Below are 72,089 nucleotides of genomic sequence, written 5' to 3'. Positions count from 1 at the left end.
GTTCTCCGCCCCCAACCCGGCCCATAAGAACAGCACGTGTTGTTTGTTTACATTTCAGTTCCACGTTTAACCATGGATGCTACAGCTTTTGCGAAAGCTCTGAACAAAGATCTGCTCAACGCCGCTCGACGATTCGACAATGGAGAACTTATGGATTCGTACCTAAAGGACTACATGGATGTTGACGATGGTACAAACTCGGAATGTGGTAGTGAAGAAGAGGACAATGCTTCTGATCTCGAGCTGGAAGTCGACGAAGATGGAGAAGAGGGGGATGGCATCCAGGACATGGAAAGAGTTTTACGAGCAATCGATATTGTTACCGTGAACATCGACTGTGAAACAGAAGAAATGGACAGGATCAAAAACTTTGATTGCAAGTGCCAAGTGAGACGAAAGGAGAATTCTGCTGTGGCTCCTACCTCTTGCCTTCGCAAAGTGAACCCTGAAGTGGTTTACCGGTCGAGACTGAACATGGCAGCTAGAACTCCAGGAGAGCAGGACTCGTTCGTACACGCAGTTTTGTACGTGTTGAACTGTGATACAGAGATGACTGTTTCAACAAAGCAGGTGGCTGCCAAACGAAAGTTGCGGCGAACGACGTACCAGATTCACACGACGGTTGTCTGCCGCCAAGCTTTCTGCTTTTCTATAGGGTAAGCTATCTTTATACTATCTGTGCAGTTTACATTACATTAACGTTAGTCGTTTAGCAGTAGCTCATTTCTAAACAAGTGACTGAGTCTAGCTAGCATAACAAAGGCTAGCTAGCTAACGTTAGCTAACACGCTAGTTAGCTGAGCTAGCCCTGTGTTCCTAAACTACCCAGCGAGGCAGCTAATATCTAGCTAGCTAACGTTAGCTAACATGCTAGTTAGCTGAGCTAGCCCTGTGTTCCTAAACTACCCAGCGAGGCAGCTAATATCTAGCTAGCTAACGTTAGCTAACACGCTAGTTAGCTGAGCTAGCCCTGTGTTCCTAAACTACCCAGCGAGGCAGCTAATATCTAGCTAGCTAACGTTAGCTAACACGCTAGTTAGCTGAGCTAGCCCTGTGTTCCTAAACTACCCAGCGAGGCAGCTAATATCTAGCTAGCTAACGTTAGCTAACATGCTAGTTAGCTGAGCTAGCCCTGTGTTCCTAAACTACCCAGCGAGGCAGCTAATATCTAGCTAGCTAACGTTAGCTAACATGCTAGTTAGCTGAGCTAGCCCTGTGTTCCTAAACTACCCAGCGAGGCAGCTAATATCTAGCTAGCTAACGTTAGCTAACATGCTAGTTAGCTGAGCTAGCCCTGTGTTCCTAAACTACCCAGCGAGGCAGCTAATATCTAGCTAGCTAACGTTAGCTAACATGCTAGTTAGCTGAGCTAGCCCTTTGTTCCTAAACTACCCAGCGAGGCAGCTAATATCTAGCTAGCTAGCTAGGTAGCTATTACAGAGAGAAACAGAATGAGAGAGCATGAGAGGTATGTTAGTCTGACACCTTGTTTTTTGTTTTGGTTACAGCATGAGCAAGAACAAGCTCCAGGCCATAGCCCAAGACTACCAGGAGAATGGTGGACAAGTGCGAGAAAGGAAGAAGGGTCCACGTACAAACCGCTACTTCCTTAAGAAAGAGGACATCGAACGAGTTGTGACGTTCATCGGCAACTACGCTGAAGACCATGCCATTGTCTTGCCTGGCAGACACCCTGGTCACAGGGATTTAACTGCAAAGTTGCTGCCATCCAATGTCTCCAAAGCTACAGTGTGGCGGCTCTACAAAGATGCTGTGGAAAAGCTTGGTATGTAAAAGTTGGATACATACATACTTTGACATCCTATGGTTAAAAACATACATATTTAATTCAATAATATCATACTAATAAAATATTATTTATTTTCAGAACACCGTGTTGTGGCTCTGGACACCTTCAGACGGCTGTGGAAGTCATTGCTCCCTCACATAGCAAGCACCAAACCCCGGACAGATCTCTGCTGGCAGTGTCAGAGCAACAACTATCAAGTTTACCGAAGTGCCAACCTGCCTGACAACGTGAAATCAGCCAAGCTGAAGAAGCAGGAGCAGCATCTCAACCTTGTTCTACAGGAGCGGTCACTCTACAATGACATGAAAGCTGCATGTGCCAAGACCTGTGAGGATTTGCAGCTCTCCCTTGGTGCCTCCACACCAGCCAGCAAGAAGATCACTATGCACTACAGCTTTGATTTTGCACAACAGGTGAGAATACGTTCATCCTATGATGAGTGTGTTGTGATGTGATGTGGTATGGTTAGGGTTACATGTGTGTTTTTGATTTTCAATGCATCTCATCTTTTCCTTTTCCTTTTCTTCCTATTTTTTCCTTTGTCTCTTAGGTTCACTTCCCTTCTGACCCTTTTCAGCCAGGACCCATGTACTTCTTGACTCCTCGTAAGTGTGGCATTTTTGGTGTCTGCTGTGAGGGAATACCGAAGCAAGTGAACTACCTGATCGACGAAGGGATGGCCTCAAGCAAGGGCAGCAATGCAGTCATCAACTACGTGCATCATTTCTTCAACAACTATGGAGTTGGAGAAACACACGTGGACCTTCATTGCGACAACTGCCGTGGACAAAACAAGAACAATTTTGTGCTGTGGTACTGTGCTTGGCGGACCATGCACAAGCTTCACCTGCAGCTGGACGTCCACTTCCTGATTGCAGGCCACACCAAGTTTGGCCCTGACTGGTGCTTCGGCCTGGTCAAGCAGAGCTTCAGGAAGACCAGAGTGGACACTGTCTGCCATTGCTGGAGTCGTCAGGGACAGCTCTCCTGTGAAGCACGTCAACATCCCCCAGCTTGTTGGACTGGAAGACGGCACCGTGCTTGTTGAATGCTACAACTGGCAAGAGCATCTGAAACCCTACTTCCGGGCACTCCCACAGATTTCGAGTTACCAGCACTTCAGGTAATTATCATGCATTAGCTAGTCTATTTAATCAACACTTTCTGGTACTATTTTATGTATATGGAGTGCCAGTACTGTGGGCAATAGTTTAATGTACTTTCTTCCTTCTATTCTATTGCAGTTTTGATGCAGAGAGACCTGGCATGGTTGTGGCCAGAGAACACCGTGATGCACCAGCAGTTGAGTTTCAGCTGCTGCGCAAGCCTGATGTCCTGCCCCCCAGAGAAGGTCTTCCTGTGCAAGCCCCACCCGGACTGGACATGGCCAGACAGACATATCTATTTAACAAGATCAGAGAGTTCTGTTCTGATGAGGGACGAGACATCACATGTCCCCCGCCAAACTCCACAGCAGCTCAGAACAAGACTGTCCGCTTGTAGATTCACTGCAGATCATCAGGATGGACAGCACTGCAGGAGAAAGGCCACAGCCTTTTCCTGTTTGTATACTGAAGCATTGCTTGTTCTCTTGCACAGACTTGCGCACACTTGCACAGACTGCATTGTTCGAATATTGAATACTGAGCCGAGTACTGTTATTACCTTGAGTATTGAGCTGGGGACTGTTATTACTTTGTTGTACACTTGATCACAATGAACACTATGCACCTTGTTATTACTTTGCTGTGCACTTGATCACAATGAACACTATGCACCTTGTTATTACTTTGTTGTGCACTTGATCACATTGAACACTATGCACCTTATTACTTTGTTGTGCACTTGATCACAATGAACACTATGCACCTTGTCTATACAACTGACTGTACACTTTAACACTTAGACTGTTGCCTTTTTTTGTACACTTTACTACTTATGCTTGTAATGTATATCATGTATTTGACAATAAAGAACGTTAAATTTGAACTTCATCTTATATTGTTCTTAACTGCATTCACAACACAAGATTAATACTGACTCAAAGAGTGTGGGATCATCAGTGAGAGAGCACCTCACTTGGCAGCCACTCTCAGGTAATACCCCAAGTTGACAGCCACTCTGACAGATAATGACAGATCGTCCAGTGGGGGAGTGGCTGGGGGTGCGGTTACCAGGCCATTGTTCACGCCCATTACCTGGCAGTCAGAGGTGTGAAAATGTTGGAGATCTTTGGAGGGCGATTTCTCAGCTAAGTTGATTTGGCAGTACTAGCATTCAAATAAGCATATCTTCTTCAAATATGTTCAGATTTCAATGTATGAGACCTCATTTGAAAGCTTACAATCTGCACTTTCATAATCTGTAAAAAACTGAAAAATGAAAATGCCTAGTTGAGGACCAAATCACCAGCGGCGGTCACGTATACATGACTCAATATTCGGTTTGGAAAAGGAATAAACCAGGGGATTAATTCTTTTTTTTAATATTCGGAATATGCCCATATTCCGTTTATTCAAACGGTTTATTGATGTTTACATGGCCATTGTCAATATTCAAGTTTTCAAATATTCCGTTTAAGCAAGGTTTATTGAGTGCATGTAAACGCACTCAGTGGTTCACCCGAATAAACCAATTGCTTGTAGAATGATTACAGATCTGACTTCAGAATACTATTCCAGATTAAACTGTACAACATATTTGAGGGGTTCTTTTGCAAAAGCAAACATCTGCTTTTACTGGCCTAATAGGTACCCTAAATCATGTTTGCTCATATCTGTGGTGCGGATTAAAATAGTAGGCTTATTCATCTCTTGATGGTGATGTTTTAGAACGACACCATGCGGGACAGATAGTTGGCATATTCGTAAAAACATATTACGTCATAATATGGGAGCTATATGGTGAGGGAATAGATGAAGGGCTTAAAACAAACTGATTGTACACAATGATTGTGAACAATACATTGGAACATTTGGACTGAATTTGAGTATTGAATAGAGATATTATTGAAATAGAAAAGGGCAGAAGTGCTGGGAAGTTCAGACAGGTGTGATCAAGTTGCTGTTTGTCGGGAACACAAAAGACTGAGCTAGGGATCCTAACCACACGTGTAGCGGCATATCTCAATATATATCTTATATAGCGATAGCTCAATAAAAAGGTTTAACAAGAAAAACTTTTTGCTAGTTACTTTTCTTTTAACAAGATAATTGAGGTGTCTACTCTTGAGTAGGTTAAGATTTGTAATGTCTTCTTTTTGGGTGGAACCTGCAAACATGGAATACAGTTAAATTCCTCCTACGATATTATCTGCTTGTCTGATTAACTATAGTATACAGTAAGATACTATGTAGCTCAAACTCGTAAATCATCTGTTTGATTGTTATAAGGTGAAGTGAACACAGAGTTACTGTGTAGCTCTATTCCTATAGTTTTTTTCCAAAGGCCTCCAGATCTGCCTATTACACTAGAACGCATCGCCGGATTTCAAGCACCAAAACGTAGTATCGATCTGCCTCCGGGTTCGAGCCTCATTTTGGCCTCAGTAGTGTAACTGCTAGGCGCAGAGGTAGGTAAAAAAGCAGTAGTGTAATCCAGGCCTAAGGCTAGGGCTATGGGTTCTCTCCTGTATGAACACACTGGTGTTTCCTGAGATGGTCCGTTTTAATAAAGTTCTTTCCACACTATTCACAGTGGTATGGCTTCTCTCCTGTATGAACACGCTGATGTGTCTTGAACTCTCTTGACGTAGTGAAGTTCTTTCCACACTGGTCACAGTGGTATGGCTTCCCTCCTGTATGAACACGCTGGTGTGTCTTTAACTCTTCCGACGTAGTGAAGTTCTTTCCAGACTGGTCACAGTGGTATGGCTTCTCTCCTGTATGAAAACGCTGGTGTCTCTTTAAATTTTCAGACTTATTGAAGTTCTTTCCACACTGCTCACAGTGGTATGGTTTCTCTCCCGTATGAACACGCTGGTGTTTCTTTAAATCTCCTGACGTAGTGAAGTTCTTCCCACACTGGTCACAGTGGTATGGTTTCTCTCCTGTATGAACACGCTGGTGTTTCTTTAAATCTCCTGACGTAGTGAAATTATTTCCACACTGGTCACAGTGGTATGGCTTCTCTCCTGTATGAACACGCTGGTGTGTCTTCAAGTGTGTTGACGTAGTAAAGTTCTTTCCACACTGGTCACAGTGGTATGGCTTCTCTCCTGTATGAACACGCTGGTGTGTCTTTAACTCTCCTGACGTAGAAAAGTTCTTTCCACACTGGTCACAGTGGTATGGTTTCTCTCCTGTATGAACACGCTGGTGTTTCTTTAAATCTCCTGACGTAGTGAAATTATTTCCACACTGCTCACAGTGGTATGGTTTCTCTCCTGTATGAACACGCTGGTGTTCCTTTAAATTTCCTGACGTAGTGAAATTATTTCCACACTGGTCACAGTGGTATGGCTTCTCTCCTGTATGAACACGCTGGTGTGTCTTTAAGTGTGTTGACGTAGTGAAGTTCTTTCCACACTGGTCACAGTGGTATGGCTTCTCTCCTGTATGAACACGCTGGTGTTTCTTTAACTCTCCTGACGTAGTGAAGTTCTTTCCACACAGGTGACAGTGGTATGACTTCTCTCCCGTATGAACACGCTGGTGTGTCTTTAAGTGTCCTGACTCAGTGAAGTTCTTTCCACACTGCTCACAGTGGTATGGTTTCTCTCCGGTATGAACACGCTGGTGTTTCTTTAAATCTCCTGACGTAGTGAAATTATTTCCACACTGCTCACAGTGGTATGGTTTCTCTCCTGTATGAACACGCTGGTGTTTCTTTAAATCTCCTGACATAGTGAAATTATTTCCACACTGGTCACAGTGGTATGGCTTCTCTCCCGTATGAACACGCTGGTGTGTCTTTAAGCTTGTTGACTGAGTGAAGTTCTTCCCACACTGGTCACAGTGGTATGGCTTCTCTCCGGTGTGAACACGCTGGTGTGTCTTTAAATTTTCAGACTTATTGAAGTTCTTTCCACACTGCTCACAGTGGTATGGTTTCTCTCCTGTATGAACACGCTGGTGTCTCTTTAAACCTCCTGATGTAGTGAAGTTCTTTCCACACTGGTTACAGTGGTATGGCATCTCTCCTGTATGAACACGCTGTTGTGTCTTTAAATCTCCTGATGTACTGAAATTATTTCCACATGGGTCACAGTGGTATGGCTTCTCTCCTGTATGAACATGCTGGTGTTGCTTTAAGTGTGCTGACAATTAAGTTCTTCCCACAGTGGTCACAGTCTTGGCTTGTCTGCGTCTGTCTCTGGGCAGTAGCTGGGGTGAGGGGGGTGTTGGAGGTGATGATAGGGAGTGATTGAGAGGAGGAGGAGGAGAGAGTTTCTGGTCTGATCTGTCTGTTCGTCAGCAGAGAGACGTAGAGGTTGTCATGGCTCCTCTTGAGGTGCTTGTTGAGGTAGATCTGGGAGGTGTAGGTGAATGGGCACTCGGATCAGGAGAACAGCTGAGTCTGGGACAAGTCTGACATCACTCCTGGGAGAGTGATAGAGAGAGAGAAAAATTTAAAAGGATTCTTACACCTGTAGTACAAGTTCAAATACTGTATAGAGTGATTATATGTAGTAGGGATGGGACTTTCTGGCAAATCTGCTATTCTAAAATCGCTGGGCAAAAATAGATTTTTCTTCGAAAATCGCATCTCATCATTGCTCGTCTGAGCGACTTTTCCGGCCAATAGGGCCTATCCTATTTCTTCATATTTTTATTTAGAAATATGAGCATATCGACATGGTCGGGATGGAGACAGGTGCGCAGTCTATTGACGATAAGTCCTGCCACGGAAAAGACCCTCTCCGAGGGTATGACGTTGGTCGTTGGCTGCGTTAGCTGCTGCGTCTTGTCCAGTCGAGTCTCACTTGACCTCACACGCTGCTTAAATGACGCCTACTACGTATCCTAGGTTACAGTACTCAAACTGTCTTCCGCGAGTGCCTTTCTCTCTCGTCTCACGGAGTCTCGCACCGCGAAAAACAAGGCAACTCGTTTTTTTATAAGACAAGACGAACAAACGATTATCAAATTATGAAATCGATTTTTTATATTTTAATGACTATAAAATTTTTGGAAGATCATATCCCATCCCTAATATGTAGCTAGTGAGTGGGGGGGGGGGGGAACAACGACACCACAACAGGAGAGAGAAAGATATGCAAGAGGTTCCTCTGGCTGAGCTCGAGTGCGGTTGAGCGAGAGGAGAGAGAGAGGAGTGAAAAAGAAGAGGAGAGAGAGGAGAAAACAAGCATGAATATGTTGAAGCCCATGGCATTAGCTAATTTAGCTAGAATAAGCTAGCCAGCACTCATTAACGTTAGTCAAGCTACCATGGCAACTAACAGCATTCCATTCTGTACATGTACATACAAGTGTGCCTGCCTAACATCGGCAATTTGTGTGCAATTTGTGCACATTTGCTCAGGCGCCGTTGCAGTTTGTGATGTAGTGTCCCCTGTTTCGTTGCATCCATGAAGGTCCTGAATTTCACATTGCATGCACACATCTTGGCTGCTGGCTGGCACCATGGGAAAAAGACGGGAGAGAAGGAAGGATGGTAGAGGAGAGCTACTTGGACAGCTGTTACTAATATGACTAGCAGACCTCTGGTTCTTTCAGCTTTAAGGAAAGAGGTGGATGAGAGAGATGGAGAAGAAAGAGGGAAGAGTTGAGGACAGATACCTCTAGCGGTGCTCTTTTCTTCCCAGACGTAGTTGAAGGAGATGCTCTTGTATCTGTACTCCTGTCCGTACCAGACCAGCAGCTCCTCCCCGACAGCCAGCAGCCCACAGCAGCGAAACAGGATCCCTCCACGGTACTGAAACGCTACCAGGTTCTGCTCTTCCTCAGTACGGGCACAGTTCACATACCTGGGGGAGAGAGGGGGTGGTTTCATAAGAACAAACAGGTGAGGGAGGGAGAGACGGGAGGAAGGAAGGATGAAGGAAGAGAGGGAGGGAGAAAAAGTGGGTGAGATGTAGGGACTGACTGTATGGAGGGAGGAAGTGAGGGAGGGAAACTTTCAAGACTGGAGTGATGGTTTATTTTGAGTGAGAGCAGCAGAATAGATTCTGGAAATCTGAGAAATGAGCATGTGTTCATATTTCTTAACCTGATTGTAATGCCTAATTATTCTACAGTTTACACATGCAAAGATGGGTCCATCCCTGACACGATCTCTGAAAAGCCTGCCTATTGTTGTCCTGTTTAATTGTTCATGAAGTCTTTCCCTTAACATAGCCTTTTTATTTGCATCTCATTGTTTATAGGCCTCTGGATTCATTTCTAGTTGCTTCTCTGTGAACTTCCATCTGTTAGTTCTATCACAGTCCCTTACCATCTCTGGATCCTGCTGTTTCTGTCTCTCTAGTGACATGATGTTCATATGCGCAGTTTGACTTTTTGATCAGGGGGGCAGTCAGTCCCAGCCTACTTCTATCAATATAGCCTAGGCCTACTTCTAACAATATAGCCTAGGCCTACTTCTAACAATATAGCCTAGGCCTACTTCTAACAATATAGCCTAGGCCTACTTCTAACAATATAGCGTGAGCGCAGCCAAATGGATTCTGGAAATATGAGAAATGAGCATGTGTTCATATTTCTTCACCTGATTGTAATGCCTAATTATTCTACAGTTTACACGTGCAAAGTGGAGTCCATCTATTTGTAGGCATCTGGCATGACTTGCACATAGTCCTCCGTAGGAGCAGTGAAAACAAGTGCCAGGGGAATGCTCAAGTCCAAGCCATGCCAAACATGTACAAATATTGGGATTGCGATACATTTCACAGGAGAGCATAGTGAGACTGGTAAGATTACACCCTGTGCTTCCCGTCTCAGTAAAGCACATTTTCACTAACACAAATCCCTATCCATCTATCCATCCAAGTATGAATGGATAACTATCTGTATGTCTTCTATATTTTACTTCAATTCAAAGGGCTTTAATGGCATGGGAAACATACATTTACAATGCCAAAGCAAACATCCCAATTGTCACAGAAATGTTATGGTTGAATTGAATGAATAAGTAAGTGTAATATTTACAAATGTATTTAAATGGTAACTATTAAGTTTGTATGTACAGTGTGTATATGTATAGTGATCAGTGCGCTGTGCAGGGATACTGATTGAAGATTTTCAATCGTGGAACCAAGCCAATCAGCCATCTGATCAATCGTGACCACAAGTCTGTATGGTAGAAGCCATAGCGCGCCACAGACTGGAAGAAGAGGAAGAGGAGTATGCCCACATGATGTACAATATCGATGATGAAAAAAGAGTAGAGCCATACAGAGAGCAGATGGCAGTGAATGGATGCAACATTGAGTTTGAAGTAGACACTGGGGCAAGCCTGACTATAGTGAATGAGAAACATACAGGAAGATGGGAGGGGGGAAACTCCACCATAAAGAACAAAGCTGTATATGTACACCAGAGATAGTGTAGGGGTGCTAGGCAAGATGTACACACAAGTCAGTTACAAGGGGCAGACCAGACAGTTGCCATTGATAGTAGTAAGAGGGGAGGGGCCAAATCTCTTGGGGATAAATTGGCTAGAGGCCATTAGGCTAGACTGGGGGGCCATTTTCAGACTACATACAGGTCAGCAGCAGGAGTTGAGTGAGCTACTCTCACAACACGGAGAGGTGTTTAAGGTGAGCTGGGCAGTTTAGTGGGAGCTACAGCAAAGATCTCTGTTGACCCCGAGGCCAAGCCAAGGTATTTCAAAGCCAGGCCTCTGCCATATGCCCTCAAGGAGAAAGTTGAGACAGAGTTGGTTAGATTAGAGAAGGAAGGCATCATAGAGCCTGTGAGTTTCCGAGTGGGCCGCTCCCATAGTTCCTATACTTAAACCAGACAAAACAGTTCCTATACTTAAACCAGACAAAACAACTAGAATATGTGGGGACTATAAAGTTACCGTGAATCCAGTGTCTAAGATAGATAACTACCCAATTCCAAAAACTGAGGACTTGTTGGCAGTACTGGGGGGGACAGAAATTCACCAAACTAGACATGTCTCAGGCATACCAGCAACTCCCACGGGATGAAGAATCTAAGAAGTTAACAACAATTAACACCCACCGCGGTTTATACCAGTACACCAGGCTACCCTATGGGGTGTCATCAGCCCCAGGCATAGGAGAGAGAAATGTGTCTTCATGGCACCAGAGGTGGTGTACCTGGGATACAGGATCAACGAAAAAGGAATTCATTCCGTAGCAGATAAGTGTTGAATCTGGCTGATTTTCAAAGACATATTGATTTAATCTGATCCTGTTAGCTATTTCTAAATTATTATGATCAACCTCCGAGTATGGCTGTAGCTGGTGTGTTCTGTAAGAAAACGGTGTCCCTCTTCCATAGACTTATGAGATAAAGATGACATTCTTAGGGCTGGTACATTCTGTGCTAAACAGCAATTGTTGTGGTTAGCGCCGAGGCGGCGTAGCTTATCTTGACCAAACAAGGCCACAGAAGAGACGAGAAAGACAGTCTTATCGGAGAAGAGACGAGGGGGGGGGGACACCCGAACCATAAGAACGTTGCAACGAGACCAATGCTTTAATTTGAGTTCAGACAGCATACAGAGAGGTCAAGTGTACATTAGACTTTATGCCATCGTCTTTTGTATGTTAACCCTTCTGAAATAAACAGCTTTTGATGTCGCTCAAATCCTGTGTTGGAGAGATTAATTTGGAATACATCAGAACAAGGAGACACTGGACTGTGTGGTATTGTGTGAGATTGGGGGCCGTCTTTTATTGTAATCAAAACATATTAGGCTCTGCGTTAAGGACAATGATAAAAGACAACGAAAGTCAACACAAGGTACAGGCCATTGGCAAGCGCTCCACAGCCAACTGACCAGACACAGTTGAAGTACTTCTTGGGCTTCATGCTTAACTACAGTAGGACCCCACTAATCCGAACTTCAGAGATCCGAACCTCCCGGTCTACCGGACAGGCTCAAAAAACTTTTTTTATTTTTTTAGCCTGCTATCTGGTTACTGGTGGGATTTTCATTACAGTACTGTACTTAAACCTGTCATAGTACACATGTACTGTATCCTACTGTGAATAAAAACTGAACTGTATGTAGACCGACATGTTGCCTGTAGGCTGTAGCCTATTGTCACGTTTAATTTCTGTTACTTTAAAGCAGGAAAATGTCGAGCACAAAACGCAAATGAGTCGTACGAAGTACTGTATTTGATCAAAGCACGCACTCAAGTGGAAATTCGTTTATTTTATTATAGGCCAGGCTATATGAGTTTAGTTGGCTATTTGATTGCAATTTTGATGCATTTTCACAAGTAATTAAGGGTATTTATCGGTGTATTATGAGTCTATATGAAACAAGTATACCACTTATTGAATTTGGTGCATTTTAACATACGTTTCAGTCATCCGGACATTTCAGAGATACGAACGACCTTCGGTCCCGTTGGGTTCGGATAAGTGGGGTCCTACTGTACTACTTCCTTGTAGTCTAATAAACATGATGAATCACTTGAATGTAAGCATGTAACGGTATCAAAAACTCACGGTACGGTAATATCACAGTATCAAGGTCCACGGTATGGTATATCACGGTATTAAACGGTTTAAACACAAAATTTAAAGAGGAAGATTTGTACTTTGGAAAAAACACCATAGCATTTATTAAACACATTTCTGATGTGTACAGTTTTTTTCATTTAATATAAAGTGCTTCTGCTTTCCTTACAATCACGGATCAACGATGATCCGTTGCACCACTATTCAGTAGTGATAGAGGTCTGTGGGTATAGATGGTGTGTTGAGCAGTGATAGAGGAGGTCTGTGGGTATAGATGTAGTGTTGAGCAGTTATAGAGGAGGTCTGTGGGTATAGATGGTGTGTTGAGCAGTTATAGAGGAGGTCTGTGGGTATAGATGGTGTGTTGAGCAGTGATAGAGGAGGTCTGTGGGTAGGCTATAGATGGTGTGTTGAGCAGTGATAGAGGAGGTCTGTGGGTATAGATGGTGTGTTGAGCAGTGATAGTGGAGGTCTGTGGGTATAGATGGTGTGTTGAGCAGTGATAGAGGAGGTCTGTGGGTATAGATGGTGTGTTGAGCAGTGATAGAGGAGGTCTGTGGGTATAGATGATGTTGAGCAGTGATAGTGGAGGTCTGTGGGTAGGCTATAGATGGTGTGTTGAGCAGTTAGAAGAAGAGGGAAAGAGGCTGAGCAGAGCGCCCAGGTCTGATCTCTGATGCTGCGCTTCTATGGCAGGAGACTGGATGAAAAAAGTTATAGGTCTAAAAAAATAATAATAATAATAATAAATGAAAAAAAACGACAGAAGAGGAAGAGAAAGAAGAGATGAGGAAGGAGAGAATGGAAACGATGGGAGGACAAGAGGGGGGGGGGTGCAGATCTAGGCAAGATGGTTCTGACATCTAGTTACAATAAATCCCTCTACGGTTCGCACGTGGTCCGCGGATAGGTTTAAAAAAAAAAAAAAAAAAAAAAAAAAAAAAAAAAAAGGATGTAGGCGACGTGGTCACGTAGGGCGCATGTTCAATTCACACTAGTCAGGCGCTGCCAGCGGAAGACATGGCTAGCAGAGGAGCTCAACAACCGCTCATCACCACGGCATTTAAGCAGCACTTAGCTAAAGAATCCAACCAGGCTAAAGCTATTACAAAAGGTATTATTGGGGTGTTTATAGCTGCAGACATGAGGCCATATTCCGTTGTGCAAAACGAGGGGTTTAAACATATGCTGGATGTGCTTGAGCCACGCTACGAGATCCCGTCGCGCACCCACTTTGCTGAGAAGATCGTGCCAAATCTTTATGAGCATGAAAAGGCAAAAGTTGTCTGAATTATCCAAGGCATCCTCTGTTGCGCTCACAGACGGGTGGACCTCCAGGGCAACGGAAAGCTACGTGACTAGTGTGGATTGAACATGCGCACTACGTGACCAGTTGCTGGTTAGCTATGAGAGGCATGATCCTAGCTGACCGTTGCATCCCCCAACCTGCAACGGAGGGTTATCAGCTGGGCTGGGACTCCGCCTCTCATCGCTAACCAGCAACTGAGCCGATTGAGCTAAAGGTGATTAGCTAGCTCGATTGTAAATTACAAACGGAATAAATATGACACCGATAAGCACACCGAAGCCAATAGTTAGCTTGATATAACTAAGGCATCTGACCAGTCCAGAACAGTGAGTTTAGCCTACGGTTTTACCGAGCCAGTCCCAAGGTTACCGCGTGACCAAAAAATACTGCGGTTACCGTAATACGGGGTTACCGTTACATGCCTACTTGAATGTCTTTCCTACCTTGTCATTTCTTCGGAAAATGATATTTAGCTTATGTTTTGAAAACAACAAAGATGTGCTCCACGTATTGACGCAATGACGTAGTATGCAATTTTCGGGGACCACCTCAAATTTGCTCTAGAGCGCATACTAATGGTCAAAAACTACATTGGGTAACTTTAAAGGAGTAGTAAAGGGAAAAATCATGTTTAGCCCTGTTTTAAGGTTACTTATGATCATATACAAGAGTTTAACATATTTTTGAATGATTTTCCACAGTGCTCACCCACATCCATTGTATGACCAAAATGGTGGTAGAGCAATTATCACACTTTCTCAAAAGTGCTAGTTTTGTCAACTTTTTGATCTGAACCATTGTATATGATCATAAGTAACCTTAAAACAGGGCTAAACATGATTTTTCCCTTTACTACTCCTTTAAGAAATTCCACCAGTGTCTGTTTGGGAAACACTGCACCATTGTGACAGACCACAAACCGCTGCTGGACCTCCTGGGAGAGAGTAAAGGCATCCCACACCTCGCCGCAGCCAGAAGGCAAAGATGGGCACTGATTTTGGCAGCTCATGAGTACACCTTGGAGTATAAGGAGGGCTCAAAACACGGGAACGCGGATGCACTGAGCAGGCTCCCCCTGCCGATCACGTCCGCTGCCACACCACGGGAAGAAGGGGTGGTAATGCTCATGGAGCACATGAATGGCACACCACTACAGGTAACGCAGATATGGGAGGGGACCCGGCGAGACTCCATTCTGTCCAGAGTACATCAGGCGCTGCTGCAGGACTCCTGGCCCTCAGAGTACTGCAACAACCCAGAAATGCAGCCATACACAAGAAAAAAGGAAGTGAGCGTGGAGGAGGGGTGCATACTGTGGGGAAGTAGAGCGATAATCCCACCTCAAGGAAGACGAATCATGATTGAGGAGCTTCATGAAGCTCATCCGGGGGTCCGGGGGTCTCACCAATGAAGTCTTTGGCCCGCAGCTACGTATGGTGGACAAACATGGACGCGGATTTAGAGTCCGCTTTGCGGGAATGTCATGCATGTCAGTCCTATCAAGCCACCCCTGCAACAGCACCGCTACACCCGTGGGAGTGGCCAGACCAACCATGGATGAGGCTGCCTCTGGACTTCTGTGGGCCTGTATTGGGGAAGATGCTTCTCATCGTCGTAGATGCCTATTCAAAATGGATCGAGGCTCACCCAATGTCGTTTATTACTTCATCCATGACTATCGAGAGACTGAGAAGCATTTTTGCCACCCCTGCAGTGATTGTCAGTGATAATGGGCCTAGTCTGGTCAGTGCAGAGTTCAAGAACTTCCTACAAAAGAATGGCATACAGCATGTCACAACAGCACCATACCACCCGTCCTCAAATGGCTGTGAAGAGCGGGCGGTGCGGGTGGTCAAGGAGGGACTCAAGAAGATGGGGGAAGGTAGTCTGGAGACAAAGCTATCCAGGTTCCTGTTCAAGTACAGATCAACCCCCCAGACCACCACGGGAGCCACGCCAGCTGAGCTGCTCATGAACCGCAGGATCAGGAATCGGCTAGATCAGGTGTGTCCCTCGCTATTTACAAGTGTCTGATTCAGTCTATGTCAGGGGATACTCAGGCCAGAAGTGGTTTCCGGCAACTTATAGAGAGGACCGGTCCAGTCTCTTGGAGAGTGAAAACACTGGATGGGAAACTGGTGAGACGACATCAGGATCAGATACGGCCATGTTATGATAACAACCTGGCTGACCCCTGTCTCTAAGAGGAGAGTGTTCCTGTGGACACAGCAGAGCAAGAACTAGAAAATCAGGCACACGAGGTAGTATGGGCACCGCCACAAGAAGCAGAGTATCCAGGCATACTGGTGCCGCCAGCAGAACTAGAGAATCCAGCACCAGATGCAGTGGCACCGGGGCCTCCAGACATTGGGGTTTTGGGAAATTGTTACCCAGTGAGAGCTAGACAGGCACCCACGTATCTCAAGGACCAAGTGGTAGCAGGGGATGAATAATCCCCTCGTAGAATCAGACTAGGTTTAAGTGAATTTGTTCAGCACATAAAAGAAGGATTTTTGTAGACTATGGGGGGAGGAATGTTGTAATGTTCTGATTCATGTTGTATGTTATATTCAGTCAGGCAGTCAGGTGATATAAGGAGAGGGGCTTAATGTAGAGGGGGACCGGAAGTAACGTTCAGCAAGGAGATAACCACCAGAATGCGTAGTAATGGGGTCTGAAGTGCAGAATGCAATAAAGAGTAAATAACTTTGAGAGTGTATCATCCTTGACTTTATTACAGTAATTGTATAGCAACATGTAAACCTCAGTTGCTGGCGGTCCATATGATGCCTGACCAGCCTCAGTGCAAATGTATAACTATGTGTGTGTTTATTCTATCCAGAATAAATCAGCCTTCAGCAGCAAGAAGTGGTCCAGCTATTTAATACACAATGCAGAAACACATGCGTACAAGACCAGACCGGTAACATCAGCAATTTTTTTTGAGTCAGCACAGGTGGTGGCCTCTAGAATTGCTTATGAATTACGTTATACGGCCATGCTCTCCACTTAATATCACCAGCGAATAAAAGAAGTGAACGCACGCAGCAACGACCAGCAACAGCGAAATTCACTGAAAACAGACCGCATGTCGGTATGTTCGCTTCACGCGCTTCCCTCTCAGCATGGTCATACAAAACAGCTTGCTGAATTCCGAAAAGATGAATAAACTATTCTGTTTTCGATTCAAATGTGTATATGATCCCCTGGACTAAAAAACAAACAAACAAAAAAACAGTAACCCTCACCTGGACTCAAATTCAAAAACAGTCGTCTGAAGCCCCCCGCAGACCCGGCCCGCCACGATGTCGTACGACGGCGCACGGCGCTGTGTCCGGCTAGCCCCGCACACAGGCTGCGACATTCAACGCATTTTCTAGTGCACTTTAAAAAAACAAATCCCAATTGATCAGTAAATGACAAATGGCCAACAACCTCGCAATGGGTAAGTTAATCTTATAATTTCTTCAATAAAATAATGGTGATAGTATCTAAGCTATAGCCTTACAAGTGATTTAGTATCTTTCAGAAACAATTACTTTGATGCTGTATCAGTCACATAACCGTTTTTGTGTCTGTTTCAGTAGGCAACATTGTGGCAAAACATTGTAGCTAGCCTATCTGGCACTCGCAACATTGTGCTAACGTTAACTAACTAGATAACATAGTTAACAGACTTTATGTATATATGTTATGTAACATAACGTAGTTAACAGACGTTAGTAGCGTTGTGTTATGCACCAACCGCAGTGTTTGAGTGCGTTTTCAAGCAGGCAACATTTTTTGGCAAAACATTGTATCTGGCACTCATAACTTAGCTAGTGCTACATAGTTAACAGACGTTAGTAGGCTAATATGTAGCCTAACGTTTGGCTATGCATCAACCGCAGTGTTTGAGTTTCTGTTTTCAAGTAGGAAAAACATTGTAGCTAACAAGAACATCTGGTGAACAGATTAGTAATATGCACCAACCGCAGTTGGTGTGTTTGTTTTCAAGTTGGCAACAGTAAGAACATAGTTAACAAATGTTAGTAGGCAAATTAGGCTATGTATAAGATATGCAAGTATCAATGAGCATGCCACATAATGCCATATACCTACAACATTTTAGCAGTGTAGCCTATATGCAGGTAATATTATTCTTGATTTTATTAAGACACATACAACCTTTCTCCCACACAAGCTAAATATTTACTATTGATATTGTTTTGTCCCTTTTCCTTGAGCAAAACAGATACTTGGGTGTAACAGAGGACCCAGGGATGCCTAATTTCTCTGTGACAAGCTGGCTGCATACTTCAGCTCCCCAGAGGGCAGTTTGGCCTGGCAGGATGGGTGTAGGCAAACCAAGCCCTCCTCTCCAGCCTACACCACTTGGCAGTCCCTCTCACCAGCCTATACCACCTGGCAGTCCTCCTCACCAGCCTATACCACCTGGCAGTCCTCCTTCAGTCTATACCACCTGGCAGTCCCTCTCACCAGCCTATACCACCTGGCAGTCCTCCTAATCAGCCTATTCATGGGTTTCAAATGTAGTCCTAGACCTGCCATATTGGGGACCAACGCAGGTGTTTCAATTTATCCGATTGGCTCGACTGCATAGAATCCTATGCAGTAGAACTAATTCATTCATTTGAAACACCTGTGTTGGGTCCCCAACATGGCAGGTCTAGGACTACATTTGAAACCCATTAATACTATCTGGCTCTCCTCACCAGCCTATACCACCAGGCAGCGGAGACACGCATAGCTCGGAGTGGATGACGACACATCACCTCAAGCTCAATCTGGACAAGACTGAGCTGCTGTTCCTTCCGGGGAAGGGCTGCCCGCACCGGTACCTGGCCATCACCATTGAAGACACAGTGGTGACCCCGACTCGAGGACTGCGAGGAATCTGGTTGTGACCCTAGATAACCAACTGTCGTCTTCCGCACATGTCACATCCATCACACGCTCCTGCAGATTCATGCTCTACAACATCAGGAGGATTCGCCCTTTCCTCACTGATGAAACGGTGCAGGTACTCATCCAGGCCCTGGTCATCTCCCACCTGGACTACTGCAACTGCCTCCTCGCTGGGGCCCCAGCGTCAGACATTAAACCTCTGGAACTTGTCCAGAAAGCTGCTGCTCGCCTGGTGTTCAACCACCCCAAGTTCTCCCACACAACTTCCCTCCTCCGTTCCCTACACTGGCTCCCTGTAGCGGCTCGCATCCAGTTTAAAACTCTGGCGCTAACCTACAGGGCAATGAAAGGAACAGCCCCCTCCTACCTCCAGGCCATGGTCAAACCCTACACCTCCTCCCGACCGCTACGCTCTGCTACCTCGGGGCGACTGGTTTCCCCGTCACTCCGAGGCCCCTGCGGTCGATCGACACGGTCATGGCTCTTCTCTGTCCTGGCCCCGCAGTGGTGGAATGAACTGCCCACTGATGTCAGGACAGCAGAGTCGCTGCCCATCTTTCGTCGCAGGCTCAAAACTCATCTCTTCAAGAAGTACTACAACAATCCTCCCTCCTAAGCACTTATTGTATTTTATTGTATTGCACTGTACTTTAGATTGCTATTCTTGAACTTTGCCTTCAGCACTAGATTATGCTGTTAGTCACTTGTTTTGGAGAGAAGATTCACTTGTGAGTTCTGGCAAGTAGTAGTACATTGGCTTTACCTACGTTAAATGCAATTATTGTTAGTCGCTTTGGATAAAAGTGTCTGCTAAATGATTGTAATGTAATGTAAATGTAATGCAGTCCTCACCAGACTATACCACCTGGCACCTCTGTGACAAGCTGACTGCTTTCTTCAGCTCCCCAGAGGGCAGTCTGTACTGGGGGATGGAAGGGTGTAGCCAAACCAATCCCCCCTCACCCCTCACCCCTCCCTCACCACTACAGACACACACACTCTTTCTTTCACACACACACACACACACACACACACACCAGTAGTAGTAGTAGTAGTATTATTATTAAACAATGAATTAATTATATAAATCCATGCACTCATGCCATTTTTTATTCAAAATGAACATGACTACAGTTATGCTACTATGGAAGGAGTATTGATTTAGCAGTTTAGTTTTTTGGTCATAGTTCAACCCCAGGATTATTTATTGTAGCTATGTACATAACACACCCATGTTATTTAATTGCACTGACAATGTCATGGACACAAACAGTCATCGGTTGGGATAAGTAGGCAAGGGATGGGGTAAGTAGATGAGGATGATACTGATAGACTGCTAGATTAGTAGCAGATAATAATGTAAATTGTCCGCTTGGGAACCTTTACATCTAGTGGAGTACCTAGGACTGGACTGAGGAACTGGTTTGTACTGACACTGTAAGGACAAGCGATTACAAGTATTCCAATGTACCTGTAGGCTACTCATACTTATTTTACACATAGCAAATATTATAATAGTTATAACGTTATTTTATTCTGTACAGTAGGCACCACTAGAGGGCAGTCTGGTATAGCCTACCATATAGACACAGCCTGCACCTGGGCCAATCTATAAACCGGTGTGCACCGTTTTGTTACGGTTCCCACTTTAACCCAATCAGCAGTGATTCAATCCACCACCTGAGGCCGCGTTTCCCAGATTCGCCGAACTTCTCCGCGCTACGACGCTTCTCAAGGTATACCTTGAGGTGCGCCGAGAGGCAGAGCACGGTGCCTTCCCTCACCCCGGAGGAGGAGAAGGCCCTATCGATCATCGGCCTCACAGCCTCCCAAGGCATCACTGGTGGCCTTGATTTGGAGTCTGGAGAGGGCCCCTCCAACATCCAGCCCTCAGCTGAATCACCCCAAGCCTCCCAGCCCTCAGCTGAGTCACCCCAAGCCTCCCAGCCCTCAGCTGAATCACCCCAAGCCTCCCAGCCCTCAGCTGAGTCACCCCAAGCCTCCCAGCCCTCAGCTGAACCACCCCAAGCCTCCCAGCCCTCAGCTGAGTCACCCCAAGCCTTCCAGTCCTCTGAAGAGGAGACCCCAGCACGGTCAGACCGCTCCACCCCGTCGACACGCTCTCCCCCCACACACCCCATGACGTCCCCCCCCCCGCGAGAGGCAGCTGAACACCACGGATGCGAGGTGCGACTGCAGCGAGGAGCTCCTGGAGGTGGGGAGGCAGAGGCTGGCTGTGCAGCGTGAGAGGCTGGACCTCCAGAACAGGCAGCAGGCCCTAGCGGAGGCACAGTTTGTGTGGCCCTCCATATCAGTGCCCATCATTCTGCCAACTCCAGGTAGGCTAAGTGTGCATTTTGTATACTCTGTCTATTCCCACACTGCATGCATTCCATTCAATGTCGCTAATTGAATTTTCCTCCCTTGCAGATGATGCAGATGCCAGAGACACACTGCACACACTCACCACACACACTACATACACTTACCAGACACTGCACACACTCACCACACACACTTACCCCACACTGCACACACTCACCACACACACTACATACACTTACCACACACTCACCACACACACCACTGTACACTGCGCGCACACACTACATACACTCACAACACCACTCATCCTTCCTACGTGTTGCTACCTTGTCGTGGTGGGAAGGCTTGTGTGCCTCCATGACCATGAAGGCTATATTGGTGGGGAGTCACCCCCCCAGCAGGTTCAACCATGCCGGGCAGGTTCAGGGTAGAGGCCAGACGAAAAGCAACAACTGGCCCTCCAGGTTGGGGGTTGGGCATGGGTCTAACAACCCCACCCCGGAAAAAGACAGCCTGTTACAGGACAAAAGTCTGAAGAACAAACCTGCCCATGTTTTTTCCCAACAAGTTCCCTTTATCCTGTATATTTGTTGTTTCTTGCCACATTACAACATATAGAGGTTTTTAAGAAGGCACACAATATAACAAACAGCATTTGTAAGATCACTAAATACTGTGAATCTGTTAGCAAAGTACACTATACGGATAACAGTATTGGGCCACCTACACATTACACCTACAGGAACCTTCATGACATCCCATTCTAAATGAATAGGCATCATATGGAGTTGGTCCCCCCTGTGCAGCTATAACAGCCTCCACTGTTCTGGGAAGGCTTTCTACAATATTCTGGAGCGTGTGTGAGGATATTTGACTATTCATCTAGATGGCCTCATTGGATTAATCAATTCGCCAGGATATCTGTCTGACGATATATAAAGACAGCCAGAAAAGTCATGTCATCAAATTATCCCTTTACATAAGAAAATGTTGTTGTTGTTCACAAAGTGTATTATATTAGGCTATGGATAGTCCGTATATGTTGCTTGGCTCAATAAAAGTTTTAAAAACAACATTCCCATGATGTGTTGTGTAGGCTCCATGACATTATTTTCATCATTCAAGTTAATTGTATTTTGTGTACACTATGTGAATCGCGCAGGTAGGATAGATAGATGTGCGCTGTATTGCAACTCTCCTTTTTCAAAGTGTAATTTTGCTCTAATCGAGCTAAAACTATAACGGGATGAACGGAGCGCATCGCCAAGGGACAGCTTACGATGGGGTCCGACCGCCCTTCGTAACGTATCCCTTGGCTGTGGTATACCTTGTCTTAAGAAGGCTCTGGGAAACGAATCGCCACCTAGAGGTGGACCTAACGACGTTCTTAAGAAGCACGTAGCGCCACGATGCCTTAACGATGCCTCTGGGAAACGCGGCCCAGGTCTATATACGACCATGAACTCCACTTAATATCACCAGAGAATAAAAGAAGTGAACGCACGCAGCAACGACCAGCAACAGAGAAATTCACTGAAAACAGACCGCATGTCGGTATGTTCGCTTCACGCGCTTCCCTCTCAACATGGTCATACAAAACAGCTTGCTGAATTCCGAAAAGATGAATAAACTATTCTGTTTTCGATTAAAATGTGTAGCTATATGACCCTCCCCTGGACTCAAATTAAAAAGAACAGTAACCCTCCCCTGGACTCAAATTCAAAAACAGTCGTCTAACCCTCCCTTGTTCATTCGAAGTTCACTTCCTAAACCGAAGCCCCAAACGGCTTCGCTCTGATCTTTCAAAAATAAAAAATAACATACAACTTACCGAATTGAGGATTGTCGTAGCCTACAGTGAAAGGCTAGTGAGTAGGTTGTGATGGAAACGTTTGTTTACTCAAAAAGAATAAAGAGCTTGTCTCTTGTTTTCTTCAGATGGATAAAAAAATCTTTGCAATGGGGAATCTTTACAGGCGTGACAAAAAATGTTCAACTGTGAAAAGTTTCCAAGGTAGAGAGAGACACAAATTACGAACACAATTTATATACACTTTTGGTCGTGACTGCTAGTCTTTTCAATGCTCTTAACCAATCGGTGAAAGCCGGGAACAATGACGCGATTCACTGTTCAGACCCGGTCTAGAGCCCGCCTCCTGAGACCGGAAACTACCTGACGCCCTTTTCTGGATATGTAATTGTAATATCTTGTACTATATTACATAATCAAGGTCGGACAGCGGCGTAACCATTTACTGACGTTTACTGATATACTTTGGAGAAGTGCATTACAGGGCATGGTCATCACTGACTAACTGACACTGCACTGCTATATCTACCTAGGTGATTAACAAGTAGTAGTGCTTAGGTGAACCTCTGTTGCCACCTAATGGACATTGATAAGAACACATAACCCAACCATAGCATATAGAACAGTAATGGTAGTGACCAGTTCTGACATTACTATGACATTATTATTCTGACATGCATTATGCGTGACCTCTTCATTTATTTAAGGCCTTTCTGAATGTCCAGTGCTGACCATGTTCCTCCTTGTTTTCCAAAGATAAAAAGGTGCAGTCTCTTCTTGTTCTTTATTCCTGGACCTGGATCAGGGCTACTTCTTTCCATTCATTTGAATATGAGAGGTGTGAACACAAGACTACTGACGACCACTTCAGCCAGACAATACGTAGACTAGATGGTTCCCAATTGTGAATGTGTCTGCTCTCCAACTTCAGCGCTATTGAAAACCTGAAGGCCTCCTCCTTCTAACTCTAAGTGCCAACAGTCTAAATCGCCAGCAACTGAAACTGAGGTCTTCTCTGTTGGCTGTAGCCTTGGTTCTGGACCCGGACTCGGAACTGAATGTTTGATTGATCTTAAAATGACCTCATATTGGTATAATCACTTGTATGTAGACTATGATTAGTTAGTCCAATAAAGGGAATTATTCGTTTTGTTTTTTCTTGGGTGGACTCAATCTTATTTGGGTCCCTAAATTGGGCCTCAGTCATCAAAACTTTGATTATAGCTTTAGGAGAGCATAATCAATCTTGCTAGAGATAAAAGCAATGAATTAAAATGGATTTAATAAGGATTTGTGCCTATTATTATTTCTCTCAAATTAAATCCTTGCAGCCCATAGATGAGATGTTCTATAGGGTGTGTCAGGGTACTTGTTTTCCAAAGTATGGTAAAATGAGGACTTGGGGCAGGTAAAAGGATCCATGATCCGTTTTCATTTGCGTTTATGGTCTTCTAACGTTAGACTAGTCAAGATCCTGCAGTAGCCTATTCATATCTACCTGGTTAGATTTCTATCTGAAGTTGGCTTTTTAATGTTAGCTGGTGTTATTAGCAAGCTGGCTGGATTTGGACTTGAACCAGACTCTTGTTCTTGTGCATTCCATTCATTTCAATATGAGAGGTGTGAACGGCCTATTGGTGGTATTTGGCGCAGCTGCACAGCGTCATGACCTCATTTTCATTGATGAACCTGGATTCAATCTATCTAAAACCAGGCGTCGGGGCCCAGATGTTACAGGACAAAGAGCTGTTGTGAATGTCCCTGGGCAGCGTGGGGGAAATATCACCTTGTGTTCCTGGAAGAAGAATCAGTGTTTTGTGGTGTGTGGAAGCAGGTCTGTGAGCTTCAAGAATGTTAAGTTGGGGGAGGGGGAGAGCCCTTTCCACTAGCCCAGAGAGATAAGGAGGAGGAGGTCTTAAGATGAGGTCATTTTGGCTGAAGTATGAGACTCATTGTTTTCTGACCACACATTTGTACTCTGATATCCCTGCTCTGGAGATCAGACATACCTTGTGAGCTCACAATAAAATCATTTAAACATGCCTTAGTTCACGGAATATAATTACTTGATTGATTATCAACCTGCAAAAACCTAGATATGGCCTTTGAGGGCCGAAAACATTTTCAAGAGGTTCCTACATCTGCAAGGAGTTCTCCATCACCATGCCACCCTAGGTCCATCCAGTACTGCACACATGATCACGTTTTGAGGGGGCGGCAGCAACTCAGGAGGTAGAGTAGCCGTCTGGGAGCCTCCAGTTCAATTCCAGCTATCTCCTCTGCTTCGTTGACGTGTTCTTGAGTAAGACACTAATTTATCCCAATGAGGAGGCTAACACCAGCTGGCCACCATTGGTGAGTGAATGAGAGAAGATAATGTAAAGCGCTCTATGCTATAGAAGTGCACTCCACTCACAATGACATATCTGGTGCTCTATATAATGCAGTTGTACAGGATGGAGCAGAGCAGCCCAGGTTTGTTATCATGTGGGATAATGTTAGTTTCCACCGGGCTGCTCTGGTCTGGGACTGGTTCACCAACCACCATACATAACTTCACAGGTGGATACACCGTTACCCCCTTACTCCCCATTCCTCAGTCCCATTGAGGAATTATTTTCACTTTGGTGTTGGAAGGTGTTGAATATTGGTTGATTTTCAGAGAAATATTGGTTAAATCTGATCCCGTTAGCTGTTCCTAATTATAATGATTGACCTCTGAGTATGGCTGTAGCTGTAGCTTTCTGTAAGAAATGGTGTCCCTCTTCCATAGACTTATGAGAGAAAGATGACATTCCATGGCTGGTACACTCTGTGCCAAACAGTAATTGTTGTGGTAAGCGCCAAGGCGGCGTAGGTTGACTTGACAAAACAAGGCCACAGAAGAGACCAGAAAGACAGTCTGATCGGAGAAGAGACGAGGGGGGGGTGGGGGCACTCAAACCACATAAGGACCGTGCTCGAGCTCAGATGATTTGATTTGAGTCCAGACAGCATACAGACAGGTCAGCTGAACATTAGACTATATGCCATCGTCTTTTGTATGTTAAACCTTCTGTAATAAACAGCTTTTGATGTCGCTCAAATCCTGTGTTGGAGAGATTCATTTGGAATACACCTAAAGAAGGGACACTGGACTGTGTGGTATTGTGTGAGATCTGGGGCCGTCTTTTATTGTAATCAAAACACAACGCAGAGCTTAATAAGGACAATAATAAAAGACAACGAAAGTCAACAAAGGTCTATGAACACCAACCAGACACCTGCATGACTCTCCCTGGGAGCAATGGAAGAGGCATGCAGAGACACTGAGGTGGGGTCAGTCCAGGGTTGGATACTGAGGGGGGTCAGTCCAGGGTTGGATACTGAGGAGGGGTCAGTCCAGGGTTGGATACTGAGGGGTCAGTCCAGGGTTGGATACTGAGGGGTCAGTCCAGGGTTAGATACTGAGGGGGGGGTCAGTCCAGGGTTGGATACTGAGGCAGGAACACAAATGAACACACTCTACAGTACCTCTCTCAGGTTATACAATGTTTATTAAAAAGGCTAATGGAAAAAAAAAAAACATTCTGAGAAGTTAGAGTTTAAAATACCATCCAACCAACGCCAACAGTCACCAACAAATACATTTCCATCCCAGTTTGTATTCCATGTGTGGAGCGCATCCCCTGCTTTTAAAATAATCTCAAATCCAAAAAGATACTCTACTTATTTCAATCTCTAATTGCAATCTGCACTGCTGTGATAACAATATTATAGCCTACCATTACTACTGTTCATCTGATAATTTATTCATGTATATTGTAAGAGATGAATGGTTGTAAACCATGAACTCAACCAGGAATTTTGGAATTAATTTAAACAGTTCCCTATGCAATCACCATTTCATCTACTTCGTGTTGCAGTACCTCTTGGTTTTATTCTTTCATGTTTTTAAAGCAACTGACTTTTACCCAGAGGACAAAATTAAATCCATTCATTCAGCCAACTTCCTGAACAGCATTCCATAGGCCTATAGGATAAGGCCTGCTGTATTATTCAGTTCACCAAGGATCTTCCTCATGTTCCTCTTTTCATTTTCTCCAGTAATCCAAACTCCATATCCAATTCCTATTTAGATTTTTTATCACTGACTACGTTTACATGCACTCAATATTCGGTTTATTGTCCATATTCCGGTTATTGAAACATTAGGAATAAGGAGTTTGCATGCGCAAGCAAAAATGAATATTCCTGTATGGTAATTGTAATCATTCGGTATATTCCGAATTTAAACCAGCGACGCACGGAGAACATCATCGCAATGAAAGTTTTTCGGCGCGTTTCCTCTTCTTGTTTAGCCCATCTCCCCAGACAGCAAAGAATGGAAACTATAGCAATATGTTTGTGGTGCGCTATAGTGCTTGCTCTCATCCAGCAACACCACTTCACACTCCTCCTCATTCACTTCCTTACTGAAAGGAAAAAACGAGAGGAAATGTTAAACGCCGGTGCTGTGGCTCTCTTTCAGATGCCACTCGTTCACACCAGAGCCCCCCGGGCCCTTTGGATGAAGATTCGCAGCTAGGATTGGTGGGAAATACATAAATACAATCACAGAACAGGAGAGAACATAACAAGCAGAAATACAATCAAAACAGCAGCAACAAATAGAATAGTCAGTACAAAACTAGTTTGTTTAGACATAACAGAATTGATTTTGCAGAATAAAATAAACTGTAGGCCTACCTATGAAATATACTATAGATTTGTGTTGTATTGCATTTTGAGAATGGCTAACGTTAGTTCAGCAATCTAGAACCAAGTTTCCTTGCGAATAAAACATGCGCAGACACAAATTCATGTTCCTTTTGGTGGGAATAAACCGATAAGCGTATACATGACCCAATATTCGGCTTGGAAAAGGAATAAACCAGGGGACTTATTCGGTATTTTTATATTCGGAATATGCCCATATTCCCTTTATTCAAACAGTTTATTGATGTTTACATGGCCATTGTCAATATTCCGTTTAAGCAAGGTTTATTGAGTGCATGTAAACGCACTCATTGGTTCACCCGAATAAACCAATTGCTTGTAGAATGATTACAGATCTGACTTCAGAATATTATTCCAGATTAAACTGTACAACATATGAGGGGTTCTTTTGCAAAAGCAAACATCTGCTTTTACTGGCCTATTAGGTACCCTAAATCATGTTTGCTCATATGTCTGGTGCGGTTTAAAATAGTAGGCTTATTCATCTCTTGATGGTGATGTTTTAGAACGACACCATGTGGGACAGATAGTTGGCATATTCGTAAAAACATATTACGTCATAATATGGGAGCTATATGGTGAGGGAATAGATGAAGGGCTTAAAACAAACTGATTGTACACAATGATTGTGAACAATACATTGGAACATTTGGGCTGAATTTGAGTATTGAATAGAGATATTATTGAAAAAGAAAAGGGCAGGAGTGCTGGGAAGTTCAGACAGGTGTGATCAAGTTGCTGTTTGTCGGGAACACAAAAGACTGAGCTAGGGATCCTACCCACACGTGTAGCGGCATATCTCAATATATATCTTATATAGCGATAGCTCAATAAAAAGGTTTAACAAGAAAACTTCTTGCTAGTTACTTTTCTTTTAACAAGATAATTGTGGTGTCTACTCTTGTGTAGGTTGATTTGAAATGTCTTCTTTTTGGGTGGAACCTGCAAACATGGAATACAGTTAAATTCCTCCTACGATATTATCTGCTTGTCTGATTAACTATAGCATACAGTAAGATACTATGTAGCTCAAACTCATGAATCATCCGTTTGATTGTTATAAGAAGTGAATACAGTGTTACAGTGTAGCCCTATTCCTATAGTTTTTTTCCAAAGACCTCCAGAACCGCCTATTACACTAGAACGCATCGCCGGATTTCAAGCACCAAAACGTAGCCCCGGACGTATCGATCTGCCTCCGGGTTCGAGCCTCATTTTGGCCTCGGTATTGTAATTGCTAGGCGCAAAGGCAGGCGAAAACTCAGAAAAACGCAGTAGTGTAATCCAGGCCTAAGGCTATGGCTTCTCTCCTGTATGAACACGCTGGTGTTTCTTTAACTCTCCTGACAAAGTGAAGTTCTTTCCACACTGGACACAGTGGTATGGCTTCTCCCCTGTATGAAAACGCTGGTGTGTCTTTAAATATCCTGACGCAGTAAAGTTCTTTCCACACTGGTCACAGTGGTATGGTTTCTCTCCTGTATGAACATGCTGGTGTTTCTTTAACTCTCCTGACGTAGTGAAGTTCTTTCCACACTGGACACAGTGGTATGGCTTCTCCCCTGTATGAAAACGCTGGTGTGTCTTTAAATCTCCTGACGCAGTAAAGTTCTTTCCACACTGGTCACAGTGGTATGGCTTCTCTCCTGTATGAACACGCTGGTGTTTCTTTAAATGTTCTGACGTAGTGAAGTTCTTTCCACACTGGTCACAGTGGTATGGCTTCTCTCCTGTATGAACACGCTGGTGTTTCTTTAACCTTCCTGAGTTAGTGAAGTTCTTCCCACACTGGTCACAGTGGTATGGCTTCTCTCCTGAATGAACACGCTGGTGTGTCTTTAAAGATTCTGACCTAGTGAAGTTCTTTCCACACCGGTCACAGTGGTATGGCTTCTCTCCTGTATGAACACGCTGGAAATCTCCTGACGCAGTAAAGTTCTTTCCACACTGGTCACAGTGGTATGGCTTCTCTCCTGTATGAACACGCTGGTGTGTCTTTCCTGACGTAGTGAAGTTCTTTCCACACTGGTCACAGTGGTATGGCTTCTCTCCTGTATGAACACGCTGGTGTGTCTTAAAATGATCTGACCTAGTGAAGTTCTTTCCACACTGGTCACAGTGGTATGGCTTCTCTCCTGTATGAACACGCTGGTGTATCTTTAACTCTCCTGACGTAGTGAAGTTCCTTCCACACTGGACACAGTGGTATGGCTTCTCTCCTGTATGAACACGCTGGTGTTTCTTTAAATCTCCTGACGCAGTAAAGTTCTTTCCAGACTGGTCACAGTGGTATGGCTTCTCTCCTGTATGAAAACGCTGGTGTATCTTTAACTCTCCTGACGTAGTGAAGTTCTTTCCACACTGGTCACAGTGGTATGGCTTCTCTCCTGTATGAACACGCTGGTGTTTCTTTAAATGTTCTGACCTAGTGAAGTTCTTCCCACACTGTTCACAGTGGTACGGTCTTGGCTTGTCTGTTTCTCTCTGTTTCTGGGCGAGAGCTGGGGTGAGGGGGGTGTTGGAGGTGGTGATAGGGAGTGATTGAGAGGAGGAGGAGGAGAGAATCTCTGGTCTGATCTGTCTGCTCGAGAGACGAGAGAGAGAGACGTAGAGGTTGTCATGGCTCCTCTTGAGGTGCTTGTTGAGGTAGATCTGGGAGGTGTAGGTGAATGGGCACACAGAGCAGGAGAACACCTGAGTCTGGGACAAGTCTGACATCACTCCTGGGAGAGTGAAAGAGAAAGAGACAAACATTAAAAAGGATTCTCACACCTGTATTACAAGTGCAAATACTGTATAGAGTGTTTGTACGTATGTAACTAGTGGGGGGCGAAACATGACGACACCACAACTTCAGATTGAGGATAGGAGAGAGAAAGATATGTAAGAGGTTCCTCTGGCTGAGCTTGAGTGAAGGAGAGCGACAGAGGAGAGAGAGGAGTGAGAAAAAGAAAAGAGGAGAAAGGAGAGAAAACAAGCATGAATACATTGAAGCCCACGGCAATAGCTACCTTAGATAGCTAGAGTAAGCTAGCACTCCTAAAGATAAGTCAAGCTACCATGTTCCATGGCAACTAACAGCATTCCATTTTGTTCTGAGCAAGTGTGCCTGCCTAATATTGGCAATTTGCGTGCCTCACAACAGCGATTTGCACAGGCACCATTGCAGTTCATGACATAGTGCCCTCTGTATCGTTGCCCTCTGTATCGTTGCATCCATGAGTGTCCTGAATTTCACGCTGTATGCCCATGTCTTGCCTGCTGGCGGGCACCATGGGAAAAAGACAGAGGAGAGGAAGGACGGTAGAGGAGAGCTACTTGGACAGTGGTTATTATTATGACCAGCAGACCTCTTGTTCTTTCAGCTTTAAGGAAAGAGGTGGATGAGAGAGAGATGGAGAAGACAGAGGGAAGAAGAGTTGAGGACAGATACCTCTAGCGGTGCTCTTTTCTTCCCAGACGTAGTTGAAGGAGATGCTCTTGTATCTGTACTCCTGTCCGTACCAGACCAGCAGCTCCTTCCCGACAGCCAGCAGCCGACAGCAGCGAAACAGGATCCCTCCACGGTTCTGAAACGCTACCAGGTTCTGCTCTTCCTCAGTACGGGCACAGTTCACATACCTGGGGGAGAGAGGGGGTGGTTTCATAAGAACAAACAGGTGAGGGAGGGAGAGACGGGAGGAAGGAAGGATGAAGGAAGAGAGGGAGGGAGAAAAAGTGGGTGAGATGTAGGGACTGACTGTATGGAGGGAGGAAGGGAGGGAGGGAAACTTTCAAGACTGGAGAGATGGTTTATTTTGAGTGAGAGCAGCAGAATAGATTCTGGAAATATGAGCATGTGTTCATATTTCTTAACCTGATTGTAAAGACTACTTATTCTACAGTTTACACATGCAAAGATGGGTCCATCCCTGACACGATCTTTGAAAAGCCTGCCTATTGTTGCCCTGTTTAATTGTTCATGGTCTTTCCCTTAACATAGCCTTTTTATTTGCATCTCATTGTTTATAGGCCTCTGGATTCATTTCTAGTTGCTTCTCTATGAACTTCCTTCTGTTAGTTCTATCACAGTCCCTTACCATCGCTGGATCCTGCTGTTTCTGTCTCTCTAGTGACATGATGTTCATATGCGCAGTTTGACTTTTTGATCAGGGGGGAAGTCAGTCCCAGCCTACTTCTAAAAATATAGATTAGGCCTACTTCTATCAATATAGCCTAGGCCTACTTCTAACAATATAGATAAGGCCTACTTCTAACAATATAGCCTAGGCCTACTTCAAACAATATAGCCTAGGCCTACTTCTAACAATATAGCCTAGGCCTACTTCTATCAATATAGCCTAGGCCTACTTCTAACAATATAGCCTAGACCTACTTCTATCAATATAGCCTAGGCCTACTTCTAACAATATAGCCTAGGCCTACTTCTAACAATATAGAGTGAGCGCAGCCAAATAGATTCTAGAAATCTGAGAAATGAGCATGTGTTCATATTTCTTCACCTGATTGTAATGCCTAATTATTCTACAGTTTACACGCGCAAAGTCCATCTACTTGTAGGCATCTGGCATGACTTGCACATAGTCCTCCGTGGGAGCAGTGAAAACAAGTGCCAGGGGAATGCTCAAGTCCAAGCCATGCCAAACATGTACAAATATTGGGATTGCGATACATTTCACAGGAGAGCATATTGAGACTGGTAAGATTACACCCTGTGCTTCCCGTCTCAGTAAAGCACATTTTCACCAACACAAATCCCTATCCATCTATCCATCCATCCATCCAAGTATGAATGGATTATCTGTATGTCTTCTATATTTAACTTCAATTCAAAGGGCTTTATTGGCATGGGAAACATACATTTACAATGGCAAAGCAAACATCCCAAAAGGTCACAGAAATGTTATGGTTGAATTGAATGAATAAGTAAGTGTAATATTTACAAATGTATTTAAATGGTAACTTTAAAGTTTGTATGTACAGTGTGTATATGTATAGTCAGGGCTGGACTGGGTGAATATTTCCTACCGGGAAATGTAGCCCCAGTCAGGCCACTAGCCGAGCCGACGCGGTGAGATGGAACACCTTCAGTTTATTTTTGTTGACGGGGGGACGGGGGTGCTGCGCGATTTGTTGACGGGGGGACGGGGGTGCTGCGCGATTTGTTGACGGGGGGGGGGGGGGGGGGTTTGCTGCGCGATTTGTTGACGGGGGGGGGGGGGGGGGGATTTGTTGACGGGGGGGGGGGATTTGTTGACGGGGGGACAGGCCATTCACTGCGGGCCAGGCCAGTTGGCTCTCTAACGGCCCACGCAAATGACACCTGAAAGTAACAGAGCGAGGGGTGGGGCCTACATATGATTGGGCCAGCCCAGTGTCAGTATAGAAAATGGACCAATGGGCCGCTGTCCCTGCTCTATGGGCCGTTCGTTAGCTCTTTTTTTTTTTTAGATCGGCCCACAAGTAGGTCCGGCCCACCGGGCATTTGCCCGGTACGCCACATGGCCAGTCCAGCCCTGTGTATAGTGATCAGTGCGGTGTGCAGGGATACTGATTGAAGATTTTCAATCGTGGAACCAAGCCAACCAGCTATCTGATCAATCGTGACCACAAGTCCGTATGGTAGAAGCCATAGCCAGTCCCGTCTCCAAGGGCGGGCATTTGGGGGCCAGGCCCGCCCACTGAATCAGCTGGGCCCGCCCTGAACGAAACTCGAAAGACGTAAATCTCTGTGATGACGGAATGACCCCGGGCTATTCTGCATCTGATTGGCTTACCCTGATATACTTTAACCAATCGAACTGACCACTAAAACCTGACCAATCTCAACCAAGGAAGGCACCATATTAGCCAATCCCAGGCAGAGTAGGGCAGATCATTCATTCCGTGCCGCGCGGCCATTTTTGGTAATGTTAACGACATACTAGTGCAAAAACTTGCATACATGGGATGAATTATTAGTGGATGTCAGAAGATTCAGAAGTAGTGGCGATTGCTCCTTGACTTACCCATACAAATCCAAATAAAACTTGATTTGTGCGCTTTCTTTCAGTGAAAGAAGGCACGAAAATTGACTTTCAGACTGTTTTTGACTTAAATGCGTCTTGTATTCTGCCATATCGCTTCATTTTCATCCGTGTTTAGCGTTTTGGTAGTGCTCCGTTGCCCCCTACAGTCCTCATGAAAATACAGTCCACGTTACGGTCCGTTGACACCGGTCTTACTAGCTCGTTATTCACTTAACATTGTAGGCCAGGTAAAACACACACCTATTGGTCAATCACGTTACCCACTTTAGCTATATAGCTACTGGCAGCATCAATGAACATTGAAAACGGAGATCTTGAGTAGGCTATTTGTTGAAAATTGATTACAAAATGAAGTGGATTAAACGAGTTTGGGTTACGATATAAGGTAGGTCTTTTGTGATTAATTACCAGTTGTTATGGCTGTGCGTTTTGCTTTGCCTAGATTTAATCGGCACTCGAGAGCGTTAACTTTGCTTCCTGGAGCGGTGGGCTAAGGCCTAGTAGGCTAGTAGTAGCCTAAACACTGATTAGTGAGGGTGTAGGCTATTGAGTGCTGTGCCCTAAGGGGGTGTATTTTATCGTTCTGTCATTCCTCTTCGTGGTGCTTGGTCATTGTTGTCATATAATGGCTCTGTAGTTTATTTAGTGTGTCCCTAAAAGCTTGGTTGTTTCTGTAGGTTTTTTACATATAAAAATGCCACTGCTCAGCGCCCTTCTGGTGCTGTGAAACCTCCCATCAGGGCATGCTTTGAAAGCGCATCCCTCCCAAAATTGTCCTGACTTACCCGGTTCTAGGACCCACCAGACGTCAGGACTTAGTTGCTCTGAATCACTTATGATGGACTTGATACGTTTAGTGTTATTTTTATTTAAAAAGGTTTTACAAAAATGTTTTTGCATATTCTCCATATAACAGCAATCAACTTATTTTGTCAGTTTTGATGAATTCTGAGCAGTGAGGAGACATTCCAAAGATATGGTAATGGTAAGGTAGGTAGACAGACAGACAGACAGACAGACAGACAGACAGACAGACAGACAGACAGACAGATAGATAGATAGATAGATAGATAGATATAGACTTATGTCAAAAACACACAGAGGTAGGTGTCGGTGAGAACTTAGAATAACAATGAGAAATGAGATATCCCTCTAAATCTGGCTGAAAAACGACTTAAAACGGGCTTAAAAGCACCTAAACAATTTGTATGTGCCCCCCCTAACATATTGAATGCCCCCCCTGGCATTTCATTCTGGAAACGGGTCTGAACCGAAGCCCCAAACGGCTGCGCTCTAATCTTTCAAAAATAAAAAATAACATACAACTTACCGAATTGAGGATTGTCGTAGCCTACAGTGAAAGGCTAGTGAGTAGGTTGTGATGGAAACGTTTGTTTACTCAAAAAGAATAAAGAGCTTGTCTCTTGTTTTCTTCAGATGGATAAAAAAATCTTTGCAATAGGGAATCTTTACAGGCGTGACAAACAATGTTCAACTGTGAAAAGTTTCCAAGGTAGAGAGAGACACAAATTACGAACATAATTTATATACACTTTTGGTCGTGACTGCTAGTCTTGTCAATGCTCTTAACCAATCGGTGAAAGCCGGGAACAATGACGCGTTTCACTGTTCAGACTCTGCAGGCCCGGAGACTTCGAGGGGGCGGGTCAACTGTCAATCAATTTCTACTTTGGCCAATCAGAAGCTGACAATCGTCTTGTCAATCAAAAACTCATTTCGCCGGAAACGGTTGAATCACTTTTTATTTGGCGAATCTTCTTTCTCTTAGGAGAAGGGGTGTGAGACGCAAAGCTCATTTGTCATTAATAAGTGTCAGCTGCGGACGATCAAGCGAACATATTGGACGTCTTTCGAGGTAAGGGAGATTGACACAAGTAACATAACAATAAGCAGTTATTTTAACGTATTTTCAATTAGTTATAACATTGACAGCGCCTAAATGCTCACATTTAAGAACGTAGACGAAGATGCTGAGATGCCTAACGTTAGATAAATATCTAGTTAGTGAATACATCCATGATCCTAGCCGTCACACCGTGGCTAGCTAGGTGTAGGCTATTCTTGACCCAAGTTAACATTAGCAAAGCGGTGTACCTGCGCACAGCACAAACAGAGCAGTGCTTCTACAAAGAAATCTATCATATTTATTTTCTCATGTAAACACTGGGCGTTTGGTGTTGCCAAGCAATTAGGCTCTTTGCACAAGCTCCACTACTTCCTGAAATTCTACAGGCATCCTTATTTCCTGTCCTATACCATTGGATGGAAGTTATTAATCAGGTGTGCCGCTTATATAGATAAACAAATAGACAGGTAGGTGTGTATATACACAGTATGCATGATTATGTTCTGTTAAAAATATATAATTTGTTGTCAGGAAACCAAGAGGTACAAGAGTGGAAGAGAGGGGACAGGAGGAGAGGACATAGAGATGAGAGGTGAGATACCTGATGTTAGCCAAAGAGAAACTACATTAATTAGATCCTGGCAAGTTTAAAAAATAATGTGGATGGGTGGGTGGGTGGGGGTGTGTGTGTTTATAGCTTATGTTTATGTTTTGTTAATTTGTGGACAGGAGATTAAAATGGACACCACAGTGGAGGAGAGGTGACAGGAGGAGACCAACATGGACAAGAGTGGAAGAGAGGTGACAGGAGGAGACCAACATGGACATCAGAGTGGAGGAGACCAACAAGGACACCACAGTGGAGGAGAGGTGACAGGAGGAGACCAACATGGACAAAAGACAGGAGCAGAGGTGACAGAAGGAGACCAGCATGGACATCAGAGTGGAGGAGGCCAGGCTGGGAGAGAGGTGACAGGAGGAGCTAGTCTCATGTTTCTAATAGATGGTGTGTTCTCATCAACATTCACTTAAGTTGTGTCCTCTCTGGATGATCTCCACTGCTCTCAGTTAAAGATGATATTAATCCAATATGATGTGTGTTGTTCTTGCCTCTTCATTTTGCTCTCAAAGTGCACCAGATTGAAGCACCACAACTAAATGACCTCGGTATTACAAAAATCCTGCGTACAGCCCTGGTCCTGAATGTTTCAGAGGGCAGATGATAACCTCCTTCTAATCAAGGAGCAGGTGTTCATAACTCTGTCTGCATCACTACACTGTGGTGACATTTTGGTTGTATCGTCTGATCACAACACTAAGAGTTCTAATCTAATTTTTTAACCTATCTGTCTACATGTCTGTCTGTCCATCTCTATCTTTCATTGTCTGCCCCGATTTTATTATTGTATCAGAGGCTTCACGTTTGGTGATGGGACCTCAGTGGGTGAGAACAGACATGCTGAATAGACATAAAGATCTAGGCATGGGCAGCATCTTTCCATCCATTTAAAAATAAATATGTATTTTATGCCAACCTACATTCAGTCTAGCCCTAACCCTAACCTCTTAGAGTGCAGGAAGTGTCGGCCAGCTGTGTCGTGTGTGTGTCTCCATTCTCAGCGTCAGTACATCCAGTTTGATGGTTCACCTGGGCCAGTAGACTAAGCAGAGCCTCGACCCAAACAAGGTGTCCTGAATGGTCTCCCAGGTCCGCCTTGTACAACTGAACTGTCAGCCCAGTGTTTCAGTGTGGTCTACAAGCTATTCAATAAAACCTGGAGAAAATGATCTGTATCTTGTCTTTACACTTACAGCACACATGCTGCACAAATGATAACCTTAATTGTATGACACTTGTTTTGTCAAATGCACAAGGGTATCTCTAACTTGGCTAGACTGTGGATCTGGTGACTAGTCCAGGCATGGTGTCAGCTGCATACAGGTGAGCGGAAGCTGAAACGCTTGTTCCTTGGCTAGGCCCAAGGCAGCTTGCCAGCAGGGTCAGGCCTGTGCCGGGAGGTCAGTACATTAGAACCCCCTTAGGCGGGCTGTATGTATCCTAGGTTCTCAAACTTATATTTGTGGTATAGAAAGGTAGAACTTGCTTGGTTGGTTATGCAAGTGTGTGTGTGGTGCTGTTGATTTTTCCTCCACACTCCTCTCTCAGCCATATGTTTCCCCTATGTGGATCTGAAAATGGTGATAGGGATTAAATTAGGTTGCTAAGAGAACTGCTAGTCACCAGAAGCATTCAAGAACATAACCTGTGCTGGAATACTAGTGTATGAACAAATCAATACAAGTAGAGCACATCTACTGACAGGCTGGCTGAATGACTGGAAGACTGACTTGGGACCTCCACTGAGGACATCCCAGTCCTGGCTATGGATCAGTAGTGATGCTCCCCTGCCCCTATAGTCCAGGCATTTTATGACATAACCTTGAACAAATTGCAACAGAAATTATTTCAACTGTTTGTGTCATACATATGTTCTTTATAACATATCAGTTAGTCCCCCAAAATCCCAGTGGTGGAAAGTAATGAAAAATGCAGATGGAAGGTATGTGACAAATATACCAATTTCCAATTTTCGCGTATGTAAAAGAAAAAGGTTTATGCATGTTTTCTTGTCTGATGTCCACACAACACTGTCCCCAATCAACCAGAAACTATATAGGATGCATCACAGTGCATATACAGAAATATATTTTTAATTCAATTGGCATTTGGTGAAGAGAAAAGGGGTGAATCTCACATATTGCAACAGAAAATCTGACATTAATCAAATAGCTTAAGAGTCTAGAACCCTGGAGAGGAAAGTCTACAACCCTGGAGAACAGTCTACAGCCCTGTAGAGAACAGTAGAACCCTGGAGAACAGTCTACAGCCCTGTAGAGAACAGTAGAACCCTGGAGAGGACAGTCTGAGACGTAGAACCGTCCATAGCAGTGGACTACCTAATCACACGCGCGAGGGGGTAACATACAGGCGAAATCGCAGACACTTACTCAAGGTACCTAAAAATGAAGACAGTACTGAAGACACAAATGCAGAGGGCGCTAGTGCAGGGTCACCGGTGTGTGACACGCCCATACGTGAGTGTGGTGAACACATAGACATAGAGAGGAGGTTGGGTAGACAGACCAAAGCGCCAAAGAGACTCATTGAGGAAATGTGATGGGGCAGTAATGAGGTGATGGGAGCTTGGTGATATGAGGTGATGGGACAGTAACAAGAGTTTGTTTTTGTTTGTCATGTTATGTTATTATTTTATTCTCTACAGTTGTAATTGTTAGAGGCTCTGAAACTGTTAATTGAGGTTTAAAGCTAAAACACTGTTTGGCGTTTAAGAGAAATTGTTTATGTTTCCAGACACTGTAAACATAGTTCTTGACAGGAGAGATGTGTCATACGTGATGACGTCACGGACGTCAAGGTTGATCGAGGCAGTGATGCGGGAGCCAGCGAGAGTGATGGCCGCCTGTAATGGGAGCTGTGAATAAAAGTATAGCCGTATGCACACTGTTGTCCGGTTCCATTATTAAGTGTTAGCAGCCGAACACAACACTAGCTAGGTTTTAAGTGGATTAATTGGAAGGCTACAACATATTGACATCATGTTCATACAAATCAAAACATTCACTGATTTTGTGTTTTGTGGATGGGTGTATTGCTGTTTTGAAATAAATCATTTTCATCTGGATATGTTTCACTAATAGGATAAAGATGATCACTTAGAATAACTTTGTATTGACTGGTAATGGCTCTACACTTTCAGTATCCAAGTGGTTTCACACTATGGACGTGTGGGGGAGCATGTGGTGTACACTAAGAGAATGGTATTGACCTGAATGCTTCAGGTGGTTCACATTCATTTGGGGATTTATGGGTTTTGTCTTCATATAAGAGCAGTTAAAACAGATCAGTCAATTTTGGCCTTGAACACTATAAAACGGGGGCTCATTTTAGACCTAGAACCCGGGTAACCCAGGTGAGTTGTGGCTGTGGGTGTGTATGGGGATGTTTTCCATCTGCTGGATGAACATAATATTGTCTTACCCATTAATTTCCTATAGCGGGTCATTTTACCCATTCAATTCCTATGGCGGGTCATTTTAAACCCAGAACAGCACCCTGATCAGCTTGGTCTCACACTACAACAGATTCAGCTTCATCAAGGTGATCAATATTTCATCTGCAACATGCATTTTCAAGTTGGCCATATAGAACTGCTCAACTAAAAAAGAACTGTACATGCTGACGAAATGCATCACAGGCAGAGGTCTGTGCTCTCTGAGCGCTATTCTAGTTATTGTCATGTTTCTGTAACACTATTTAACTGGCCACCCGAAGACCTTCATCAACATGCAATGATAGCAGTCAACCACATAGTGGCGGTGTTGCACAGAGCTCAGCTAGGAGACCTCAAACTGCAAGCAGAGGATGCAGATTATCAGATTATAAACACTATGAAGAGTGAAGATGTTCTTCTGAAACTCACACAGACCTAGGCCTGGTCTCCTACTGGTTCACTGGGCTCCTCCAGATACACTGGTCTCTACTGGTACACTGCACTCACAGAAATATTTAAGCCTAACTTTTAAGATTTATGTAATTTAATTGCATGACAAATTTCCATGAATTTGCTTTAGGAAGTTTTAACATAAATGTACCTAATAAACTTAACATGATGCATATTTGTCAGTGTAATAAAACCTATTTATTTGAAATGCATAATCACCAGGTTTATGTATTCAGTATAAATAAAGTATATTTGCTTTAAATGCATAATAATCAGATTATGTATTCAAAATACATAACGTATATTTGTTTGAAATGCATAATAATCAGGTTATCTATTCAAGATTAATAATATATTTGTTTGAAATACATAATGATGAGGCTTATGCAATAAACCTAATTAAATCAAAATGCATCACATTTATGTAATTTTTTGATTAACACCCAATGGATTTAACATTCTTTTCCATTCACTTCATATCTAACAATTTCAGTTACATCAGTAGAATTTCCCCCAGTCTCTCACATACGTTTCTGTTATCGTGAGGAGAACCATAACCCTTACTGTACATATTTTGTTGTGTTTTGAATCTGTGACTTCCTGTACACAGCAGCTCAATGTAAATCAGGCTTTATACCATATTTCCATAGAGCAAATGTGCTTGTTATGGTCTGTGGGCACAGCTTCAGAACTATGTAGCCAGGTGACCGTTAGGACGGCAGGCCAGTGAAGAACTGGCTACTCAGACAGGGACGCAAACCCCAACAAGATCCCCACTATGATGTCATCGGCCATGGAGAGGAAGCCATGAGGATGGAGGAGCATGTCTGTGAGACGGAGAGAGAGAGAGAGAGAGAGAGAGAGGGAGAGAGACATTACAGACGTGCTACGGACATACTAGACATTTCAATCACACACACAGACACAAACAAACACACACACACACACACAAATAAACACACATACACACACATGCACATCATTGATTGATTGATAATTTCCTTAATAAGTCTGTACAGAAGTCTAGTGTTCACCTGTTTGTAGACCTCCTTGCCAACCCCATAACTGAGCATGTACTGAGATAGAAGAGAAATGAGGGGGGTGGGTTTAATCAACGGAAGATAAAAGATGGTGCCCGTTTCTTTGTCACCATAGGGAACTCTCCATAATACTGTTTATTGGGAGAGAGAAAGAGACAGACAGAGAGAGAGACAGAGATGATGCTGCCAGCTAAGGTTGCTGCTCCTACAGTATGTGTGTGTTCGTGTGTGTCCATGTGTGTGTGAGTGTGTATCAGTCTATGTGTGTGTGTGCATGTGTGTGTGTGTCTGTCTGTGTGTGTGTGTTTTGGCGTGTGTGTTTGTGTGTGTCTGTTGGTGTCTATGTGAGTGTTTGTGTGTGTTTGTGTGTGTGTGTGTGTGTGTATTGATAGATGGCTCACTGTGAAGCTCATCCCCTGACAGCGTCCCTGCTGCTTGGCCTTTCTGGGCAGAAGCAGGAGTTTGGGATGATTCCCCCAGTCCTCATAGCTGAACAGGCTGCAGAACTTGAACTGTGGAAGAGAAGACAAGGCACACAAACACAGCGGCTTGTCACACAGCCAATCAGAACACACATACCTGCTGATGCATGTTTGTGATAAGAACCCTGTTAGACGACTGGTGTCTGGTGACTAGTGAGCCAGTCTTGTCTTGTTATTGTTCTGTTTGGTGCGCCAGACCTCAGATAATTTGAGGGCCTAATATTAGCTAGACAAATATTTGTCAAAGAATCATGTTATTGACATGTCACACAGCAAAATACATGATTATATCTGATGAAGGGCCAAAAAGCCTTGTATGTACGGCACTACAATATCAAATAAATTCAACAAATTAATCAGAGACTATGAATCGTGTCAACATTAATATTCCTGCTACATTGGCGAAGCACTTAATTGTACCCTAACTTACGCCTGATGTAATTTTCACACACAAACATACACAGACTGGACGTTCACACCGATTTGGGGGGGGGGGGGGGAAATTCCATCAGGTGTTAGTGGGGGGCTCTGGGGAAGAAAGGTTGGGAACCCCTGCTCTAATCCATATTGTGACACTGTTCGACAGTGTATAGCAGGCCACCATGGAAATGGAGAAAAGTTAAATCTGGTGTTGTGATCTGAGGTAGTTTGTGGTTGTTTCTGGCACACAATACATTTCACACTACATCTACCATGTCATGAAAATGTCATTTTTTAAATCATGAACATTAGAGATTTATTGAGCAAGAATGTGCAGTGAATATGAGGAGAGCATGGCTGGCTTCAGATAGCTCTAAGTAAAAAATGATAAATGTCGCAGCTTATTTACACTGTAGCAATCCTGGATGAACATATTAGTAGGCCTACATACTGTGATGGGAATGAGTTGTGGGAAATGAGTTGTGGGACTCTGGACTGAGCATGGATTCACTGATTGACTGAATTGAACACAGGTGGGACTGATTGAGATGTAAGCAGACAACAGGCTGGTCAGATGAAGAGATTTAAACAAAATGAAGAAACAGTAACAGCTACAAATAAATACATAAATAAGTGTAAAAAAATTATGTCACAGCACAATGCCTGAGTATGTACTGTACATGTATTAGCATATTTATTCTGCATCCCCCCTGGGCTTGAACTCTTGTTGAGTTACCTGCCATGTGAGAAGCCATAGATGGTTTCATACTGACTTAAGCAATCACAAGGGCTGCATGTAACTGTCACAGGTGCACTGAGGTTTCAGCAGTTTTCACAAAACCAAAGACTAAACAATAAAACCAAGGTATACACTCGACAAGTGAAGAAGAAAAGACAGAGCTTATAAACTTACAGACTTACAAGATGGCACCGGAAACACCAGGGACTATGCACAGCTACAGCAAATGGAACAGACAAAGAACAAGATGGGAGCTACTGTACATGTAGGCTAGAAATACTGTACACATACTAACGAGGCAGATGGAAACCAATCAAACAATCAGTGGCACAGGTCTCTCAATCAGAGCCAATTTAGCCAGTTGTAGTCCTAGGTCCGCTATTGGGGCGGGGTTGCCAACAACAACAAGTACTGTACACATGTAAACATGTTGTCCCCCACACATTATGCATGTTCCCTTGTGGTATCAAGCCCCCTGCTTCTCATTAGGCGTTTTTATACAGAGATCCAATTTTATTGCCCTGTAGAAGACCCCTCAATTTTCCAAGTGTGTATCTCTGCAGGCCCAGAGACTTCCAGGGGGCGGGTCAACTGTCAATCAATTTCTACTTTGGCCAATCAGAGACTGACAATCGTCTTGTCAATCAAAAACTCATTTCGCCTGAAACGGTTGTCAATCACTTTTTAATTTGGCGAATCGCCTTTCTCTTAGGAGAAGGGGCATGGTGGAAATGACGCTAGCTAGTTAGCTAGCTTTCTACATTGACTTTGTTTGCTAGCTTGCTAGTTACGTAGGCCTAATGCAATTTGTTATGGAGTTAGATTGACTGGATAACATGACTGTGTGTGAGAGAGATTATATTTTTAATGCAAATCATGTAGCTTGAAAGACGTAATCCATCAACCTTCCTGATAAAAGCCTGACCAAGACTCCCCTTGGTATTCTCTTAGTAGGCCTATGATCAATGTAATGGCTTGTGGGTAGAGGCTTGCAATGGTCTACACTAGCCCAGGGGCAGGGGAGCATCACTAGCCTAATGATCCATAGCCAGGACTGGGATGCCCTCAGTGGAGGTCCCAAGTCAGTCTTCTAGTCATTCAGCCAGCCTGTCAGTAGATGTGCTCTACTTGTATTGATTTGTTCATACACTAGTATTCCAGCACGGGTTATGTTCTTGAATGCTTCTGGTGACTAGCAGTTCTCTTAGCAAACTTATTAAATCCCTATCAATGTTTTCAGATCCACATAGGGGAAACATATGGCTGAGAGAGGAGTGTGGAGGAAAATCAACAGTACCACACACACACACACACTTGCATAACCAACCAAACAAGTTCTACCTTTCTATACCACAAATATAAGTTTGAGAACCTAGGATACATACAGCCCGCCTAAGGGGGTTCTAATGTACTGACCTCCCGGCACAGGCCTGATCCTGCTGGCAAGCTGCCTTGGTCCTAGCCAAGGAACAAGCGTTTAAGCTTCTGCTCACCTGTATGCAGCTTATACCATGCTGACTGGCCTGGACTAGTCACCATATCCACAGTCTAGCCAAGTTAGAGATACCCTTGTGCATTTTACAAAACAAGTGTCATACAATTAAGGTCATCATTTGTGCAGCATGTGTGCTGTAAGTGTAAAGACAAGATATAGATAATTTTCTCCAGGTTTTATTGAATAGCTTGTAGACCACACTGAAACACTGGGCTGACAGTTCAGTTGTACAAGGCGGACCTGGGAGACCATTCAGGACACCTTGTTTGGGTCGAGGCTCTGCTTAGTCTGCTGGCCCAGGTGAACTATCAAACTGGATGTACTGACGCTGAGAATGGAGACACACACATGACACAGCTGGCCGACACTTCCTGCACTCTAAGAGGTTAGGGTTAGGGCTAGACTGAATGTAGGTTGGCATAAAATAATACATATTTATTTTTAAATGGATGGAAAGATGCTGCCCATGCCTAGATCTTTATGTCTATTCAGCATGTCTGTTCTCACCCACTGAGGTCCCATCACCAAACGTGAAGCCTCGGATACAATAATAAAACAGGGGCAGACAATGAAAGATAGAGATGGACAGACAGACATGTAGACAGATAGGTTAAAAAATTAGAAATTAGATGAGAACTCTTAGTGTTGTGATCAGACGGTACAACCAAAATGTCACCACAGTGTAGTGATGCAGACAGAGTTATGAACACCTGCTCCTTGATTAGAAGGAGGTTATCATCTGCCCTCTGAAACATTCAGGATCAGGGCTGTACGCAGGATTTTTGTAATACCGAGGTCATTATTTATGGTGCTTCAATCTGGTGCACTTTGAGAGCAAAATGAAGAGGCTAGATCTATAAAGAACAACATGCATCATATTGGATTAATATCATCTTTAACTGAGAGCAGTGGAGATCATCCAGAGGACACAACTTAAGTGAATGTTGATGAGAACACACCATCTATTAGAAACATGAGACTAGCTCCTCCTGTCACCTCTCTCCCAGCCTGGCCTCCTCCACTCTGATGTCCATGTTGGTCTCCTCCTGTCACCTCTCTTCCACTGTGGTGTCCATGTTGGTCTCCTCCTGTCACCTCTCTTCCACTCTTGTCCATGTTGGTCTCCTCCTGTCACCTCTCTTCCACTGTGGTGTCCATTTTCATCTCCTGTCCACAAATTAACAAAACATAAACATAAGCTATAAACACACACACCCCCATCCACCCACCCATCCACATAATTTTTTAAACTTGTCAGGATCTAATTAATGTAGTGTCTCTTTGGCTAACATCAGGTATCTCACCTCTCATCTCTATGTCCTCTCCTCCTGTCCCCTCTCTTCCACTCTCTTGTACCTCTTGGTTTCCTGTCAACAAATTATATATTTTAACAGAACATAATCATGCATACTGTGTATATGTATACACACCTACCTGTCTATTTGTTTATCTATATAAGCGGCACACCTGATTAATAACTTCCATCCAATGGTATAGGACAGGAAATAAGGATGCCTGTAGAATTTCAGGAAGTAGTGGAGCTTGTGCAAAGAGCCTAATTGCTTGGCAACACCAAACGCCCAGTGTTTACATGAGAAAATAAATATGATAGATTTCTTTGTAGAAGCACTGCTCTGTTTGTGCATGTGCGCAGGTACACCGCTTTGCTAATGTTAACTTGGGTCAAGAATAGCCTACACCTAGCTAGCCACGTTGTGACGGCTAGGATCATGGATGTATTCACTAACTAGCTATTTATCTAACGAGGCATCTCAGCATCTTCGTCTACGTTCTTAAATGTGAGCATTTAGGCGCTGTCAATGTTATAACTAATTGAAAATACGTTAAAATAACTGCTTATTGTTATGTTACTTGTGTCAATCTCCCTTACCTCGAAAGACGTCCAATATGTTCGCTTGATCGTCCGCAGCTGACACTTATTAATGACAAATTAGCTTTGCGTCTCACACCCCTTCTCCTAAGAGAAAGAAGATTCACCAAATAAAAAGTGATTCAACCGTTTCAGGCGAAATGAGTTTTTGATTGACAAGACGATTGTCAGCCTCTGATTGGCCAAAGTAGAAATTGATTGACAGTTGACCCGCCCCCTCGAAGTCTCCGGGCCTGCAGAGTCTGAACAGTGAAACGCGTCATTGTTCCCGGCTTTCACCGATTGGTTAAGAGCATTGAAAAGACTAGCAGTCACGACCAAAAGTGTATCTAAATTGTGTTCGTAATTTGTGTCTCTCTCTACCTTGGAAACTTTTCACAGTTGAACATTGTTTGTCACGCCTGTAAAGATTCCCCATTGCAAAGATTTCTTTATCCATCTGTAGAAAACAAGAGACAAGCTCTTTATTCTTTTTGAGTAAACAAACGTTTCCATCACAACCTACTCACTAGCCTTTCACTGTAGGCTACGACAATCCTCAATTCGGTAAGTTGTATGTTATTTTTTATTTTTGAAAGATTAGAGCGCAGCCGTTTGGGGCTTCGGTTTAGGAAGTGAACTTCGAATGAACAAGGGAGGGTTAGACGACTGTTTTTGAATTTGAGTCCAGGAGACTGTTCTTTTTAATTTGAGTCCAGGAGAGGGTTACTGTTCTTTTGAATTTGAGTCCAGGGGAGGGTTACTGTTCTTTTTAATTTGAGTCCAGGGGAGGGTCATATAGCTACACATTTGAATCGAAAACAGAATAGTTTATTCATCTTTTCGGAATTCAGCAAGCTGTTTTGTATGACCATGTTGAGAGGGAAGCGCGTGAAGCGAACATACCGACATGCGGTCTGTTTTCAGTGAATTTCTCTGTTGCTGGTCGTTGCTGCGTGCGTTCACTTCTTTTATTCTCTGGTGACATTAAGTGGAGAGCATGGCCGTATAACGTAATTCATAAGCAAATCTAGAGGCCACCACCTGTGCTGACTCAAAAAAAATTGCTGATGTGACGGGTTTGGTCTTGTACGCATGTGTTTCTGCATTGTGTATGTTGGCTTTTGGCGTTCTTCTTCTTATGTTGCTCTGCTTTGTGTAATTCTTTGTAAGCCTTGATAAGAGTTGCAGCACCATCTAATTATGAACCACGATGTTGATAGCCTTCTTTGTTGTGACAGTATTGATAAAATCACCCAACACGGGATTGGAAGCGGCGACAGATGATAGATTTATTGTACAAAGATACAATCACATGGAACACTGGGATGTTTCCCTCGTGTCTCTCTCTCCCTTCTTCTCTGGGATGTTTCCCTAGTCTCTCTCTCTCTCTCTTCTCTGGGATGTTTCCCTCGTCTCTCTCTCTCCCTGCTTCTCTGGGATGTTTCCCTAGTCTCTCTCTCTCCCTGCTTCTCTGGGATGTTTCCCTCGTCTCTCTCTCTCCCTTCTTCTCTGGGATGTTTCCCTCGTCTCTCTCTCTCCCTTCTTCTCTGGGATGTTTCCCTCGTCTCTCTCTCTCCCTGCTTCTCTGGGATGTTTCCCTAGTCTCTCTCTCTCCCTTCTTCTCTGGGATGTTTCCCTCGTCTCTCTCTCTCCCTGCTTCTCTGGGATGTTTCCCTCGTCTCTCTCTCTCCCTGCTTCTCTGGGATGTTTCCCTCGTCTCTCTCTCTCCCTGCTTCTCTGGGATGTTTCCCTCGTCTCTCTCTCCCTGCTTCTCTGGGATGTTTCCCTAGTCTCTCTCTCTCCCTGCTTCTCTGGGATGTTTCCCTCGTCTCTCTCTCCCTGCTTCTCTGGGATGTTTCCCTCGTCTCTCTCTCTCCCTGCTTCTCTGGGATGTTTCCCTCGTCTCTCTCTCTCCCTGCTTCTCTGGGATGTTTCCCTCTTCTCTCTCTCTCCCTGCTTCACTGGGATGTTTCCCTAGTCTCTCTCTCTCCCTGCTTCTCTGGGATGTTTCCCTCGTCTCTCTCTCCCTGCTTCTCTGCTGGCTGCGGCTGTGGCGCGAAGTCAAGGTCTTAGACTTCCCTCCCCGCATGGTGTTATCAGCGGCCCAGTCCCAATGTCCCCCCTAAACCCTCAAGCCCTGAGCCCTCACAGACTTATTGACGTCACCTGGTAAAGTGGTTGAGTGCGAGAGGCTGCAAGGGCTCGAATTGGTATAAAAGGGAATGGGACAGCACTTGCGACATCACATTACATTGACGTGAAAACACATTTCTTACTACTGTGGGTGTGGGGCTTTTTTATCAAATTTTCAATTTTACATGTTTTTCTTGTAGGCCTTCATGTAAATTAATTTTGGGCTTTGTCAAATCCCCTTTACATTATCCGAACTCTGTTACCCTCAAAACATGTCTGTTCAACTTGTTGAAATCATTTCATTTTGTGGTGATATGCGAACTATATTATTGCCTGTGATTCTTGTTTGTGATGAATCCAAAAGTATTTACTTAAGAATGATAATATATTATGTATACACATTCCTGCACCTCACAACTCTTTCCATATTCATGTTGGAAATCTCAATTCAAAGAACACTGCACCGAAATGGGTGATTAATGTCATACTGCTTTTAACTGGGAAATCATATGATTTAGAGCAACAGAAATCGATGTAATTTATAACCGTAGCCTAGATATTTTTACACATCACATTATACAAACCCATGGGGTTAATAACCCATACTTAAAAATAATGAAACCAAAATAATTATAAGGTTACTTGTGCAGATAAGCAAGTCCAGCTGAAAACATGAAAACATATTTTGTTTTGTAACGTTTGTAACGTGAACATTAGGGTTGGTTGATCTGTCCGTGCTTGTTTATTGGCTGTTCCTCAGGTAACCCTGTGTTTCACGTCACAACGATATGAACTGTGGGTAATTCCCTTAGGCGAAGTATGCAAAAGTGCAGACTTACGGTAAGGGGGCATAAAGGGCTCAAAATGTCTGCCAGAGAGCCCTCATGCACTTGCCGATTTGACATTGGGACACCCCTAAGCCCTCGCGGACTTCGCGGGAGCGCGCCCTTAAGTCTGTGAGTCTGCAAGGGTGGACATTGGGACTGGGCCAACGTGTCTCTCTGCTGGGAGCAGCGAATCTGTCCGTCCGAGTTACCTACCGTTTCCAAATCAAAGTCTCAAGGTTTGGTTGAGACGTTAAATAGTGCTCTCTCGGCCCAGCCCCCACGCCTAAGCCTGCCCGTTTAGGTGAAGCTAGATTGGTGGAGGAGTGACCATACAGATGTGTCGCCTGTCACCCTAACTTGATATCTTAATCACCATTGGTTGTCAGTCTAGGTTGTGTCTGTTTAGTGTCCCATAGAGATGTGTCATTGGCCCAGTCCCAATGTCCACCCTTGCAGACTCACAGACTTAAGGGCGCGCTCCCGCGAAGTCCGCGAGGGCTTAGGGGTGTCCCAATGTCAAATCGGCAAGTGCATGAGGGCTCTCTGGCAGACATTTTGAGCCCTTTATGCCCCCTTACCGTAAGTCTGCACTTTTGCATACTTCGCCTAAGGGAATTACCCACAGTTCATATCGTTGTGACGTGAAACATGGGGTCACCTGAAGAACAGCCAATAAACAAGCACGGACAGATCAACCAACCCTAATGTTCACGTTACAAAACAAAATATGTTTTCATGTTTTCAGCTGGACTTTATTATCTGCACAAGTAGCCTTATAATTATTTTGGTTTCATTATTTTTAAGTATGGGTTATTAACCCCATGGGTTTGTATAATGTGATTTGTGTAAAAATATGTAGGCTACGGTTATAAATTACATTGATTTCTGTTGCTCTAAATCATATGATTTCCCAGTTAAAAACAGTATGACATTAATCACCCATTTCGGTGCAGGGTTCTTTGAATTGAGATTTCCAACATGAATATGGAAAGAGTTGTGAGGTGCAGGAATGCGTATTATCATTCTTAAGTTAATACTCTTGGATTCATCACAAACAAGAATCACAGGCAGTAATGTAGTTCGCATATCACCACAAAATGAAATGATTTCAACAAGTTGAACAGATATGTTTTGAGGGTAACACAGAGTTCGGATAAGGTAAAGGGGATTTGACAAAGCCCAAAATTAATTTACATGAAGGCCTACAAGAAAAACATGTAAAATTGAAAATTTGATAAAACGCCCCACACCCACAATAGTAAGAAATATGTTTTCATGTCAATGTAATGTGATGTCCCAAGTGCTGTCCCATTCCCTTTTATACCAATTCGAGCCCTTGCAGCCACTCGCACTCAACCACTTCACCAGGTGACGTCAATAAGTCTGTGAGGGCTCAGGGCTTGAGGGTTTAGGGGGGGATTGGGACTGGGCCATAAATACCCCAGAGGAGAGGCCCCCCCTGTGGCCTAAGTGTGACCTCTTGACACCCACTACCCTGAACGGCCACAGCAGCATCAGCTGTCTCCTTCTATCCCTTCCACTTCACATTCCAGGCTGTTTACATGAGCACAAAAACAAGCATTACATTGACTTTAAGACTGGACTTTTAACCATATTCTTCAATGTATTAAATAGCTGGACCACTTCTTGCTGCTGAAGGCTGATTTATTCTCGATAGAATAAACACACACATAGTTATACATTTGGGTCAATGACAAATAAGGGTTCTAAAAAGTTATTTTTAAATAGTTTGTTCAAAATAGATAAAATGCATATTTTTGTATCTGTAATAATGTGCTTAAACAAGCCTAATTTGTTAAAAAACATTTCAATGTGTTTAAATTCTTTTTTTAACTGTATTTTTAACTTGACTGCCCAAAAATGTCAGGTGGCGCAACCAAAAATGTGTAAAATTATTTATATTTTCCTATTATTTATTTGAAGGGAAATCTTTGTCAAGTATCTATTAGAGTGTCTATATTGCCTAACACATTCGTTTTTGGGGGTTGTGTATTATATTTACAATAATTTAAGATTAATGCATTCTAAGGGTCAGATATTTAGTATTTTTAACATCCAATTTTACATTTAAAGACAGAAAAATTATTACACAAATATACAAATGAATGTATTCAATACAATAGCTGTTCACATCATACTTTTCAACAATTTATCCACTTTAATCCATCATTTATTGGTTTAAATGCATTTTAACTGGTTGCACCACCTGACGATTATCGGTTGTGCCACCTGACAACATTAGTAATGACAAGAACTATGCTGAATAATTGAAAAAAAATGATTTTTTTATTTTAAATACAAAAACAGTTGTTTTAGTCAACAGTCTTTATTAAAGCATTCATTGGTTAGATGCACAAATTTGTTACCAAATTAATTCATAAAACATATTTTAAAACATTACTGGACATTAAATGGATTGTGATTTAAGAACAATGAAGTCATGTTTGACAAAATATTTCAAATACTCAAATTATTCATAAAAAAGTATTCTATAAAACGTAGGCCTATTTAAAAACAAAGTCATAGCAACTGGAACGGATTGTGATTTAAGAACAATAAAGTCATGTTTGACAAAATATTTCAAATACTCAAATCATTCATTAAAACGTACAAATTCATAGCAACTGGAATGCAACAATAAAAAATACCAGATAAAAATGGATTGTGATTTAAGAACAATGTAGTCATGTTTAACAAAATACTTCAAATACCATATATACTGTATAGGATATATAATATCAAATATCCATGTTCATTCATTAAATGTATTCTAAGGTCTGAAAACACTACATTCATTGACTTTGGAAAATGGATTGTGGTAACAATTAAGTCATATCTGACGTAGTCCAAAACAATTAGAGATTTAGTAGAGGTCAGGATGGGCTGGTATGTTAGCTGTTGGGATGTTCTGGAAGCTTTCAGGGTGGTGTGGTAGCTGTCATGATGATCTAGTAGTGGTCAGGGCAGGATGGTCTGGTGGTAACTGTCAGGATGGTATGATAGCTGGCTAGATGGTGTAGTAGCGGTCAGGATGGTCTGGTAGCTGTCAGGATGGTCTGGTAGCTGTCAGGATGGTCTGTAGCTGTCAGGGTGGTCTGGTAGTGGTAAGGATGGTCTGTAGCTGTCAGGGTGGTCTGGTGGTGGTCAGGGTGGTCTAGTAGCTGTCAGGAAGGTGTGGTTGCTGTCAGGATGGTCTGGTAGCAGTCAGGATGGCCTGGTAGTGGTCAAGATGGTCTGGTGGTGGTCAGGATGGTCTGTTAACTCTCTGGTGCTGCTGCTGGCGCAGATTGGAGGTGTTGTTGTAAGCTCAACACACTGGTAGAGTGTTAATTGTCCCATTTCATGTGTGCATACTAAAGCACTCCCAGTCTGCATGAGTTAGCTGTGTGTGCCGTGAATGAGGCTCTGGCTCTGAGATCACTTTGAGCACATCAGCTGTGTAGTAAAAGATGATGTCAGCATGATACGGCCAAGTGAACTTATTCTTTCTTCCCAACTGCTCCATGCAGCTCACCTCAACCTCACCACCAATTACCTGAAGAACCTGTCCTACGAACGGCCGACCTTCATATTTCACTAAGATGAACTTCCCATTCAGATCATTCTTATCTTGGGCACTGGCTGTTTGTGGTTCATTCTGATCTTGGGCACTGGCTGTTTCCAGATCACCATTCTCATCTTGGGCACTGGCTGGTTGCAAGTTGACCGTTGTGGTATTGTGGCATTGGCATGAATGTGGTCTGCTGCAGAAGCAGGAGATCTCTCGGTGCATGATTTTCCCTGGTTCAGTGGAGATGACCTGGTGCAGTGCCAACGTTCCCTTTACAGGGGGCACAACCTCAGGGACCGCTTCATCTAATCTTTGGATGTCCTCCTCACTCACCCAGAAGTACTTGATCTCAGATTTTCTTTCTGTTAGGAGGCTGTAAAAGTCTTCTGGGGTCTGGACATCTGCACCCATTTGGACAGCAGAGTCAGCAGTGCGCTTGACTGCACCTCCAACTCCGTCGGGGGCGCCTTTTCCGTGGGACTTCTCCGAGAAGTTCCAGGTCACGTGCTGGAAGCCTGAGAGGAAGGGGATGGTGCTAAGCAAATAGAAATTCTTTTTGTTACGGTACTGAGTGACTGGACCGTCACTCATCACATGTAAAGTTATGGGAGATGGATTGCTGTTCTTCTTCACATCCCTTAGCACTGGCTCCAAGTGGGCCCACACAGCTCTCTCATCATGCCGAAGGGATGCAGAGATGGTAGCATAGGACTGTGAGCCAGCTGCTGTGTAAGCGACACATGTGTGGACAGTGGCCTGCTTCCGGCTCCCTCCAAAGTGAAAGGATTGCACCTCTCTGTGAAGTTTGCAGGAGAAGTTCTCTGAAAAATCCACATGGAGGACAACTTCATCTTCTCTTAGGCTTTCTTTCAGAGCCCTGCACTCTTTGGCCTGGTGCAACCAGTTGTAGTGGTGTTTGGCTAGTTTGTCAAGCTTCTGACTGAAAAGGTTAACCAGTTCAGAACATGTTCCTGTTTGTGCTTCTTTGACAAAGTTCATGTAGGTCTTCTGCCCCTCTGATACGGGTTTTCTTATCCATTGATGCCAGGTCACAGTCTCCACCATCTGGGGTGTTGCAACCTCTACCTCATTGTAGCAGCATTTGGCACAGACTCGATACATGCATGACCTGTTGTCTGGACTGCACACAATTGAGGTCAACAGCTGAGAAATGCTAGCAGTTTCCAGAAGACCTTTCTGCTGCAGTTTTTCAGCCAGAAGTTTGACGTTCTCGTGGTCCAAGCAGGAACAAGTATTCCTGTCTGATGCTTTGGGCTGTGTGACAAAGAAAGGACGATAACGAACAAATTGTCTGTAAGACAGCTTGTCGGACATTTGCATTTCTGAATTGTACTGCAGATGGAGTTCAGTCAAAGGCTTAACTAACACACGCCTCTGTTGTTTGTTTTTGTTTTTCGTAACTGTATCTTTTCTCCCTGGCAGTAAACGACTGTTCTCATCACGACAGAGAAAGTCAACAACTCTCTCCTTTCTCTGCTTAGGCCATTTCTTTGCTCTCCTTGATCTGTTCTTTTCAGTTGTAGACTTTTCCTTCTTTTTTGCCCTCAACCTTTGTATGCGCTTTTGTAATTTTTCAGATTCTCGTTTGCCAGCTTCTATTTCACTTTTCATTTTGTGCATTTTACTGCGCATCTTTGCTTTCTCTCTTAGCCATGTCTTACTGTTTGTGCTTGCTACTCTCTGTGGTGTTGAGGATGCTCTGGGTTGCACTACATCTACACTGACAATATTCTCTCTGTCAGTGTTGGGAGGGTTAGGCTGGGGGTCTGCTGGGGTACCACCTGTGGGAGTGGTATCTAATGATTCAGGTGTGAAATTCAGGATTTCCTCTGTAGCCCTTTTCCTTTCCCTGTGCTTTCTCTGGTCTTGCTTCCATTCTTGCTTCAGGTTTTCCTGCTCTTTTCTGGACAGCTGGCTGATCCGGGTTTTCACAATCTTTCCCTCTCTCCTCCTCCTCTGGTAACTATAATACAGGAGAACAAATAAACTGGCATATTCCCAATAAAAAACTGCAAATAAACTGCTATCAAAACTATAGTTTATCTAGTCCCGGTGTGATGTCTATTAATGATAATAGACAGTCACGCGCAGCTTCAAAAACAATAGGCAGGAATTGGTATAATGGGCCTATTCTTACCTCTTTCCCGACATCGTATCTCAAATATCAAAATATCCCAAGTTCCTACGGATGTATGTAGCCAAAAACTGGTATAATAATGATATTCCGTTGTGAAGGAACCGTTTAAATCAGATTATTTTGCAGACAGTGACTACATTTTGCGTCCTACTCACGCGAGACCTTCATGTGTGTTGCTGGCCTATTTTGTCTCATGATCCTGGTGCCCATTTTCCGGTTGTGAGTAGCACACGAAAATCTAGTCACTGTCTGCAAAAGAATCTGATTTAAACACACAAGATGTATTACCTCTCTCTTCTTTTTGCAAGATATGCTTCTCTTGCAGCTGGATCATTTTGAATGCGCTGCCTGTGTCGTGCAGCTTTCTCTTTGACTGTGAGTGGCATCTAAAATGATTAAAATTAAGAAATTATAATTGTTAAAAGGTTTCAAAGTGTATAACATATTTAACTTGAAACAAATAAACATTTCATAGCATATTGAAGCTTTAAATAACATTATTTATTTCATATAGTGGCATTCCTTGAGGTTGTGCCACCTGACTTATGGGTTGTGCCACCTGACTTATGGGTTGTGCCACCTGACTTATGGGTTGCGCCACCTGACTTTTGCAACTGATTTCAAATTAAACAGGCTTCTACTTGGACACCTGCATTAGCTTTGACCTATGCTAGCAATATCATACAAATCATTTTAAGACAGAATACATAGTTTTATGATAAAATAAACATTTCCTAGTTTTACATTGGTTGTACCACCTGACATGGAAAGTGTACCATCCTACCTATGAGGTGAAAGTAGCTATTTTTATCAATATTTGAGAGAGCTCTACAAACCTTTTCACTCAGCCATGGAAGTCAGATAGGGTCCTCTGGATGATGCAACATCTGGATGATGCAATCGCCTCTTGACTTCAAAATAAAAGTCCCATGTTTACGGTTGTGCCACCCTGACATTTGAAAAGCTCAAATTGCTGGACAAAAGTCCCCCAATTATCTCAATAGCTTTAAAACTATTGTTATTTGTAAAATTGTGTTTATTTGAAAGGTTTCAAACATAAAATCATGCCACAGTATTTTATATTTAATTAATTATTATTAAAATACCATTTTTAACAGTTTTCTTAATCTGTTCCTTACTCGGACGGTTGCGCCACCTGACATTTTGGGGGTTTGAGCTGCCAAAACACAAAGTAATCTATATTATTTGAATTTACTGAAAATAGATTCAAACTAAACATGTTTTATATAATAAAATCATGTATGACTTGAATTGATTAATTTATTTTTAAATGGAAATAAACAACCCGGACACAAAAATATGCACGTCATGTCATTGACCCATTTGCACTTAGGCTGGTCAGGCATCAGATGGACCGCCAGCAACTGAGGTTTACATGTTGCTATACAATTACTGTAATAAAGTCAAGGATGATACACTCTCAAAGTTATTTACTCTTTATTGCATTCTGCACTTCAGACTCCATTACTACGCCTTCTGGTGGTTATCTCCTTGCTGAACGTTACTTCCGGTCCCCCTCTACATTAAGCCCCTCTCCTTATATCACCTGACTGCCTGACTGAATATAACATACAACATGAATCAGAACATTACAACATTCCTCCCCCCTTATTCTACAAAAATCCTTCTTTTATGTGCTGAACAAATTCACTTAAACCTAGTCTGATTCTACGAGGGGATTATTCTGCCCCTGCTACCACTTAGTCCTTGAGATACGTGGGTGCCTGTCTAATTCTCACTGGGTAACAATTTCCCAAAACCCCAATGTCTGGAGGCCCCGGTGCCACTGCATCTGGTGCTGGATTCTCTAGTTCTGCTGGCGGCACCAGTATGCCTGGATCCTCTGCTTCTTGTGGCGGTGCCCATACTACCTTGTGTGCCTGATTTTCTAGTTCTTCCTCTGCTGTGTCCACAGGAACACTCTCCTCTTAGAGACGGGGGTCAGCCAGGTTGTGATCATAACATGGCTGTATCTGATCCTGATGTCGTCTCACCAGTTTCCCATCCAGTGTTTTCACTCTCCAAGAGACTGGACCGGTCTTCTCTATAAGTTGCCGGAATCCACTTCTGGCCTGAGTATCCCCTCACATAGACTGAATCAGACACTTGTAAATAGCGAGGGACGCACCTGATCTAGCCGAGTCCTTATCCTGCGGTTCATGAGCAGCTCAGCTGGCGTGGCTCCCGTGGTGGTCTGGGGGGTTGATCTGTACTTGAACAGGAACCTGGATAGCTTTGTCTCCAGACTACCTTCCCCCATCTTCTTGAGTCCCTCCTTGACCACCCGCACCGCCCGCTCTGCACAGCCATTTGAGGACGGGTGGTATGGTGCTGTTGTGACATGCTGTATGCCATTCTTTTGTAGGAAGTTCTTGAACTCTGCACTGACCAGACTAGGCCCATTATCACTGACAATCACTGCAGGGGTGGCAAAAATGCTTCTCAGTCTCTCGATAGTCATGGATGAAGTAAAAAACGACATTGGGTGAGCCTCGATCCATTTTGAATAGGCATCTACGACGATAAGAAGCATCTTCCCCAATACAGGCCCACAGAAGTCCAGAGGCAGCCTCATCCATGGTTGGTCTGGCCACTCCCACGGGTGTAGCGGTGCTGTTGCAGGGGTGGCTTGGTAGGACTGACATGCATGACATTCCCGCAAAGCGGACTCTAAATCCGCGTCCATGTTTGTCCACCATACGTAGCTGCGGGCCAAAGACTTCATTGGTGAGACCCCCGTACCCCCGGATGAGCTTCATGAAGCTCCTCAATCATGATTCGTCTTGACAAAGTTGACAAAACTAGCACTTTTGAGAAAGTGTGATAATTGCTCTACCACCATTTTGGTCATACAATGGATGTGGGTGAGCACTGTGGAAAATCATTCAAAAAATATGTTAAACTCTTGTATATGATCATAAGTAACCTTAAAACAGGGCTAAACATGATTTTTCCCTTTACTACTCCTTTAAAGTTACCCAATGTAGTTTTTGACCATTAGTATGCGCTCTAGAGCAAATTTGAGGTGGTCCCCGAAAATCGCGTACTACGTCATTGCGTCAATACGTGGAGCACATAATACTGACGTTTCACACATCTTTGTTGTTTTCAAAACATAAGCTAAATATCATTTTCCGAAGAAATTACAAGGTAGGAAAGACATTCAAGTAGGCATGTAACGGTAACCGCGTATTACGGTAACCGCAGTATTTTTTGGTCAAGGCGGTAACCTTGGGACTGGCTCGGTAAAACCGTAGGCTAAACTCACTGTTCTGGACTGGTCAGATGCCTTAGTTATATCAAGCTAACTATTGGCTTCGGTGTGCTTATCGGTGTCATATTTATTCCATTTGTAATTTACAATCGAGCTAGCTAATCACCTTTAGCTCAATCGGCTCAGTTGCTGGTTAGCGATGAGAGGCGGAGTCCCAGCCCAGCTGATAACCCTCCGCTGCAGGTTGGGGGATGCAACGGTCAGCTAGGATCATGCCTCTCATAGCTAACCAGCAACTGGTCACGTAGTGCGCATGTTCAATCCACACTAGTCACGTAGCTTTCCGTTGCCCTGGAGGTCCACCCGTCTGTGAGCGCAACAGAGGATGCCTGGGATAATTCAGACAACTTTTGCCTTTTCATGCTCATAAAGATTTGGCCCGATCTTCTCAGCAAAGTGGGTGCGCGACGGGATCTCATAGCGTGGCTCAAGCACATCCAGCATATGTTTAAACCCCTCGTTTTGCACAACGGAATATGGCCTCATGTCTGCAGCTATAAACACCCCAATAATACCTTTTGTGATAGCTTTAGCCCGGTCGGATTCTTTAGCTAAGTGCTGCTTAAATGCCGTGGTTATGAGCGGTTGTTGAGCTCCTCTGCTAGCCATGTCTTCCGCTGGCAGCGCCTGACTAGTGTGAATTGAACATGCGCCCTACGTGACCACGTCGCCTACATCCTTTTTTGTTTTATTATTTTTTTTATAAACCTATCCGCGGACCACGTGCGAACCGTAGAGGGATTTTCTGTAACTAGATGTCAGAACCATCTAGCCTAGATCTGCACCCCCCCCCCCCCCTCTTGTCCTCCCATCGTTTCCATTCTCTCCTTCCTCATCTCTTCTTTCTCTTCCTCTTCTGTCGTTTTTTTTCATTTATTATTATTATTATTATTTTTTTTAGACCTATAACTTCTTTCATCCAGTCTCCTGCCATAGAAGCGCAGCATCAGAGATCAGACCTGGGCTCTCTGCTCAGCCTCTCTCCCTCTTCTTCTAACTGCTCAACACCATCTATAGCCTACCCACAGACCTCCTCTATCACTGCTCAACACACCATCTATACCCACAGACCTCCATCACTGCTCAACACACCATCTATACCCACAGACCTCCTCTATCACTGCTCAACACACCATCTATAGCCTACCCACAGACCTCTATCACTGCTCAACACACCATCTATACCCACAGACCTCCTCTATCACTGCTCAACACACCATCTATACCCACAGACCTCCTCTATCACTGCTCAACACACCATCTATACCCACAGACCTCCTCTATCACTGCTCAACACACCATCTATACCCACAGACCTCTATCACTGCTCAACACACCATCTATACCCACAGACCTCCTCTATCACTGCTCAACACACCATCTATACCCACAGACCTCCTCTATCACTGCTCAACACACCATCTATACCCACAGACCTCTATCACTGCTCAACACACCATCTATACCCACAGACCTCTATCACTGCTCAACACACCATCTATACCCACAGACCTCCTCTATCACTGCTAAACACACCATCTATACCCACAGACCTCCTCTATCACTGCTCAACACACCATCTATACCCACAGACCTCTATCACTACTGAATAGTGGTGCAACGGATCATCGTTGATCCGTGATTGTAAGGAAAGCAGAAGCACTTTAAATTAAAAGAAAAAAACTGTACACATCAGAAATGTGTTTAATAAATGCTATGGTGTTTTTTCCAAAGTACAAATCTTCTTCCTCTTTAAATTTTGTGTTTAAACCGTTTAATACCGTGATATACCGTACCGTGGACCTTGATACTGTGATATTACCGTACCGTGAGTTTTTGATACCGTTACATGCTTACGTTCAAGTGATTCATCATGTTTATTAGACTACAAGGAAGTAGTACAGTAGGACCCCACTTATCCGAACCCAACGAGACCGAAGGTCGTTCGTATCTCTGAAATGTCCGAATGACTGAAACGTATGTTAAAATGCACCAAATTCAATAAGTGGTATACTTGTTTCATATAGACTCATAATACACCGATAAATACCCTTAATTACTTGTGAAAATGCATCAAAATTGCAATCAAATAGCCAACTTAACTCATATAGCCTAGCCTATAATAAAATAAACGAATTTCCACGAGTGCGTGCTTTGATCAAATACAGTACTTCGTACGACTCGTTTGCGTTTTGTGCTCGACATTTTCCCGCTTTAGAGTAAATAAAAAAAAATGAAACGTGACAATAGGCTACAGCCTACAGGCAACATGTAGGTCTACATACAGTTCAGTTTTTATTCACAGTAGGATACAGTACATGTTTACTATGACAGATTTAAGTACAGTACTGTAATGAAAATCCCACCAGTAACCAGATAGCAGGCAAAAAAAAAGAAGAAAGTTTTTTAAGCCTGTCCGGTAGACCGGGAGGTTGGGATCTCTGAAGTTCGGATTAGTGGGGTCCTACTGTAGTTAAGCATGAAGCCCAAGGTCAAGGTCAACTTTATTTAAAAAGCACGTTTAAAATCAACCGAAGTTGCACCAAAGTGCTGTACAATATATAAAATAAACTAAAACAAAAAACAGAATAAAGTGCACATAATCACAGAACAATAAAAGGACAGGACACAAAACAGGACAGGGGATGTAGGCTATCAGGCCTCAAAAGCCAGTGAAAACAAGTGCGTTTTAAGCTGAGACTTAAAGAGCCCTAGGTTCTGTGCGTGTCTAATGTGTGGAGGGAGGCTGTTCCAGAGCTTTGGGCCAGCCACCGCAAAAGCTCGGTCACCCTTGGTCTTAAGTCTCGATCTAGGGACTATTAAAAGAGTCTCGGAGGAGGACCTCAGGGTTCTAGATGTCGCACGAACTTGAATCAGTTCAGCCAGATAGTGGGGGGCCAAACCATGTAGAGCCTTAAAAATAAACATTAAGATTTTAAAATCAATCCTGAAGCGAACAGGAAGCCAGTGGAGGGAGGCCAGCACCGGTGTGATGTGGTCCTGCTTCTTGGTTCCAGTCAGGAGGCGTGCAGCAGCATTCTGGACCAATTGCAGGCGTCTCAGTGACCGCTGGTCAAGGCCCACATACAAGGCATTACAGTAGTCCAATCTTGAAGAAATAAAAGCATGGATGACTGTCTCCAGGTCCTTAAGAGAGAGGTACGGTTTCAGTTTGGATAAGAGCCTCAGCTGGAAAAAAGAGCCTTTAACCACAGAGCCAATTTGTCGCTCAAAATTAAAACCAGTATCAAAAGTGACACCAAGACTTTTAATAAAAGAGCGATTCTTGGCAGCGAGGGGCCCTAGGTTGCTAACATGGCTGTCTTTATGACCATAAAGACAGAAGTACTTCAACTGTGTCTGGTCAGTTGGCTGTGGCGCGCTTGCAATGGCCTGTACCTTGTGTTGACTTTCGTTGTCTTTTATCATTGTCCTTATTAAGCTCTGCGTTGTGTTTTGATTACAATAAAAGACGGCCCCCAATCTCACACAATACCACACAGTCCAGTGTCTCCTTGTTCTGATGTATTCCAAATTAATCTCTCCAACACAGGATTTGAGCGACATCAAAAGCTGTTTATTCCAGAAGGGTTAACATACAAAAGACAATGGCATAAAGTCTAATGTACACTTGACCTCTCTGTATGCTGTCTGAACTCAAATTAAAGCATTGGTCTCGTTGCAACGTTCTTATGGTTCGGGTGTCCCCCCCCCCTCGTCTCTTCTCCGATAAGACTGTCTTTCTCGTCTCTTCTGTGGCCTTGTTTGGTCAAGATAAGCTACGCCGCCTCGGCGCTAACCACAACAATTGCTGTTTAGCACAGAATGTACCAGCCCTAAGAATGTCATCTTTATCTCATAAGTTTATGGAAGAGGGACACCGTTTTCTTACAGAACACACCAGCTACAGCCATACTCAGAGGTCGATCATAATAATTTAGAAATAGCTAACAGGATCAGATTAAATCAATATTTCTTTGAAAATCAGCCAGATTCAACACTTATCTGCTACGGAATGAATTCCTTTCACTCAACTCCTGCTGCTGACCTGTATGTAGTCTGAAAATTGCCCTCCAGTCTAGCCTAATGGCCTCTAGCCAATTTATCCCCAAGAGATTTGGCCCCTCCCCTCTTACCACTATCAATGGCAACTGTCTGGTCTGCCCCTTGTAACTGACTTGTGTGTACATCTTGCCTAGCACCCCTACACTATCTCTGGTGTACATATACAGCTTTGTTCTTGTATGGTGGAGTTTCCCCCCTCCCATCTTCCTGTATGTTTTCTCATTCACTATAGTCAGGCTTGCCCCAGTGTCTACTTCAAACATAATGGTGCATCCATTCACTGCCATCTGCTCTCTGTATGGCTCTACTCTTTTTTCATCATCGATATTGTACATCATGTGGGCATACTCCTCTTCCTCTTCTTCCAGTCTGTGGCGCGCTATGGCTTCTACCATACGGACTTGTGGTCACGATTGATCAGATAGCTGGTTGGCTTGGTTCCACGATTGAAAATCTTCAATCAGTATCCCTGCACACCGCACTGATCACTATACACACTGTACATACAAACTTACCATTTAAATACATTTGTAAATATTACACTTACTTATTCATTCAATTCAACCATAACATTTCTGTGACCTTTTGGGATGTTTGCTTTGGCATTGTAAATGTATGTTTCCCATGCCAATAAAGCCCTTTGAATTGAAATAAAATATAGAAGACATACAGATAGTTATCCATTCATACTTGGATGGATGGATGGATAGATGGATAGGGATTTGTGTTAGTGAAAATGTGCTTTACTGAGACGGGAAGCACAGGGTGTAATCTTACCAGTCTCAATATGCTCTCCTGTGAAATGTATCGCAATCCCAATATTTGTACATGTTTGGCATGGCTTGGACTTGAGCATTCCCCTGGCACTTGTTTTCACTGCTCCCACGGAGGACTTTGTGCAAGTCATGCCAGATGCCTACAAATAGATGGACTCCACTTTGCGCGTGTAAACTGGAGAATAATTAGGCATTACAATCAGGTGAAGAAATATGAACACATGCTCATTTCTCAGATTTCCAGAATCTATTTGGCTGCGCTCACGCTATATTGTTATAAGTAGGCCTAGGCTATATTGATAGAAGTAGGCCTAATCTATATTGTTAGAAGTAGGCCTAATCTATATTGTTAGAAGTAGGCCTAATCTATATTGTTAGAAGTAGGCCTAATCTATATTGATAGAAGTAGGCCTAATCTATATTGTTAGAAGTAGGCCTAGGCTATATTGATAGAAGTAGGCCTAGGCTATATTGTTAGAAGTAGGCCTAGGCTATATTGTTAGAAGTAGGCCTAGGCTATATTGATAGAAGTAGGCCTAATCTATATTGTTAGAAGTAGGCCTAATCTATATTGTTAGAAGTAGGCCTAGGCTATATTGTTAGAAGTAGGTCTAGGCTATATTGATAGAAGTAGGCCTAATCTATATTGTTAGAAGTAGGCTGGGACTGACTGCCCCCCTGATCAAAAAGTCAAACTGCGCATATGAACATCATGTCACTAGAGAGACAGAAACAGCAGGATCCAGAGATGGTAAGGGACTGTGGTAGAACTAACAGAAGGAAGTTCATAGAGAAGCAACTAGAAATGAATCCAGAGGCCTATAAACGATGAGATGCAAATAAAAAGGCTATGTTAAGGGAAAGACTTCATGAACAATTAAACAGTACAACAATAGGAAGGCTTTTCAGAGATCGTGTCAGGGATGGACCCATCTTTGCATGTGTAAACTGTAGAATAATTAGGCATTACAATCAGGTGAAGAAATATGAACACATGCTCATTTCTCATATTTCCAGAATCTATTCTTCTGCTCTCACTCCAAATAAACCATCTCTCCAGTCTTGAAAGTTTCCCTCCCTCCCTTCCTTCCTCCATACAGTCAGTCCCTATATCTCACCCACTTTTTCTCCCTCCCTCTCTTCCTTCATCCTTCCTTCCTCCCGTCTGTCCCTCCCTCACCTGTTTGTTCTTATGAAACCACCCCCTCTGGGGGTAGCGTTTCATAAGAGCAGAACCTGGTAGCGTTTCAGTACCGTGGAGGGATCCTGTTTCGCTGCTGTTGGCTGCTGGTTGTCGGGTAGGAGCTGCTGGTCTGGTACGGACAGGAGTACAGATACAAGAGCATCGCCTTCAACTACGTCTGGGAAGAAAAGAGCACCGCTAGAGGTATCTGTCCTCAACTCGTCTTCCCTCTGTCTTCTCCATCTCTCTCTCATCCACCTCTTTCCTTAAAGCTGAACGAACAAGAGGTCTGCTGGTCATAATAATAACCGCTGTCCAAGTAGCTCTCCTCTAACGTCCTTCCTCTCCTCTGTCTTTTTCCCATGGTGCCAGCCAGCAGGCAAGACATGGGCATACAGCGTGAAATTAAGGACACTCATGGATGCAACGATACAGAGGGCACTATGTCATGAACTGCAATGGTGCCTGTGCAAATCGCTGTTGTGAGGCACGCAAATTGCCAATATTAGGCAGGCACACTTGCTCAGAACAAAATGGAATGCTGTTAGTTGCCATGGAACATGGTAGCTTGACTTATCTTTAGGAGTGCTAGCTTACTCTAGGTATCTAAGGTAGCTATTGCCGTGGGCTTCAATGTATTCATGCTTGTTTTCTCTCCTTTCTCCTCTTTATCTCACTCCTCTCTCTCCTCTGTCGCTCTCCTTCACTCGAGCTCAGCCAGAGGAACCTCTTACATATCTTTCTCTCTCCTGTCCTCAATCCGAAGTTGTGGTGTTGTCGTGTTTCGCCCCCCACTAGTTACATACGTATAAACACTCTATACAGTATTTGCACTTGTAATACAGGTGTGAGAATCCTTTTTAATGTTTGTCTCTTTCTCTTTCACTCTCCCAGGAGTGATGTCAGACTTGTCCCAGACTCGGGTGTTCTCCTGCTCTGTGTGCCCATTCACCTACACCTCCCAGATCTACCTCAACAAGCACCTCAAGAGGAGCCATGACAACCTCTACGTCTCTCTCTTTCGTCTCTCGAGCAGACAGATCAGACCAGAGATTCTCTCCTCCTCCTCCTCTCAATCACTCCCTATCACCACCTCCAACACCCCCCTCACCCCAGCTCCCGCCCAGAGACAGAGAGACACAGACAAGCCAAGACCGTACCACTGTGAACAGTGTGGGAAGAACTTCACTACGTCAGATCATTTAAAGAAACACCAGCGTGTTCATACAGGAGAGAAGCCATTCCACTGTGACCAGTGTGGAAAGAACTTCACTGAGTCAGGAAACTTAAAGACACACCAGCGTGTTCATACGGGAGAGAAGTCATACCACTGTCACCAGTGTGGAAAGAACTTCACTACGTCAGGAGAGTTAAAGACACACCAGCGTGTTCATACAGGAGAGAAGCCATACCACTGTGACCAGTGTGGAAAGAACTTCACTACGTCAGAAAATTTAAAGACACACCAGCGTGTTCATACAGGAGAGAAGCCATACCACTGTGACCAGTGTGGAAAGAACTTAACTACTTCAGGATATTTAAAGACACACCAGCGTGTTCATACAGGAGAGAAGCCATACCACTGTGTCCAGTGTGGGAAGAACTTCAATGAATTAGGAAAGTTAAAGATACACCAGCGTTTTCATACAGGAGAAAAGCCATACCACTGTGACCAGTGTGGGAAGAACTTCAATGAATTAGGAAAGTTAAAGATACACCAGCGTGTTCATACAGGAGAGAAGCCATACCACTGTGACCAGTGTGGAAAGAACTTCACTACGTCAGGAGAGTTAAAGATACACCAGCGTGTTCATACAGGAGAGAAGCCATACCACTGTGTCCAGTGTAGAAAGAACTTCACTACGTCAGGAGATTTAAAGACACACCAGCGTGTTCACACCGGAGAGAAGCCATACCACTGTGACCAGTGTGGAAAGAACTTCACTACTTCAGGATATTTAAAGACACACCAGCGTGTTCATACAGGAGAGAAGCCATACCACTGTGACCAGTGTGGGAAGAACTTCAATGAATTAGGAAAGTTAAAGATACACCAGCGTGTTCATACAGGAGAGAAGCCATACCACTGTGACCAGTGTGGAAAGAACTTCACTACGTCAGAAAATTTAAAGACACACCAGCGTGTTCATACAGGAGAGAAGCCATACCACTGTGACCAGTGTGGAAAGAACTTAACTACTTCAGGATATTTAAAGACACACCAGCGTGTTCATACAGGAGAGAAGCCATACCACTGTGTCCAGTGTGGGAAGAACTTCAATGAATTAGGAAAGTTAAAGATACACCAGCGTTTTCATACAGGAGAAAAGCCATACCACTGTGACCAGTGTGGGAAGAACTTCAATGAATTAGGAAAGTTAAAGATACACCAGCGTGTTCATACAGGAGAGAAGCCATACCACTGTGACCAGTGTGGAAAGAACTTCACTACGTCAGGAGAGTTAAAGATACACCAGCGTGTTCATACAGGAGAGAAGCCATACCACTGTGTCCAGTGTAGAAAGAACTTCACTACGTCAGGAGATTTAAAGACACACCAGCGTGTTCACACCGGAGAGAAGCCATACCACTGTGACCAGTGTGGAAAGAACTTCACTACTTCAGGATATTTAAAGACACACCAGCGTGTTCATACAGGAGAGAAGCCATACCACTGTGACCAGTGTGGGAAGAACTTCAATGAATTAGGAAAGTTAAAGATACACCAGCGTGTTCATACAGGAGAGAAGCCATACCACTGTGACCAGTGTGGAAAGAACTTCACTACTTAAGGATATTTAAAGACACACCAGCGTGTTCATACAGGAGAGAAGCCATACCACTGTGACCAGTGTGGAAAGAACTTCACTACTTCAGGATATTTAAAGACACACCAGCGTGTTCATACAGGAGAGAAGCCATACCACTGTGTCCAGTGTGGGAAGAACTTCAATGAATTAGGAAAGTTAAAGATACACCAGCATTTTCATACAGGAGAAAAGCCATACCACTGTGACCAGTGTGGGAAGAACTTCAATGAATTAGGAAAGTTAAAGATACACCAGCGTGTTCATACAGGAGAGAAGCCATACCACTGTGACCAGTGTGGAAAGAACTTCACTACGTCAGGAGAGTTAAAGATACACCAGCGTGTTCATACAGGAGAGAAGCCATACCACTGTGTCCAGTGTAGAAAGAACTTCACTACGTCAGGAGATTTAAAGACACACCAGCGTGTTCACACCGGAGAGAAGCCATACCACTGTGACCAGTGTGGAAAGAACTTCACTACTTCAGGATATTTAAAGACACACCAGCGTGTTCATACAGGAGAGAAGCCATACCACTGTGACCAGTGTGGGAAGAACTTCAATGAATTAGGAAAGTTAAAGATACACCAGCGTGTTCATACAGGAGAGAAGCCATACCACTGTGACCAGTGTGGAAAGAACTTCACTACTTAAGGATATTTAAAGACACACCAGCGTGTTCATACAGGAGAGAAGCCATACCACTGTGACCAGTGTGGAAAGAACTTCACTACTTCAGGATATTTAAAGACACACCAGCGTGTTCATACAGGAGAGAAGCCATACCACTGTGTCCAGTGTGGGAAGAACTTCAATGAATTAGGAAAGTTAAAGATACACCAGCATTTTCATACAGGAGAAAAGCCATACCACTGTGACCAGTGTGGGAAGAACTTCAATGAATTAGGAAAGTTAAAGATACACCAGCGTGTTCATACAGGAGAGAAGCCATACCACTGTGACCAGTGTGGAAAGAACTTCACTACGTCAGGAGAGTTAAAGATACACCAGCGTGTTCATACAGGAGAGAAGCCATACCACTGTGTCCAGTGTAGAAAGAACTTCACTACGTCAGGAGATTTAAAGACACACCAGCGTGTTCACACCGGAGAGAAGCCATACCACTGTGACCAGTGTGGAAAGAACTTCACTACTTCAGGATATTTAAAGACACACCAGCGTGTTCATACAGGAGAGAAGCCATACCACTGTGACCAGTGTGGAAAGAACTTCACTACTTCAGGATATTTAAAGACACACCAGCGTGTTCATACAGGAGAGAAGCCATACCACTGTGTCCAGTGTGGGAAGAACTTCAATGAATTAGGAAAGTTAAAGATACACCAGCGTTTTCATACAGGAGAAAAGCCATACCACTGTGACCAGTGTGGGAAGAACTTCAATGAATTAGGAAAGTTAAAGATACACCAGCGTGTTCATACAGGAGAGAAGCCATACCACTGTGACCAGTGTGGAAAGAACTTCACTACGTCAGGAGAGTTAAAGATACACCAGCGTGTTCATACAGGAGAGAAGCCATACCACTGTGTCCAGTGTAGAAAGAACTTCACTACGTCAGGAGATTTAAAGACACACCAGCGTGTTCACACCGGAGAGAAGCCATACCACTGTGACCAGTGTGGAAAGAACTTCACTACTTCAGGATATTTAAAGACACACCAGCGTGTTCATACAGGAGAGAAGCCATACCACTGTGTCCAGTGTGGAAAGAACTTCACTGCGTCAGGAGATTTAAAGAAACACCAGCGTTTTCATACAGGAGAGAAGCCATACCACTGTGACCAGTGTGGAAAGAACTTCACTGCGTCAGGAGATTTAAAGACACATCAGCGTTTTCATACAGGGGAGAAGCCATACCACTGTGTCCAGTGTGGAAAGAACTTCACTAGGTCAGGAGAGTTAAAGACACACCAGTGTGTTCATACAGGAGAGAAGCCATAGCCTTAGGACTTTTGAGAAAAAAAAACTAAAGGAATAGGGTTACATTGTAACTCTGTGTTCACTTCACCTTATAACAATCAAACAGATGATTTACGAGTTTGAGCTACATAGTATCTTACTGTATACTATAGTTAATCAGACAACCGGATAATATCGTAGGAGGAATTTCACTGTATTCCATGTTTACATGTTCCCCCCCAAAAAAGTAGACACTTCAAATCATAACCTACATAAGAATAGACACCTCAAATAATAATATTCTCTTTTTCAAAGAAAAGTAACTAGCAAAAAGTTACAATATTTTTATTGAGCTATAGCTATATAAGATATATATTGAGGTATGCTGCTACACGTGTGTGTAGACTCCCCAGCTCAGCCTTTTCTGTTCCTGACCAAATATCACCTTGATCACACCTGTCTGAACTTCCCAGCACTCCTGCCCTTTTCTTTTTCAATAATATCTCTATTCAATACTCAAATACAGTCCAAATGTTCCAATATATAGTCCTTACAATCATTTAGTGTTAAGTCCTTCATCCATTCCCTCACGATATCTCCCGTATTATGATGAGACTTGATAATAATAATTAATATCTATCAGGGTATGTGAATGTTTTTACGAATATGCCAACTGTCTGTCCTGCTTGATGTCGTTCTAAAACATCACCATCAAGAGATGAATAAGCCTACTATTTTAAACCGCACCACAGATATGGGCAAACATGATTTAGGGTACCTATTAGGCAAGTAAAAGGAGATATTTGCTTTTGCAAAATAACCCCTCAAATATGTTATACAGTTTAATCTGGAATAATATTCTGAAATCAGGTCTGTAATCATTCTACAAGCAATTGGTTTATTCAGGTGTGAGCCAATGATCTAAATAGGAATTGGATATGGAGTTTGGATTACTGGAGAAAATGAAAAGAGGAACTTGAGGAAGATCCTTGGTGAACTGAATAATACGGCAGGCCTTATCCTATAGGCCTATGGAATGCTGCGCTCAAGGATGACGTTGGGTGAATGGATGGACTTAATTTAGTCCTCTTGGTCAAAGTCGATTGCTTTAAAATCATGAAAGAACAAAACAAAAAATACTGCAACACAAAGTAGATGAAATGGTGATTGCAAATGTTTAAATGAATTCCAATATACCTGGTTGAGTTCATGGCTTACAACTGTATCTCTTTGGAAGATTGGATCTAGATTGGAATAAGTAGCCTAACTTTTTGGATTTGAGATTATTTTAAAAGCAGTGGATGCGCACCAGACATGGAACACAAACTGGGATGGAAATGTATTTGTTGTGACTGTTGGCGTTGGTTGGATGGCTGGACAGCTGCATTTTAAACTCTAACCCTACCTTTTCAGAATGTTTTTTTTTCATTAGCCTTTTTAATAAACATTGTGTAACCTGAGAGAGGTACTGTAGAGAGTGTGTTCATTTGTGTGCCTGCCTCAGTATCTAAACCTGGACTGACCCCCCCCCAATATCCAACCCTGGACTGACCCCACCTCAGTATCCAACCCTGGACTGACCCCACCTTAGTATCCAACCCTGGACTAACCATCCCCCCCCCCCCCTCAGTATCCAACCCTGGACTGACCCCACCTCAGTATCCAACCCTGGACTGACCCCTCCTCAGTATCCAACCCTGGACTGACCCCTCCTCAGTATCCAACCCTGGACTGACCCCACCTCAGTATCCAACCCTGGACTGACCCCACCTCAGTGTCTCTGCATGCCTCTTCCATTGCTCCCTGGGAGAGTCATGCAGGTGTCTGGTTGGTGTTCATAGACCTTTGTTGACTTTCGTTGTCTTTTATTATTGTCCTTATTAAGCTCTGCGTTGTGTTTTGATTACAATAAAAGACGGCCCCAGATCTCACACAATACCACACAGTCCAGTGTCCCGGTTCTTATGTGGTTTGAGTGCCCCCACCCCCCCCCTCGTCTCTTCTCCGATAAGACTGTCTTTCTGGTCTCTTCTGTGGCCTTGTTTTGTCAAGTCAACCTACGCCTCCTTGGCGCAAACCACAACAATTGCTGTTTGGCACAGAGTGTACCAGCCATGGAATGTCATCTTTATCTCATAAGTCTATGGAAGAGGGTCACCATTTCTTACAGAAAGCTACAGCTACAGCCATACTCAGAGGTCAATCATTATAATTAGGAACAGCTAACAGGATCAGATTAAACCAATATTTCTCTGAAAATCAACCAATATTAAACACCTTCCAACACCAAAGTGAAAATAATTCCTCAATGGGACTGAGGAATGGGGAGTAAGGGGGTAACGGTGTATCCACCTGTGAAGTTATGTATGGTGGTTGGTGAACCAGTCCCAGACCAGAAACTAACATTATCCCACATGACAACAAACCTGGGCTGCTCTGCTCCATCCTGTACAACTGCATTATATAGAGCACCAGATATGTCATTGTGAGTGGAGTACACTTCTAAAGCATAGAGCGCTTTACAATATCTTCTCTCATTCACTCACCAATGGTGGCCAGCTGGTGTTAGCCTGCTCTTTGGGATAAATTAGTGTCTTACTCAAGAACACGTCAACGAAGCAGAGGAGATGGCTGGAATTGAACTGGAGGCTCCCAGACGGCTACTCTACCTCCTGAGCTGCTGCCGCCCCCTCAGAACGTGATCATGTGTGCAGTACTGGATGGACCTAGGGTGGCATGGTGATGGAGAACTCCTTGCAGATGTAGGAACCTCTTGAAAATGTTTTCAGCCCTCAAAGGCCATCTAGGTTTTTGCAGGGTGATAATCAATCTAGTAATTATATTCTGTAAACTAAGGCATGTTTTAATTATTTTATTGTGAGCTCACAAGGTATGTCTGATCTCCAGAGCAGGGATATCAGAGTACAAATGTGTGGTCAGAAAACAATGAGTCTCATACTTCAGCCAAAATGACCTCATCTTAAGACCTCCTCCTCCTTATCTCTCTGGGCTAGTGGAAAGGGCTCCCCCTCCCCCAACTTAACATTCTTGAAGCTCACAGACCTGCTTCCACACACCACAAAACACTGATTCTTCTTCCAGGAACACAAGGTGATATTTCCCCCACGCTGCCCAGGGACATTCACAACAGCTCTTTGTCCTGTAACATCTGGGCCCTGACGCCTGGTTTTAGATAGATTGAATCCAGCTTCATCAATGAAAATGAACTCATGAGCTGCGCCAAATGCCACCAATAGGCCGTTCACACCTCATATTGAAATGAATGGAATGCACAAGAACAAGAGCCCTGGATCAGGTCCAAATCCAGCCAGCTTGCT

General features: G+C 43.7%; 1 protein-coding gene and 1 long non-coding RNA gene across 2 annotated transcripts; one reads left to right on the top strand and one right to left on the bottom strand.

Annotated features, from left to right (window-relative positions):
• The first annotated feature begins 35,351 nt into the window (after positions 1-35,351).
• Positions 35,352-36,823, top strand: LOC311317489. The gene is made up of 3 exons (XR_014630756.1): positions 35,352-35,450; positions 35,973-36,033; positions 36,171-36,823. It is a non-coding gene; the product is annotated as an uncharacterized lncRNA (long non-coding RNA).
• Positions 36,824-51,416: 14,593 nt separating this feature from the next.
• On the bottom strand, positions 51,417-55,566 carry LOC311309033 (uncharacterized protein). Its single transcript, XM_084438175.1, has 3 exons — positions 55,539-55,566; positions 54,991-55,088; positions 51,417-53,819 (listed from the first exon to the last, which is right to left on the bottom strand). The coding sequence occupies exon 3, from the start codon at positions 53,664-53,666 to the stop codon at positions 52,335-52,337; it is 1,332 nt and encodes a 443-aa protein (XP_084294301.1). The 5' UTR covers positions 53,667-53,819; positions 54,991-55,088; positions 55,539-55,566; the 3' UTR covers positions 51,417-52,334.
• Positions 55,567-72,089: the final 16,523 nt, after the last annotated feature.

Source organism: Borostomias antarcticus (genome assembly GCF_949987555.1).
Source record: "Borostomias antarcticus genome assembly, chromosome: 1".
Classification (NCBI taxonomy): Eukaryota; Metazoa; Chordata; class Actinopteri; order Stomiiformes; family Stomiidae; genus Borostomias; species Borostomias antarcticus.
The sequence above is the reverse complement of the archived record's forward strand: the minus strand, read 5'-3'. Positions and strand labels throughout refer to the sequence as shown.

Bases quoted from the DNA above. Each gene is read 5' to 3' on its own strand.
- LOC311309033 (XM_084438175.1), bottom strand. From the start codon at position 53,666: ATGTATCGAGTCTGTGCCAAATGCTGCTACAATGAGGTAGAGGTTGCA.